General features: G+C 42.8%; 5 protein-coding genes across 9 annotated transcripts; 2 read left to right on the top strand and 3 right to left on the bottom strand.

Moving 5' to 3' along the window:
- The first annotated feature begins 18,131 nt into the window (after window positions 1–18,131).
- Window positions 18,132–24,686, top strand: LOC134626811 (prostasin-like). Its single transcript, XM_063472732.1, has 6 exons — window positions 18,132–18,180; window positions 21,646–21,666; window positions 22,348–22,510; window positions 22,600–22,865; window positions 23,585–23,727; window positions 24,417–24,686. The coding sequence occupies exons 1-6, from the start codon at window positions 18,132–18,134 to the stop codon at window positions 24,684–24,686; spliced, it is 912 nt and encodes a 303-aa protein (XP_063328802.1).
- Window positions 24,687–31,916: 7,230 nt separating this feature from the next.
- On the top strand, window positions 31,917–36,482 carry jmjd8 (jumonji domain containing 8). Its single transcript, XM_063472524.1, has 9 exons — window positions 31,917–32,111; window positions 33,123–33,218; window positions 33,311–33,359; window positions 33,470–33,566; window positions 33,644–33,712; window positions 34,300–34,419; window positions 34,637–34,704; window positions 35,000–35,134; window positions 35,586–36,482. Exons 1-9 carry the CDS (start codon window positions 32,014–32,016, stop codon window positions 35,664–35,666), a joined length of 813 nt encoding a protein of 270 aa, XP_063328594.1. The 5' UTR covers window positions 31,917–32,013; the 3' UTR covers window positions 35,667–36,482.
- A 124-nt stretch (window positions 36,483–36,606) lies between these two features.
- LOC134626578 (E3 ubiquitin-protein ligase CHIP-like) lies at window positions 36,607–40,177 on the bottom strand. Of its 4 annotated transcripts, none has more exons than XM_063472521.1 (8): window positions 40,003–40,177; window positions 39,217–39,427; window positions 38,860–39,058; window positions 38,518–38,683; window positions 38,338–38,425; window positions 38,161–38,217; window positions 37,951–38,067; window positions 36,607–37,775 (listed from the first exon to the last, which is right to left on the bottom strand). In XM_063472521.1, exons 2-8 carry the CDS (start codon window positions 39,334–39,336, stop codon window positions 37,650–37,652), a joined length of 873 nt encoding a protein of 290 aa, XP_063328591.1. In that variant the 5' UTR covers window positions 39,337–39,427; window positions 40,003–40,177; the 3' UTR covers window positions 36,607–37,649. The 4 variants fall into 4 exon arrangements, with proteins under 4 accessions (XP_063328591.1, XP_063328590.1, XP_063328592.1 ...); XM_063472520.1 differs by having other exon boundaries at window positions 40,024–40,177; XM_063472522.1 differs by lacking the exon at window positions 40,003–40,177 and adding an exon at window positions 39,851–39,961.
- Window positions 40,178–41,159: 982 nt separating this feature from the next.
- On the bottom strand, window positions 41,160–60,153 carry LOC134626577 (calpain-15-like). 2 transcript variants are annotated; one of them, XM_063472518.1, is made up of 13 exons: window positions 60,010–60,153; window positions 57,930–58,117; window positions 50,446–51,499; window positions 49,967–50,175; window positions 49,676–49,859; window positions 48,758–48,981; window positions 48,539–48,664; window positions 46,281–46,433; window positions 45,781–45,942; window positions 45,150–45,370; window positions 44,441–44,586; window positions 44,036–44,214; window positions 41,160–43,786 (listed from the first exon to the last, which is right to left on the bottom strand). In XM_063472518.1, exons 2-13 carry the CDS (start codon window positions 58,088–58,090, stop codon window positions 43,609–43,611), a joined length of 2,997 nt encoding a protein of 998 aa, XP_063328588.1. In that variant the 5' UTR covers window positions 58,091–58,117; window positions 60,010–60,153; the 3' UTR covers window positions 41,160–43,608. The 2 variants fall into 2 exon arrangements, with proteins under 2 accessions (XP_063328588.1, XP_063328589.1); XM_063472519.1 differs by having other exon boundaries at window positions 49,766–49,859.
- A 2,426-nt stretch (window positions 60,154–62,579) lies between these two features.
- amdhd2 (amidohydrolase domain containing 2) lies at window positions 62,580–69,206 on the bottom strand. The gene is made up of 12 exons (XM_063470891.1): window positions 68,933–69,206; window positions 68,276–68,430; window positions 67,781–67,917; window positions 67,346–67,485; window positions 66,844–66,898; window positions 66,456–66,668; window positions 65,733–65,821; window positions 65,485–65,629; window positions 65,179–65,286; window positions 64,942–65,010; window positions 64,685–64,786; window positions 62,580–63,959 (listed from the first exon to the last, which is right to left on the bottom strand). The coding sequence occupies exons 2-12, from the start codon at window positions 68,356–68,358 to the stop codon at window positions 63,880–63,882; spliced, it is 1,221 nt and encodes a 406-aa protein (XP_063326961.1). The 5' UTR covers window positions 68,359–68,430; window positions 68,933–69,206; the 3' UTR covers window positions 62,580–63,879.
- Between the last annotated feature and the right edge of the window lie 518 nt (window positions 69,207–69,724).

The raw sequence follows: 69,724 nt of genomic DNA, 5'->3' as shown, positions 1-69,724 counted from the left end.
CAGCAGATTAACAGTTTCTGAAAGTCATGTGTTAAGAAATAGGACGATTAGATGAGCTGAGGGATCCATCTACTGCTCAATGAAGCCTCATCAGAAACAGTCTCAATGGAAGGATGGCTCTATTCTTAAGGAAGGGACACAGGGAGAAAGACTGGCGTATGTCACATTACACAGGAACTGGACTGAAAATCAGTTGCAAATATTAATCAGTAAGGCAAGGCAAGTTTATGTATATAGCACAATTCAACAACAAGGTGATTCAAAGTGCTTTACAGAGACATTAAAAAGCAAAAACAAATAAAAAGCATGATTTCAAATTGATTAAAAAAACAGTAGATAAAATCAGAACAGTAGATAAAATCAGTAGTTAAAATGTAAGTTTTGAAATTTAAGCTTAAAAGTGTGGATTTGGTGTTTTATTCAAATACAGCTGAGAACAGGTGAGTCTTCAACCTGGATTTAAATAAACTGAGTGTTTCAGCTGATCTGAGGCTTTCTGGGAGTTTGTTCCAGATATATGGAGCATAAAAGCTGAATGCAGCTTCTCCGTGTTTGGTTCTGACTCTGGGAACTGATAAAAAACCGGATCCAGATGACCTGAGGGATCTGGAAGGTTCATACTGGGTCAGGAGGTCACTGATGTATTTTGGTCCTAAACCATTCAGAGCTTTAAAGTTCTGATGCTGGTCTATAAAGTCTATCCTCTGACGGACAGGCAGCCAGTGTAAAGACCTCAGAGCTGGACTGATGTGGTCCACTTTTTTGGTCTTAGTGAGGACTCGAGCAGCAGAGTTCTGAATGAGCTGTAGTTGTCTGACTGAGTATGTGTGTGCAAACATATTATAGGTATGGAATTCAGGAAAGTACCATCAGAAGTTGATCCACTATGCAAATGTCTGATTGGCAGTGGCTTCATTTTTCACTATGACAATGACCCCAAACAAACTGCTAATGCAGTAAAAGCATCACAGGACTTCAGCCATGGATTGGCCTCCCCAGACCTCAACATTACTGAAACATCTTAACAGAGAATGGAAAAAAAGGGAACCAACATCCAAGAAAAGAACTGCTCCTGAATACTTCCTTACAGAAAATACAAAAAAGCTTGACTAAGAGACTTAAGGCTGTGCTGAATAATAAACGTGGACTGACTTCCAGGGTCCTTAGTATCATATAAGCTCAGTTTTTGTCTTATATACTGTATTTCCATGTATATAACAAAATATATAGAAACGAGGGGTGGTTTAAGATGTCTGTAGAGTTTTATTCATTATCTTTAAACAAACAAAGAAAGCACCATCCATTCGTCTTCAGTCTGTATGAAAAACAGGGGAAAGGTCAAATTAAAACTTTGAAATTCCTTTCACAATAAATCCAATCATAAACAAAATAAAAAATAGAAAAGTGTTTAAACACACTTTTCCATAAAGTGGAAAAATGTCTTGTGTTTCTGTTTAACTTCTGCTGTTTTCCTTTCATGTGTCCACAGTTGACAGGTAACCCTATTGGAGTCGCCATAGTAACCGGTGGCTTCTCAGCTTCAGTGTGTTGATGGGCACAGCCATTGTTACCACAGCTGGAGTTGGTATACGCCGAGCTGTGAGAGGACAGAGATGGAGAACGGACATTTAATAAGACAGCCATGACTTGTGCATGGCTGTCTTATTAAATGAATCATTTCAATGTAAGCAGCTATCTCCTGGAAGTTTTCTTTTTGTCTGTCCCATTTGGTTCTTTAGCCGTCAGAATTGTTGTCTGAAGACCAACAAGGATACCCAATGGATTTATTTTGCCAAATGGATCATCATGGCATTGCCGTATTGGTCCATTTGATCTACCTTTGTTGTTATTATTTATTTTATTTTATTTTCAGTTGTTACAGACGGGACAGACATGACTGGGGGATAGGAAAGGGAGAAAGAAAGAGAGGAAGGAAAAGAAAAAGGAAGTTTTCAGTCTTTTGAATATGTGGCTTTACAGCTGAAGGCCCCATCCAAAGTTGTGTTTCTTAATGTTTACAGGCCTCCCAAATACTGCACAGACTTTTTTAATGACCTCAGTGAACTGCTGTCTGTGATCTGTGTTGATTTCGACTGTGTAATTATTGTTGGGGATTTTAACATCCATGTGGACAACCCTCAGGACAAAGGGACTAAAGACCTGAGTAACACTCTGGGCAACTTTGGGCTGACTCAGCATGTAACAGAGGCCACACATAATAGAGGACACACTCTTGACAAGACAAATGAATAACTACAGGCCGATCTCAAATCTCCCATTTTTAAGTAAGATCATTGAAAAAGCAGTTTCTCAACAGCTCAATTACTTCTTAACACAGAATAACTGCTATGATGCCTTCCAGTCAGGTTTTAGACAGAACCACAGCACTGAAACCGCTCTGACCAAAGTGTTTAATGACATATGTCTGAATACAGACAGTGGAAAAATGTCAGTCTTAGTTTTACTGGATCTCAGTGCAGCATTTGATACAGTTGACCACAACATATTACTCAAACGACTGGAGAACTGGGCAGGTCTTTCAGGAACTGTACTAAACTGGCCCTGTACAGGCTCTTGGTAAATGCATTGAGGAAATTAATGACTGGTTGTGCCACAATTTTCTCCAGCTAAACAAAAACAAAACTGAAGTAATAGTCTTTGGAGCCAAAGAAAAACGATTACAGGTCACCAGAGAACTTCAATCTATACACCTAAAAACCACAAACCAGGCGAGAAATTTGGGTGTAGTGATGGATGCAGACCTAAACTTAGAAAAACACATTAAGACAATAACAAAGTCAGCTATCATATAGGTTATATGATGAAGCACACAGCAGATACTGCACTACAACAGTAGCAGCAGTTCAGGTTCAGTTTGGTTCAACGCCCTTTTTGACCTATGAAACAGCAGAAAATGAAACATTTCAACACCCATTTGTTAGCGTTAGCTATTCTGGTGTTTTTCATCATTTCACAGGTGAAATAAAATCATGGTACATTTACTTTGCTTCCTGTAGGAGCGATCATGTCCAGTCTGACTGAGACCATGTATTACTTATGAGGAAAGCCAACTTTGAGATTCCTAATCAGTCAGCTTTGGAAAAAACTGTGTGAACAAAGTTCTCCTTTTCACTCTGAGGATGCTACATCCTGCACAGATAATAAACCTCTTACATGAAGGGCTTTCAAGTAGTTTTTAGACAAATGGGGGTAAAAGAGATATTAAAACCTTAAAAGAGAAACTACATTTTCTAAGAACTGTCTGACATTCACCTCTCACACAGTGGATACAATTCTGCCGCTGCAGGAATAATCTTTGTGGTTATGAAACTGTTCATGTGTTTGCATAAAATGTCACATGTTCAAAGCCATCCCAGCACCTGGGGTTTGTATAAGTGCAGCTGTTGGTGGGGAGATAATCTCACTCTTCTATATAAAGAGTCACCAGGCAGCAGATCTTCATTTGTGATCTCCCCCATCATCATTTCTTCACTCTTCAGCAGCTATGGCTTCACTTGGCGCCCTTCTGGGAGTGGCACTGTGCTCCCTCATGGTTTCTTCTTCTGAAATCCTACCTCAGGCGGACTTTGATTTACAGGCGGTAAGAGTCATCCATAATATTTTTTATTTTACCGCCCAACTATTTTCATACAAATGTCTCCGTCTTATGGAAAAGGGGTACTGGAGCTTATCCAACAAGGATAGGCAGGGCCCCCCCCAGACAGTTTAGCAGTCTATACAGGAGGCTGACCTTTGCAAAATTTACTTCTATAATGACTTCACCATTTAAGTTATTTGGTTATGTTTCACCCTGGATTTTGCGTGATAATATTTATTTTGTCCATTGCTTAAAAAACAACAACAAAAAAAAACCTATATAAATATAAAACAGAGTGTGAACAACAAAACATAAGCGTTGGAAACTTTGATGTAAAATTCTGCAATTGTTTTCTCAAGATATAGCATGAAGCAAACTAATATAGTGTATTATTAATGTGCATACACACACACACACACACACACACACGCACAAAGTGTTACAATAAACAGCTCTTATGCTTCTGTATAATTCTCAATGCTTTCCATTTGTGTGTCCACAGATTGCAGGTAAGTGGTACTTGGCTGGAGTTTGCTCTAATTTCAAGTGGTTTGTCTGTCGCAAAGCCAACATGAAGTCCGGCACGGCCATGGTTGAGCCAACTGAAGATGGGGGTTTTAAGGTGGCGTTCTCATTTCCTATGTGAGTGCGAGAGGACAGACAAAGCAAATACCATTTGGATAGCATTAAAATATTTACACTGATGATTAATGTTATGTCTTTGCACCCGTAGCGATACATGCTGGAAAATTGAGACTTTAGCCACCAAGACTGACGTGCCTGGAAAATTCACATACAGCACTCCCTGTGAGTACGCCCACAAAGACAGGAAACAGTTTAACCACCACGGTTGCAGGGGCGGATCTAGAAGGGTGGCATGGAGTGGCAAGTGCCACCCTAAAATGATCCCTTGCCACCCCAAGTGCCACCCCAGTTTGCATATGACAGTGCTGTTTATTAAAATAAGATAGCATTAACAGTTTGAGCGTAGTTACAGTCAACAGTGAATATAAATGCTAAAACTGAATATATTGCATAGTGTTACCCCCCCTCCACCATTAACAAATGGTTCAGCCCATAGCAGGACCGTAGGACGTTTGTCAGAACACCGGCTTTTTTCTTGTTTTCAGTAGCAAGCGATGCTTATGATTGTGCCAGAGCACATTTTGAACAACACCATGGGAATTTCGCTTTTTACACAGGTGGTTGGATGTTACAGTCTGGAAATGGAAGGAAGGTGAGTGTTATTAACCCTCTGTGGTCCACGGACACGCTGCACCTCCAAATCACATGACTGATGTAAGCTGACACAGCAACAAGCTGCAGCCACGCTGACTCTCTATTTCAGCCCACTTTGAAAAATTGGACTTCAAATTTTTTAAATTTTAATTACAGGCCAGTAAATCCAGAGTTATGATAATATATATAAGCCACGCTTTTTACTAAATACTGTCGTCACGTTTTTGTGTGTGTGTTTTAAGCGTTTTCTAAGGACAGCGCGAAAACAGTAAAGAAAGGAAAAAAAGCCACCTCTTTCCTATCGGTGGAAAAATGCACCATGTCGACCAATTAAAAAAAAAGTCAACATGTGGGATTTGGTTGTTTAGGAAGAGGGAAAAGTTCGGGGAGTGACAGAGCGAGCGTGTGTGAGAGAGAGAGAGTTTTTAGATGTGGGAGATTTGTGACGTTTAGTGTGGAGTGTATACTTAGTGTATTGTGTTGTCTTGTGTAGCTGTTCTGTTGTGTAGTCGATTTGTTTTGTGTGTCAGTGAGGGCACTAATGAATGTCACAAAGGCAGATTTGTAAACACTGTCACTAAGTAGAAAACCAGCGGAGTGATACACCTCCTGTTGTCAGGCCTGCAGGCCTTCCTGCTGGTCTCCTCTGTCTTTTGGTGGACAAACTTTTTTTTTACTGGCACACATCACTTGTGGGGCATCTTATTGCGAAACCTGATTGTTCTCTAATTTTAGTTTTAGTAATATTTTTAAATGGTTGCATAAAATGAAAAAAACGGCAGGTGTAGTGGCTGCATTTTTAGATAAATAGTTGTATATGTTTACAAAATTTACAATTTATATTTGCATTTCAAGTTATAAAAATTTACTCAACATGTCTGTAAAAAATACTACTAGGATTTTAGGTTCTTTGTGTGATTTCAGATCAGTAATAGTACTATTAATAGTAATAGTAGTACTAATGCAGTATGCCAGTGAAAAAAACAACTAAATTCAGTTGAGATGAAAAGAATGATACCAAACAAGGCAAGGGGGAAAAAATTAAATGAAACAATCTGAGGGTGAAATACAAACGTAAACTCAAAAGGAGTCAAAAATGGTCGGTTGTATTTCAGACCTCAGAGGGTTAATCCAACAAATCATGAAAAATTAGGTTTAAATTTTTGTTCATGACATTGCAGATTTCTGACATTTTGTGTAATTTAAGCTGTAACAATGTGATTGTTTTCTAACAAAAAACAGTGAAACTTAAGTTAGACTTGTGTTTGTAAATGAGTCGCCCCATGTTGTGTAGCTTTCTGGATTTTATACTTATTGGGCTACATATTTATTTATTATACAGGCTATACAGTACATAACATCAAAACTCACATGTTTTATGTAACTAAAGTGTGTAATTATGTGGGCTACAGACAATAATTAAGTTATAGACTATATTTATATGAAAAACGTGTATACTTACTGCATTTGAATCATTTTAACCATATGTAACCACCTGCATATGTGTTTGGGGGGGGGGAAGGCTTTGATTTTGCCACCCCATTTGATTTCTTTGCCACCCTCATGCCACCCTAAGAAAATTTCTCTAGATCCGCCCCTGCACGGTTAATCCTCCATCATCATCATCGAGTATTACTTTTTTTTCACATCTTTTCTTCTGCTGTTTCCTTTTTGTCAGTCACGGGGTACGTGACTGAAATGCGTGCGGTCGATGGGAAGCCTGACGAGTACGGCCTGAATCATTACATCACCACCGGACGGAATGAAACCTTTGTTGAAAACAAATTATATGGTAAAGTTGCATTTCAGTAAACTGTTAAGTAAAGTTACAGCCACTGCAGCAGATTTACATCACGTGGTTTCACAGGACGTAGTCTGGACCTGAGCGCTGAGGTGAAGGAGAAGTTCAACCAGCTCTGCTTGCAGACCGGCATCCTTCCTGAAAATATTGTTCATTTTGCTAAAACCGGTACTTTTACATTGGTTCTATATAAAAATAGCCTGAAATACAAATTGATGTTGTGCACTGATTACCTTACACTTTCCATTTTTCCTTCTACAGATGAGTGTCCGCTTGAGTGTTTTGTCTGACTGATCTGTTGTTGATGGTCTCACCGACACTGCATAAAGATCTGACACCATCTGTTATGGAAATGTGACTGAGCAACATCTTGAGCAGTTTTTAACAATAAAAATGCAAAAATCTAGAATGTTTTTCTTCGTTATTCATCCTTTATATGAAATAAACTGAAGAACATCCATAACAACACAATTCACACGAGTATTTCACGATTCTCCACAACTGTGATCACCATTTTCTTTGTGTATTTGTAATAGTTTTAATAATTTCTAGTGTTGGAGTGCTAAAAGATGAATAAATAATCATCAGATAGACCCATTATAAAAATAGTATTTGCTTCCATCTGATAGAGTTACCCTCAGCTCAAATAACTGTGACATTAAAATGCTGTTTACAGTCTAAGTGCCTCGTTCGTGAACAGTGAGTTTCACACACAAAACATTCATACTTTCATACCTGAATTTGTCCATACGAGTGTAGGACTGTCTCAGAAATGATCAAACATTTGACTGTTAGATGGTTTTCCCTCCATAAGCCTGGTTACGCTGGAGGTTTCTTCCTGTTCAAAGGGAGTTTTTCTTTCCGACTGTCACCAAAGTGCTCATAGGGGGTCATATGATAGTTGGAGTTTTCTCTGTTTCCTCGGTATTGTTGTGCAGTCTTTACCTTACAATATAAAGCACCTTGAGGCGACTGCTATTTTGATTCGGTGCTATATAAATAACATTGAATTGAAATGATTTTTCTTCTTTTTTATTTATTTGCTAGTTTACATGAGCCAGCGTATCTCAGGGAAAACAATATTTAGACCTTTGTTATTTGAAGCCAAGCCTGGCTTATTATTTAGTTATTTATTTTCCCTCTCTTAACCACGCTCTCTTACAGTTTTATCTCTGGGATGCTGGGATGATAGCTCCCTCAGGACTTAAACTCCGGTCAGAGAGTTGGGCACAGAGAGTGATGTCCGGATATACTTTAATGGAAGTTAACAGCAGCTCAACAGTACAGCAGTAGGCATACTTAACAAGTGTGGGAGGGGCGGACAGACGTGTGGTTCTGAATAACAAGAAACAAGGAGAAACAATTATCACATGTAAATATAACAATCATCACTTCCCAACATCACGCCAATATAATGAACTGTTACATAAATAATCAGCTGAATGCTCTGACATAAGAAAGTCCCACAATCCCATTTGAACAGGCAGGAAACAAGAATATCTGCATATCACAGGCAACAGAAAAAACCTAATGCCCCCAAATTAGGAAAGGTCAGCAATTACATGGTCTTCAGTGCCCTCTAGTGGCTAAATAACCCAACTGCGGTGCACAGATCCAACCCGCAACAAAGGCTACGGTGGTAAGTCACATGCCTCTACCAATCTCGATAAATCTCCTAGCATAAACCCCCTGTAATTAACGTCAAAGTACAACCCGTGCTATAAGTGGAAATGGACTCGTAGAACTGGAGGGATTTTGACTCACATTTGCGCAGGAACGCACACGGCTGGAGATCGCTATTCCCCCGCACTCATGGAGAAAAACATGCCTAGCGCTCCTCGGACTCGTGATACGGCAGGACCGTCGTAAAAGCATGTGACGTCATCACCGCAGCAAACAGTAAGAACAAAGTGGAACTTATCGGCAGAAATTAACATTGCACTTATAGCGATGCGATTGAAATATAACGAGACTTTCGGACAGTATCCTCACCATTTACCCATCTTACCATGAGGTAAGCATGACTCTTTATTTGGAGAAATAAGAGTGTGTGACAGTGTGCAGGTACAGATGGTGAACACTGATTTTCACTCATTTGGATTCATCAACATTTGCATCAAGGAAAGAACAAAACAGGTTGGTACACATTTTATAAATCTGACAATAATTTTCATGTTGCAGTTATTTGCTACAGCCCGATGTCCCCAGCAGGTCCCTGAGGTCATGTGATCAGGGTTTACTTGCTATAAAACAGACATCTGAGGGTGACAGAGCTTTTGCCACTGTGGCCCCGAGACTGTGGACTCTCTCCCTCATACATTAAGAACTGTGGACTCGGTCGTTGTTTTTAAAAAACAACTCAAAACTCACCTTTTTAAAATGTTTTTGGTTACATTTCTGCCTGTTTTATATTGTCTGTTTTACCCTTTTATTATTTGTTATCTTATGTGCAGCACTTTGTGATTCTGTCTAGAAAAGTGCTATATAAATAACATTTATTTATTATTTATTTGTTTGTTGTTTTTTGTTGCACACATTAAAACATGTCTTTGCACATAGTAGTAAATGATGCCCAAGGAGTCTTCTCATATCTGCCACAAGTTTTTATGACTCCACTTACATTAGAAAAATTTGCTCTTGATTGAACACCATACCCAAAGATCTTAAATATAACCAAGATCGTAGGACATGTGGAACTGAAATTAAAATATTGTTTCGTCTGAACTCTATTCAGTGTTATAAGTAAGCTTTTCCAAAGTCATGCATTTTACTAGTTCAGTTTTACAACTGTCCAAAATGGTTTTCAGGAACTCACAAAGCTCCACTCAGATTCTTTTCATGACCTTGTTAAGCCTCCTCCGGATTAAATAGACGTAGAGCTCAGGTAACAGACCAGACTGACAGCCTACACTCCATATGGATCAACCAGTCAGAGCTGTTTGTCCTCCTGCAGCCACCATAGCTAGGATGTGTTTAGATTGACACAAGCTAACACTTTCTTTTGACAAATGATGTCAGAGCTGGCTTACATCAGGGGGAACAGACATCTCATTTCATTTGAATGCCTTTAATGTTAATTTTCTAAGTGTGTAAGGAAAGTCACCCACCTACTGTCATGGTGCTGGGTCGTTGACCCAGCGTTTTGTGTTTAATATGATTATTGTCTTCTGTTCTAGTTTATTCTGATGTTGGTATTCTGTGTCCTCCCCTTGTGCCCTGTTCGTGTTGTGGATTTCCTGTTTTATTTTGAAGGTCTGTGTTTGTTGTCACTGCTTGTATCCTCAGGTCGTCTTGTGTATTAGAATCAGCTGTGCTCCCACCTGTATGTCATTACCTGGTCTCCTTGTTTGTGTGTATATATAGTGGGTGTCGGTCTGTGCTTGTTGTCGGCTCGTCTGTGTTCCACGGTGTTCTGTTCCTCTGTCTGCGTCTCTCTGCCCTGCACCCCGTTTCGTATGATCTCCGGTTTGCTATTTAGTTGTCCCAGTTTAGGTTTGTTCTGTAATTTCTCATCCCTTTTTGCCTGTTTTGCCACTCCGCCACTTGTAAATAAACGTCACTCGTATCATCAGTCACTGCCTGCATTTTGGGTCCTTTTTCCTTCAACACCACACGGCTCGCCCCGGCAGCCGTGACACCTACAATGTAATCATCAGCAAATAGAGCCATTTTTTATTCCCTTTGTTTTTCCTTTGTACATTATAGATTTTGAAGCTTTGTGAATTCATTAGAATTAGAAGTTTGTATTCCTTGTATTAAAATTATTTTATTATAATATTTATATAGCAGGTGGGGGAACTTTGTGCTGCTTCAGTGCTCAGCTGCTCAATCTTCTGCCCCAGTGTTCATGTCACAGAGGACTACTTTCACTCACATCCATAACCTGCAACAGTTTTCCTTTTAATTTATTATCTCTGGTCTTTCAAACATTAACAATTAATTAATTAAATGTTAATTAATTAAAAACAATATTCACCACTTTGCTTTTATCTGCCTGCTATTATAACCACGTAGAATGTACTGTATGTTTATTACAGCTGGCTAATAAAAAGTCTTAAAGATAAAGCACCTGTCTGCTGAATTTGCATCTAAAAACAATGTTTCTCAGGAAAAAGTGCATCTATGTAGGAGAAAACAAAGAGTTGAGCCCTTGGTTTTAAAAGAGCAGCAGCAGATATAGTGTTCAACTCTCATTTAGGCCAGACAAAGCAACAGGGTCTGCAGTTTGGAGAAGAAAGACACAATTAGGCAACAGCTCATCCAAACAAGCTCAAACTGATCACAGCACACAGGACTAGTCCCAAACAAAACACCAAGTCTAAAGTGCATCAGATGAACTGCTGGTCAGAAAGTATATAGACTTTCTTTGATTCACTAGTGAGATAAAATGCATTTCTTGGACAACATTACTTTTCTATATTTGTTTTCCAGGAGCAAAGGTCTGTTTATACTGGCGAGCGATGCAGGCAGGAGGACTCTTTACACTGTGACTCACTAATCAATCTCTTCATCATGACTTCTGGTGTCGTGGTTTTAAACCTGCGCAGTGGAGAAAAGAACCTGAAAGAAGCTTCCTGCAAGTATCTGATGTGTCTTTAAACAACTAAATCCTCCTCATCCTCACAGATACTCCCTCCTTAACCAGTTTCTTAAACTAGCTAACAGGTGGAACGACACCACTGCGTACCAAAGGTTATAAAGTTAACCACACAGCAGACACTCTTGGTGCGTTAGCTGTGTGGAATCTAGTTTTTCTTGCATTAATACACATACTGAAGTAATTGCCATGAGAAAGGTAAACTGAAGCTTTTATGCTAAAGTTAGGAACCTTTTGTTCACACTGGCAAGTTTTCAATGTTACCATACTATGCCAGTTTATTAATAAAGTACTTTTAAAAACAGCAGCAGGGCTGACAAAAGTGCAGCACAATAAAACCAACAATAATGATCTATGAATCAGCAAATAATGAAATATTTTCATTTCAAGACCTTTTTATTAACTCTTCTCCTGCCTTTATAGTACATTTACTTGTCTTACACTCTTTCAGTTGATATGAGTGACCAATATCTAATTAATTAGCTAACTAGTGCTTTACTATTATATTCAATCTGCTGATTGAGATCAGGTGACATTAAAAAAATCGCTAGTGAATGAAATTTGAAAAAAAAAAAATCATTGTGATCAAAGCTCTCTTGTTTACTCTGAGGCACTAAAGCCTGCACAGATAATAAGCTTCTTGGCTTTAAGTGAGGATTTCCATTAGTTTGTGTTATTTAAGTTGTTTCTTTGAATGTTTCTCTTGCTAACTGTCTGACGTTCACCTCTCACACAGTGAACATAATTCTGCGCTTGTAGGATTAAACTTTGTGGTTGCAAAACCGTCCATTTGTTTACCAGAACTGACATGTTTTTGAATCCATCCCAGAGCCGAGGGTTTGTGTAAGTGAGTTTTTAGTGTGGGTGTCCGTGCTGGCAGGGAGGCAAAAGGTAATTTCAGTGTCTACTATATAAAGAGGCAGCAGCTTCCAGATCTTCATCTGTGTTCTCCTCCATCATCCTTTCACTCATCAGCATTTATGGCTTCACATCTCACCCTTCTGGGAGTGCCACTGTGCTCCCTCATGGTTTCTGCTTCTGAAATCCCACCTCAGGCAGACTTTGATTTACAGGCGGCAAGAGTCATCCATAATCGTTTTTATCCACAGTGCCAGTGGGTGACACCACAGTGGGTGACTGTTCATGTGTGATTGGACAGATTTTTAGGCCTGATGCCATTTCTGACACAACCCCAAAGAGATTTTTTGTCTCCTCCTGAGATTCAGCCGGTGAGCTTCCACTTGGTAGGCAAATGTGTAAATAACTATATTCAGGGGTGATTTTAGCCCATTTTGGGGGGTGCTTCCCAAAATGAATCAAAACAGGACATGTTAGCTGCATTTAACCTTCTGTTACTCTTTATATAGTTAGTTAGGAGTCAGACCCTGTTTCTTTTTAGCTGTTATTTGCCTTTTGGTTGAAAGTACACTGAGAGAGGACTTTTTGTTAGTGATCTTAATAGTATTTTTTTCATATTAATTAAATTTTTTCATCTAATACAATCTATTTGCGTATGATTGTCAGTCCAAAGAGGGAGAGAGGAAAGAGGGGAAAGTACAAGGTCAGGAAGAATCAGGTCAGAAAACAGACAGGGAACAGTGACAGGCACAACAGAAACTGTTAAACTGCTTCAGAGAGTCGATCACCAAACAGTGATAGATTTGCCAACCTCAGGTTAAAATAAAAGAAAAAATCTGCAGCGCCATATTAGTATCTGCAGTAAAGATCTTTTCATACATTGTACCATAGGCACAGTTGCCTCCATTTTTATTATTTTTTAATTAATATTTTGTACATTTGTACATTTCAAGGACTCTTCTATTTTTGGAGTGTATTTTTTATGTATCTGTATTATATTATACAAACACTTTAAAAGTGAATCTCTGTCCAAAAAATGCACTCAGTTTACTTTTTACTCACTGTGAGCATCATTCATTATTCTCCCCAGTAATTAAGGTTAGGATATGTATTTCTTTATTCCAATCCATTCTTCTTTTGCAGCATTTAAATAACCTTTATCAGATTTGATGGTTTTGTTACAAACTTTTCAAAAAAGTCTTTTGCTTTTCTTTCACAAATGTGGGGATTAGAATTTTTTTTTTAGAATTGAATATTGATTTATTGATTAGCATTCAAATATCTCAGTGAAAACAGAATAAAGATCTACCACAAAGCAAGAAACTACGAGACAAGGCTAATCAAAAGGTATTGGCTGAAGCATATGCTTATTAAATTGTGTTAAACTGTACAAAGCAGTGATGTCATGTTTTGAGACGAGGACCCAGGCACAGAGAGACTTGATGAATTTAAGAATCTTATGATTTAATAAAGAAATTTGCAGACTTGCACAGAGATGGTAAAATTATGACGACTGATAACGGAGATGAAGACAACAGACGACGAGGACAGGGAGGAACAAGGGTTTAAATGCACCAAGGAGACAGTCAGAGGGAACTCGGGACAACTGGAGACATTTAGGGATGCAGGGACTGACAGAGACGGGGAAGAAGTCTCACTGTGACAAGTAAAGTTTATCTTGCCTGGCTGGGCAGCTCTCCTGGTGCTCAGCACCCCCAAAGCTCTGATCCTAGAATCGCCCCTGGAATGATCTGCTGCTGGGAGGTGCTGATCAAATCAGAAGGAATCACATCCATGTCTGTCCTGGGACGGGGTGATGGTGCCGGAGCATGAGAGCATCTTCAACGACTACAGACTGAACCTGAAGACGAACACAGAGGCTGTATAGGACAAGAGTAACATGTGGTGAGCTCAGTGTCCTCTGCTGTTGTCCGCTGAGGCACACGAATCGACTACAAGACACAGAGGAGGCAGGAAAACTGAACCCAGGGAAATAATCAAACCAACACCATGAACAGAAACTAGAACACAAAAACAATTACACTCCAAATGCAAGGTTACCTGGCAAGGGGGATGGACCATAGTGCAATTCATCCTGATTGGTGATTGGTCAAAAGTTTAGAGGGAAAGAAGGGGACTTCTGATTGGTCAGAAATGTGCAACGAAGGACACTTCTGTTCTTCATTTGGTCCGTTGTCTTTTTTTCTTTATCAGGTGATGTTTCCACCTCCTTTATCCCACCTGATGCCTGGACTGCTGTCTGTGGTCTTCAGCATGTTATTTATTGACACGACAGTAAGCATTATCAGTGTATATACAATAAAAGCATCTAGTTTTTACTCCAACATTGATGAGGATTTTTCTTAGGCTCTTATGAACCAAAAGAGGTTGGAAAATCCCCTGAAATTGCTCTTGACATTTGCACGAAGAGTCATTGTTGCACTTCGCTGCCGCGTCGGGTCCCCTTGTCAAAGGGGAAAGAGTTTTAAAATCAGTGCAAAGTTGCTATGAGAGATTATCTTTGTATTGTGACGAAGTATTTGAAGAGGGGTCACTGAATAGTTGATTATGAAAATGGTGTGATCATATACCATGGCTTTCACAGTCACTAGATCTCAACCAGGACTATCTGCAGGAAATTTGACTGACATAAGAGATAGATAATATCTCTGTTGGTGTTTCCGAATCAATTCCAGGAAACACTCAAGCTGTTGGGAAAGCATTTGTTGTACAAATACTTCAAAAACTTGTGTTTGCCACCTGCTTGTACACATTGCTTCTTTGTTTCTGGTCTGTTATGTGTTGTGTGAACACTGTTTGTGTGTAACTTAATAAAAAACATATCAAACATGTTTCTTTCTATAGATTTTTATTTATTTATACTTGTATGTTTTGTCAGTGCCCTTAGGATTATTGTGATGCTGATTCAAAGAAGGTCAGTAAGTCTAAGGCAGCGGTCCCCAACCCCCGGGCCTCGGACCGGTACCGGTCCGTGAGTCGTTTGGTACTGGGCCGCGAGAGTTGAGGCTCAGGTGTGAAATGTATGGTTTTCAGGGTTTTTATCGGTTTTTAGCGTTATTTTGTTATCGTTAACTCAGTTTTCCTGGGTCTTTTCACGTGTGTTATGAATAAATCTTCTTTTTTTCGGTACCGGTACTAATTTTATTTTGTTGTATTTATCCGCGACACCTTAAAGACCAGTCCGTGAAAATATTGTCGGGCATAAACCGGTCCGTGGCGCAAAAAAGGTTGGGGACCGCTGGTCTAAGGCAGATTAAAACCCAACTTAGGCATTCATTAAGTGAATCCATGACTCACTGTTACTGTAACACAGGACACTTTATTAAAGTAGTCAGCCAGTGAACTTGATTATGAATGTAATGTGAGGAGCTTTACAAAATCAACTGTGTACAAAAGGTCAAAAGTGCCTGTCAGGTACGCTGGACTCATACACGTTACCATCAACAATATCATCGTGAATGTTACACGCTTAAAGAAAGTTTCCAACGAGCAACATGTACTGAAAATAGCCACACACGGGTAAATGTGTAGTTAATGGCAGTGCAGTAAATCTGCCTTGTATGATATTAAATATATGATACACTTACTACTTCATATATCTCACATCGTTTGTAATGAGCCAACAAAGCACCACTGGGCACTGCTGATGTATTACACACAGTCATTTGGGCCGGGCCTTGTAATTACTGTAATTGCTGTGGATTGTGATGACTAGTATAGATTATTCAGTCAGTCAAAGGACTCCAATAAATATTATATTGATATATAAATAACGTAAATATCTCATTGGAATGATTAACGGCATATAGATGAGAGAAAGAGAGACTGGTGGGTGAGCTCCATTCACTCCTATCAGCAGAGAGAGCGAGAGCGCCACACTCAGCTGCAAATTCATTAAAATTTGTCAATAAAAAGCTTTGCTCTGCTCAACAGAAGTTTTCAGCTCTGACTCCGTCTGTTCTCTACTTTTTTCTACTTTCAACAGAAAACTGTATTTGCTGCATTAGATGACATCATCCTCACAACAACATACGCCACCATGAAGAGTATATTTATACTGTAAAAAGAAAAACACACTCATTAATTACAGGCAACCTTTTTCTTAACATATTTTCATGGCAGATGAGTTTTGTCTTTCCTTTTTTCGTTCCCCCGACGTGTCTATTGTGAATATTTCATAAACAACAGGAGTTGTGCTGGGTCAGCATGACCAAAACTCCAGTCTCAGTAAAACATCATGTAGGTGTTACAGGACGAAGCAGCCAGAAGAGTTCAGGAAAGTTTGTTCATGGTTAGAGGTCGCTCAGCAGAGGATTTAAAGATGTGTGTGAAATGGACTGTTGCGATTGGTCAGAATCAGCCCATGAAAATGTGATAAATTTGACCTTTTTATTTAAAAAAAAAGAAAAGAAAACATGTTTTGTCAGTTTTTTAAATTTAAAAATACATCGTTAGGTAAACTAAAAATAAAAACTGTGCTGAAGCACACTGATCATCCTGATGGATCATCACAGCCTGCTGTCTCTAACAGTCTCGCTCATTTCTCTGGCCTTGTTTGTAGGAGGATTTCTCCAAAACACGTGATGATCATAATTACTGACAGTCTGGCATAATAAGGGCTCATCTGCATCACTGTTTCACAGAAAAGCATCCTCGAGATGTAGAGATAACAAATTGGCCAGCAGGAGTCACAGCGGAGATGGTTTCAGATTTTTCTGGCACAAATGCTTCGTATGTTTCAGTGTTTCACTACCTTTATCTCCTGGGAAATGAAAGTCCAGGAACGTAATTCAATACACAAGCGAACGAACACAGGCATGACAAACAGAAACAGACGCTCTGACAAAGAACAAAGGAAACCACAGGCTGTACGTACACGGACACAACGAGGACTAATCAGGGAGCCTGGAACAAAAACAGCTGAAACTAATCAAGACAAGGAAAATAAGATGAAATACAAGACACAAGAAACAAATGACGACCAAAATCAGACACAAAGTAACTAAATCAGGAAACCTCCAACTTCACACAGGACTTCACCTATCTGTAATATACACTGGAACTGCAACCAAGAACTCACGACAGAGGATCAATAAACGATCAATCGGGAAGCTCAGAATCAAAAAAGAAAATACTTCATAATAAAAAGAACCTTAAAGCCAGAAAGCACTGACTCAGAGGCCGAGCATGGCCATCGTGGAGCTTTGGCTGCTCCGTGTGTCTCACATCACTTCCATGAATGAGGTCTCACTGAAACGATTTGCATCTCCATCGCCCTGCACTGATCTCTCCATCAGCGTCACATCTGACTTTATAATCGGTCTGCGATCTCAGGTGCAGCGTTAAGGCCAACAGCACAGTCATTAGTAACCTGGGCAGGAAATGTCCTTCTTTATCATCCACATGTTTGCTCTGCTGAGGATTTTACACCCGATGCCCCTCCTAACACAACAGGGCCATGTTTCTGGGCCTGGCACCAACACTAGGAGTAAAATAATGAAGTAAAAATGATAGGAAAGAAAATTTGTGGTAAAAATATATATAAAAAAATATAAAAATAAATAAATATAATACTTTTTAAAAAGGGACTAACCAGGTCAGTTGGTCAGAAACTGTGTAAAAGCCTGAAAATAAAATATAAAAACAAGCAAACAATAGAAAGAAAAGTGTTTGTGACTTTATTTGTCAGAAGAAGAGTGAGTGAACATAAAAATCGTTGGCAAATTAATAAAAAATAAACAATTTTCACAGGAAAACTGGTGGAAAATCTGTATGAATGTAAACATATCAATAAAAACAAATGAGGACAACAACAGTAAACATTAGCACAGTGAGCAGTGTGGTTTGCTTGCATCTATGTTTGCTCTTGGTTTCAGAAGAAGAAGGTGTGTCAGGTGTGTTTGTGGTGTGTGCTCAGCTGGCTGACGGCCAGGTATGATGCAGGCGGTCACGCCCTCGTCCTTTACAGACTCCTGCCGTTGGAGTTTGGAGACACTTTGAGAAAAGACTCTGTGGGGATGGAGCTGTTTTCATGTGGAGTCCTGCTGTTGGCCTTAACACTTACAGGTGAGTCTCACCTGCGATTTAAGACTCACAATCTCATTAATTCTGCAATTTAAATGATGATACAAAGAAATTTAGCTCATCTCTTTTTACAAAATTGTAATAATTTACAATATTGTAAGTTATAACTGGCTGTGGACACTGTGAGAGCAGAGGCACACATTTGTTCTGGTTGTGACATCAAACAAAATTAAAAGTCTGCTTTTAAATCTGTAAATTTCCTGTTTTCACTGCTACACGAACACGAAAATCCAGACGAGTCAGTTTGACTCCGTGTTTTTCAGAGACCTGAGCCGGACTCTTGTGCTGCTTTTACTGCTCATTACAGAACAATACAACAAGCTGACTCATGATTACCATAAACAAATGAACAAATGAAAAGAGCCACATTAACACCTGTGAACAGCTTCGAAAATCTTAGATCTTAAAGTTAGAAGGAGATCGTTTTAATACTTTATACTTTATTTTACTAAATCCAGAGATAAATGCTAAATATATAAAGTATATATAAGCTGTTTAGAAGGATGTGAAATATCACAAATTTACTCAACTAATAAAATTAACAATTCGTGTACATCTGAATGTCTCAGCATCAATAAAAAGCATATAATTTATATTGCTGTAGTTTATCCTTCTGCTCACACTTTTACAGTTTTTTTTTATGTAAGTTCTCAGTAAAAGTATCTTTTAAATATCTGAATCCTTCCTCCACTTCACTGCTGACAGTTCCTGCTCTCAGGCGACTGTCCTGTAAGAGATTTGTGGTAGTTTCATTTAACAGTCATGCGAGTGAATTCACGTAAACTGTACCAGTTTGGAGATAAGATAAGATTTTACAGATCCCACAGAGGGGAAATTTGTGCGTTACCACAGCTCAGGTACAGAAAACAGAAGAATGCAAAGAGTGTACCAGAATATAAACTCAAGAAATACAAAATAAATAAGATAATACAATATATACAACGGTAGGTTCTATGTTCATGCACAGCCAGAATGTGTTATGGATAGAGGATTTTGGAAATATGGAAATAATAGAGCCAAATATTTTGGTGTTTACATTTCGGTTGGCAGGTGGCTGCCTGTCCCTGAGCCTGCTCGTGATGGAGACAAACATCAATATTTGGGGCTATTTTGGTGTAAATACCAAAAACTGCAGTTCTCTAGTTGCTCGAGGCATCGAGTCAGTCCCACAGACAACTGTGGCTTTTAGATGTGTTTTATTAAAGTGAGGGGTGTGGTTGCTGTGAGAGATGGATACAGACAGCTACAGCTGCTACCGTTTGCCTTCACTTTATTTATTTAGTTATTGTATTCTTTGAAGATCGTTGTGTGAAGCTAGCTAAACAAAGCAGAATAAGAGGAAGTGAAATAAAGTTCACCCGCAGGAAACAATCATGTGAACTTTGTCCTCTTTCAGTCTGAACAGAAACCATCAGGAACTAATTAATATGTCATGGTGACTGACGCCAAAGCACATTATATACATGCCTGTGAGATGCCAGCGTGCACTGGCAGCATCGGGCACACTGTGAGGGAGAGTTTCCAAAGCGTGATGATACCGCCCCCGTGCTTTACTGATGGTGACAGTCAGCTGCTCAACCCTGAGGGCCTGATGATGGGGGCTTCCTTATCTCTGTCGAGGACTGAAAGTTGAGTCCAATAAAAGTTTTTAAGAGTATTATAAATATTTTGAACATTAATTACAAAACAAGGAGAAATCAGCTGAGAAAAATAAACAAACAAACATCATCATGCCATCATGACTTCATCATAAAATAATAAAACAACGGTGCAAACAGATGGCTCCCTGCAATCATTTAAAACATAAAAAGCAACAAAAGCGTGTTTTTCTGCTTCCTCTTACATCATAGGTCAGAGTTCAGACAGACTTTCTCAGAGTCAAGCTGTGAGTAAAGGACAGCTCTGCATTAAAGGTTTAATGCAGTTCAGTGATAATAAAAATAATACATTTTATTTTGGACATGATTTCAAAAAGTCTCCTTAATAAAACATTAATGAGAAACTAGAAAACATGGATGAGGTGACGGAGGTCGTTATTCGGTTGAAAATGAAACTGATCAGAGAAATAAAAAAACTGTTCTTCTCTGATGGAAGTTTGACTTCATTTTCTCATCAGTGAAACGTTTAATCTATAATTTGGTGTTTCATCTTCTGGTGAATCACCAAGAGTGTTTTTCTGTCTGTGGCGTCCTTGTGGATACAAACCCGCAGTCACATCTGTTCAAAGTCTTTAGGAATAATTTGCTCTCGTGTCACTACGAGCTCTTCCCAACTGCTTTCACCATAACAGGCTGTTCTTTGGTTTTCTGACATCATGCTTTTAGACTTTAGAAGCCCCGATGTGCCCGACGTGTTCCACAGAACAAACACAAAAGAAAACATGACGTCCATCAGCTGATCATTTAAGAGCTGTAGCCTAAAGTAAACGAGTCAAAGAGCTTTGAAGTCATACAGTTTAAAGGAGCTTCAGGTCATGTCAAAGTTTCTTTCAGTTTAAAAAAACCAGGCTGGCCGGTTTGATTCTCGGCGTCCTGCTGATGATTCATACTGCGGTATCGACACGTGGGTAGGTTTTACCTTTCACTGAATGTTCTTGTCTCAGAGGCCGTCGAATCACAGACAATATTCATGTCACTGCAAGCTGAAATTACCATGGTTACAATAGCATGGAGCCCATATCGGTATAGACTGAGCATCATTGGTTAAAACAATATGAGCATTAAAACAGGAAGTACTGTAGAGAAAAACCTCTGACCTGTAGTAATAAAAAAGTTCATTGAAAGCATCATTTAAACGCTTGTATTTCAGTGACGTGTTAAATGTGACATTTCCAGGGTTGTTCGCCTCTTAACACCAAGCTGGTGAACAAAGTGTTTATTCAGCGACTTCCTGTTGGGTCTGCAGACGAGTAAAAACAGGCAGCGGTGAAAGAGTCGCCCATGTTGGCCTGCAATGAGTTTGAGTTTTTCATTCTTTAAATTTAATGTTTTTGTTGCAAGTTTGTCTTTTAAAATCTCCACAATGACAGAGGAAGTACCTGATTTCCCTCTGAAATTTAATGAAGCATAAAGCAGAATCAATGTTAGTCTCTCCCACTGCAGGGAGTTTGTAACTGTTCAGAAGTAGGCTAGTAATATGGGTATTTGTTGTCAGTCAAACCATCAACTATGGAAAGATAAAATCTTTAATGCCGTGCTTCTTCATACCACAATCTCTCCGTACATTTGTGTTCTTACTGTGGCCTCCTGATATGTCCTGTCTTTCAAGATCATTGTTTCCTTGTCTCAGAAAAAGATAAAGATAACGTTTTTGTCTTTTGTTTGGCTTCATGCCGCACATTCCAGCCCCACCTAGAAACTCTAACAGCACGTTAAGAACAACCAGCCTGTTCAGTTCACTGAGATCTAACAAATACATTATTTCTCTGTTTCTATTGTCTCTAAACAGGAAGCAACGCACAGCTCGATGGTGAGTGCTGATAACCCATTTATTAACATAACTCAGCTATGCGCACATGCACACATACACACACACACACACACACACACACACACACACACACACACACTAAAACCAGAGGCTATAAACTGTGTTTTCTGAACATTGTAAACCAAGTTTAGAGCAGCAGAGGAGTTTCTAATAAATAAAATGCAGATTGAATTTCTTTTACTGAGATGCAGTTTGGGACAAAAGGCAAGGACTCAAACCTTGTTAAACGCAAACAAAAGTAACAGATAAAAACATGGATGTATAAAATGTTTCTCAGCTGTATTATTATTTTCAATCAGTCCCATTTTAAAATGTAGGAACTGACATTTCAGGGGTTTTTTCCTCGTATGGCAGTTCTTCATAGTTAAACAATAAGAACAAGTAGTCTGATGTCCCGTATTCCTCTATTCATTATGAAGAGGAATTTGAAATACAATAATTTTTGATTTTGATTTTCCAAACACATTAAGTCTCTTAAGATGTTCCTGAAATTTGGGCTCATTGGAATGGGACAGACTGATGAGCTTTCATTTGTTGACCTCTAGATTCACTCGTGCTTTGTTTATGGGCCGACGGTGGCGTTATCTGGTCTGAAGCTGCTCTCCAGCTTTGAACGTTTGAGAGTAATTTTGCTTTGTGCATAAATGTCTTTGCCTACAGTTTGTGGAATTGCTCCACTTAACACCAGGATCGTAGGAGGCCAGGATGCTTCTGCAGGAGCGTGGCCCTGGCAGGTCAGTCTGCAAACATCCGGTCAGCACTTCTGTGGAGGCTCCCTGATCAACAATGAGTGGATCCTGACTGCTGCCCACTGTTTCACCAAGTAAGCTCTCATCCTGTCACATGACCCACCCTCTTCACCTGTCAACTATCGATTAAGCACTAACAGTCACTACTTCTTGCTATTTTCAGCACCCCATCACAAACGACCGTTTACCTCGGATACGAGTCACTGCAAAGCACTAACACTAATGGGGTCTCCCGGTCAGTGTCACAGATAATCACACATCCCAACTATAACTCCAAAACTAATGACAATGACATCGCACTGCTGCGGCTGTCCTCAACTGTTGAGTTTAACAACTACATCAGACCTGTGTGTCTGGCGGACGCGGGCAGCGACTTCCCTGCTGGGACGACCACCTGGGTCACCGGCTGGGGCAACATCCGAGACAGCGGTGAGAACTGGAGCAGCGACAGTTATTAACCTTTACTGTTATAATCGGATTATGATTATACTCAGCTTCTGTTAATTTCAACACATCAACACTTTCTGCTTTTCTTCATTTCCTGGCGTATCCACATGATTTTAATAATGAGGTCAGTGTGTGCGGTAACTCCTGTGAGCCAAAATCTCTTTAGAGCAGTTTTTTCCTACTCTTGGATCTTTATGATGCAGCTGAGAGCTGATATTCCTAATCTGGTCATCTCAGGCTGCACTGCTATACCCGACCTTAGCTTTACACCACCTGCTAAATCCCACTTTAACAGTTTTTATTAACCAGTAGGAAAAATATAGCATCAGCTTAATATTCCCATTTTCAGTAATTCAGGCCATTAGTAAATTATTTTTTTTTTAAATCTTCATGTGAGTTCAAGTTAATGATTAATGATCAGTTTAAGATAGATTCAAGGCGTCAGGAAAAAAAAAGTATTTCTATGTAGGTCTCTGGGTTTGCAGGACAGGTAAGTCAATACATTTTGAAGAGCAACTTTGAGGCAACTAAAGCAGGAAATTGAACAGAAGTGAGTGAATGAGTGTACACAGGCTACAAGTCTTAACTTTAATCTACCAACACCAATAATAGGAAAGATTAATATATAACAGTATCCAAGCACTTTCTTTACATGTGGTGGATTCATGCCTCAAACTGCTCATATCTGGGGTTTTTTCCAGTTTCCCTTCCTTCCCCTGGGACTCTACAGGAGGTGAGCATCCCTATCGTGTCCAACACCGACTGTAACAGTGACCTCGGTGGTGGAATCACAAGCAACATGATCTGTGCCGGCGTGACTCAAGGAGGAAAGGACTCCTGCCAGGTGAGTCTGGGTCCACATGAACACCTACAAATGAGCCTGAAGCCACAATGTAAAGCACCAATCACAACGCAGACAGTGGAACCTCTGAAGGACCCAAAATATGAAACATGTATTTGCTCACATTTCTTTCTTTTTTTTTTGCCTGTCCCGTTTGGTTCTTTTGCCATCAGAATTATTGTCTAAAGGCAAAGAAAGATGCCCAACGGATTTACTTTACCAAATGGACCATCCCAGCCTTGCCGTGATGGTCCATTTGATTCACCTTTGCTTTTATTGTTTATTTTATTTTCATTTGCTGAACACGGGACAGACTTGACTGGGGAATTTGTTCACACTTTTCTTTTACTGTAAAGATCAGTTTGACTTGACAGTTTGTGTCCAGATGTTTTCATCACACTGAAAAACCTGACTAAGACGAGTTCAACTTAAACTGTCTGAGGAAACTTTAAATGTGTTAACATAAATGATTTAAGTTGAGAACTTGTAACTGTGCTAAATTAGGTAAGGTAGGTATTAAGTAAAATTGAGAGTATAAACGCTAAAAACAGCGCAAACAATTATGTGATATAAAAATTAACAAGAACTATAACAATGTTTATATCGTTTTAATACATTCATGCTTTTTGTGGTGTAAACTGTGCGTTACAAATGTTAGCAAATTCATTTGACAGACTGATATTTGTGTGCAGGGTGACTCTGGAGGCCCACTGGTGGCTAAAAACAGCTCCATTTGGGTCCAGGCTGGAATAGTGAGCTTTGGGAATGGCTGCGCTCAGCCCAATTCCCCAGGAGTCTACACTCGGGTATCACAGTACCAGTCCTGGATCAACAACCAGATCTCCTCCAATCAGCCGGGCTTCATCACCTTTGTACCCTCCTCGGCTCACTTCATCTACCTCTCAGTTCTTCTGCTGCTCTCCATCCTCCCCATCCTCTTCTCTCTCGTTGTCCTCTCATAGGAGTGCATCAGTTCTGCTGAATATCACTGGAAAAACTGTATTTTCATCATCACTTTCTCTGGAAAAAAAAAACAAAAGTCCCCTGAAGCCTCGACTGTTCACAGTTGTTTCCAGTTCACTTTGCTGTTTTATTAACTGGAATCTTGGGAATGTTTGGCTTTATTTTTGTTTGTCAAATCATAAAAACAAATTAAATAAAAAAAACCCTGAATGATTACCTCCATTATAAACAATGCTTAACTGCAGAATAATGACCCTTAAACTTTTTAGTATCACTGAATTAACAGGGCATATTTATAAAAACTAAAATATTTTACTTTAATAGAGCCTGGGCAGTCTTATAAAACTTTTTTTTAATGTATTCTGTTTTTAAATTATTTCAAAGAACAATTTGAAAATGCTTTAGCAGAATTATTATTTGATTAATGTTTTCATTGAATTAAAACTGTTTCATCCATCAGTTTATATTTTTATATCAAATGGCAATTAATAATTTAATTAAAAAAACACAATATGATGGAATACATCAAAAGGAATAAATGAGCAATACTGTATAATAACTACAACAACTGTTATCTTGAATATGTTTGGCTAAAACACTGGTATAAAAAAAATTCTATTAAGATTAAGATTTTTACAATTTAAAAACAGAATACATAAAATATAAATTCATAAAATCATTTTAACATTTTAAAAGGCACAATTTAAAAAAAAAACTGATTGTGTTTTCTTTGATTTTTAGAATTTAATATATAAAATCAACCAATGATTATATTTATTTGAACACTCTGAAATGATTGAATTCACTTTCATGTTATTTACATGGTGCTCAATCAAACGGACTATCTCAGAGCAGTCGAAGCACAGAGAAACACTCGGAGACAGCGGGAGGAAAAACTCCTTTTTAAATATGAAGGAATCTCAGGCAGAACCAAGCTGATCTCAGACCTGCACAAACACAGATCAGTCTTTGTACGACTGTGATGAAGAAACTAAAACCATTTTATTGACTTTATTATCTCTTTTTATCTCTTTTTTCACAAATGAACTTTTAATGTTTTAAAATGTTTGAACCAAGTGCCAGTAACTGATCTGCTGTTTAAGTCTAATTGTTATGTGACGGCTGTGTGCAGGCAGGAGTGGTAGTAGGAGGACCCAATGTGCAGACACTCGGAGGCGGAACGTGAACTCAAAAGGGTAACAAAACTAGGAATACAAAATACACTTACGCAGACAGAACACACAGCTAGATAAGGGTAGATCGCAACACCAACAAACTGAAACACAGGGCTTAAATACACAGAGGGAGCAATCAGGGAATGGGCAACAGGAGGGAAACACAGCTGGGGCAAATCAGGCCTAACGAGACAAAGGAAGCAAAACCAGACGCATTTACATGAGACACGGACTTTCAAAGTAAAACAGGAAACATAACACAGACTGAACTTACAGACACAGACTCGCAGGCAGGCACCACAACAGAGGGAACAGAGACGTGGGACCAGGGCAGACACAGACACTGACTGGACACGGGGATATAGCAGACAGGGGAGACAGCAACTAAGGATTACACAGAGACATAAACCATAAGTCTAGAAATGATAAATAATATAATAAACTCAAAACCCTGGGTCAACGACCCAGGCATCCTAACACTAATAAACAGGAGGAATATTTACAATACTACCTTATATACTATTATAATATTACGGGCCGACTGTGGCATTATCTGGTCTAAAGCTGCTTTCCAGCTTTGAAAGTTTGAGAGTAATTTTGCTTTATGCATGAATGTCTTTGTCTACGGTTTGTGGAATTGCTCCACTTAACACCAGGATTGTAGGAGCCCAGAATATTTACAATTGTTAGCTTTCGCATAGCTTATTAAAATAATCGGGGACATTTGTGTGGCCTGTGTTTAAACCTGCTGCTGTTTGTTTGGTATGTTAGTGAAAAACTGTCTGGTTTTATATCTGTGCTCTTTTATTCTATTAAATAAAACATATTTTCCTAACATGTGCAGGATTCTGTGTGCAACTGTAAAAAAAAATGTATTGGAATTCTTTTATTCTGCATGGAAATCGAGAGGATGCGGGACTTTGGCCTGACTCCATCAGGGTCCTGATGAGGTGAAAGGTCACGTGTGACTGTGCTGATTTATGATTGGCTGGTTTAGGAGTGGCGGCTGTGCCCGTCATTTTGCTCTGATTTGGTTTTGTCTATAGGAAAACTGTTGTCAGCAGGAAGAGGCGCTGCCGGGTGTTTTTGTAGATGTAATCACAGTTTGGGACGGCGTTCGTACTCCACATGTCTGTCCGTGGCGGGTTATGAAGGTACGAAGATGTTTAGATGACGCATGGCCCTCTCTGCTGGCTGTTAGCAGAGGTTGTCGAGTTGTTGCATCAATAAGCAGAGTGAGAAACAGAAAAGCCTCTGTGTTGATTGCAGCCTGGAGGCAAGATGCACGTCTTCCTGTGAGCGCGCAGGTGAACACTCCTCTGCATTTCCTTCTTTCTCTGCAGTTTTACTTTCACTCTTCTTTTCTTTTATATTCTTTTATATTTCCCACTGCCTCTCTTCATTTGACAGACTTTGTTCTTCTGCAGCTCGCATCATTTTGAGGAAGATGTTTCTGTTTCTGACCTCATTGTTCATGTTTCTGTTGGTCCTCAAAGATTTAACTTTCATGGATGTTTCAGCTGTGTGATGACGACAGGCCTCACCTGCCCATCAAGTGCTCATTGCTCAGTTTTTCATTCATGTCTGAGTCTCTGAAACGGTGCTGCGTATAAAAATGTCTGTAACTGCTGAACATTTGTGTTAAAGCTCTGAAGCTGAAGGTCTGAACTTTAATCACATCCTGAGTGCTCGAGTGTAAAACTCAAAAGCTGTCCCTGTCCACACAGTCATGGCTCTGACTGCACACTGCACGCACAGTCCTGAGTTTAATTTGCAAGCTAAGACTCTAGAAATCCTTTTATTTATTTGACTATAATAAATATACATTCCTCTGTCATCAGTACAGCTACATTTTTTAACTCATTTAAATAAATAGTGATATGATGGCTGATATAGAATTATGGTTCTTCCTTTGGTTTTGTGTCCTAATAAGTTTGACTCTGAATCATGAGACATTTCAACTGATGTGTAATGTGTTTAATTTCATTCTGAACAGGCGGCTGATGTTTAAATACTGTAGTCTGTATTTATCAGAGGTAAGGCAGGTGTATTTGAACAACACAATACAAGAAATACAAAATGCAAATGAGCAGCTAACAGGAAACAGATTATAGAGGAAGAAAATGGAGGCGTGCAGTCGATGGTTAGGTCTTAGATTAGAAAGCAAATTTTTTGTTCAGTCAAATAAGAATGCAAAGACTCAGATGTGCTGCAGTTTGTGCTGTTTTGCATGAGAGCAGCAACAAACAGCAGGACTTTGTCAAGGTCACCGGCTCCGGGCTCAGCTGATGTTCAGCTGATTGTCATCAAAAAGTAGAAAAACTGGAACCAGAGTGCCATGACTTCAGTTTTACACGTCTCCAGTTACAGCCTGCTGCAGCCACAGCAGGTTAGCCAGTGAAGCTGCCGCTCCTTCCTCCCACATCTATGCTGGAATGGACTCAAACGCAGGACAGTTAGTGCACTTTGTTTACAGTGAAACACAGCAGTGCTGAAGGGAAACGGGCCTCTCGCACAGGCAGGGGCACCAGCAAAAGCTGCAATAGCAGGATATCGAATCTTATTCTTTGTTTCATGTCCTCAGAAGATTTAGCTCTCGAAAACGTTTTTTTTTAATAACATTTGAAACTTTCAGACAAATTTAGTGTAGCTTCACAAAATGACATCACTGCACCTCTACAGATTGAACTGTGAAGTTATCTCAGGATGTGAACGTGATTAAAATTGCAGAAAGAGTGAAATTACGAGTCCTACCTCATGTGACAAATATGGCCAATGTGATTGGCTGTGCCTTTCAGGGAGCTCTGTTTAGTCTTAGCAGCGGCAAACCTGCGCTGCGAGGAGGAGGATGGCAGCAACAAGGAAGAACTGGATATAAGAAAGTGTTTCAAAGAAACCTGTAAGTCACTTAAAGTCAAGTTCACTCATAAAATGTGTCCGTCATAATAACGTTACAGGCTATGTTAGGCTTTGGCCCACATCAGTCTAAAATTGTATGTAACCAGTGGCGGTCCTAGCCTGTTTGGCGCCCCGGGCGAACACTCCCTCTGGCACCCCCCCACCCAAACACACACAAAAACACACACACACACACACACACACACACACACACACACACACACACACACATAAAACATATTAAGGATTGTACATTAACATTACTGAATTTCACCAGAGAAACACACACACACACACACACACACACACATAAAACATATTAAGGATTGTACATTAACATTACTGAATTTCACCAGAGAAACACACACACACACACACACACACACACACATAAAACATATTAAGGATTGTACATTAACATTACTGAATTTCACCAGAGAAACACACACACATGAAGAGAGAGAGAGTATGCATAGTATGCAAACAGCAACCAGACAGCCATCATAATTCATCACACAATGAGAACAGGACAAATCAACTATTGACTAATTAATATTAAAATCTGTAACATAATGTATTGTTTGGAGTTTAGTCTGTTACTGTTACTATTTTTACCATTTCTTCTCGGAGCAACTGTAACCCACATTAAACCTTAGGGATTAATAAAGTATTCTGATTCTGATTGTTTCAGGATGACCTGCTATTATCCAATCACACATCTGCTTACCTGTATCTTTGCTCGTTTCTCCTCCTCTTCTTTTCTCTTTTTTCTAAACTGAGCACCTGATGGCTTTGAACTTTTCTTGTCCATCTTCCATTGGTTTAAATTTTGCACTCCAGTATGAACGCCCACCCTCCAACCCGAGGATCACCACAACATAACCTAACAGACCTACACCTTAGTTCACAGATTCACTTTGTCTAAGGTGTTACTCTTCATATATTTATTGTTTGTTTACTTGCACTGCTGTAACTGGAGCCTCGTCGTCTCGTCTCTCTATATACTGGACTGTATGTAGCGGAGATGACAATAAAGTTTACTTTGACTTCAGCAGCGAGCAGGCGCACCGAGGGCTCTCGCGCTCACTTTTCGCGTATAGAATTTTGACAAATTATAAGTCTGTATCATGATGTCTGGTGTTTTCCTGTTTGTTGGTTTGTTTTTATTTTGTTTTATTTTGTGAGTTGGTTATTAGATGCTGCTCCAGCCAGCCAGAGAATCCCCCGCCACCCCGCCCTCTCCTCCCTCTGTAGCAAGCAGCAGGCGCACCTGGCAAACAGAGGGCGCCCTTACTCCCAGCAAATGGGCGATAGAAAACCGATCGGTGCCTGTGACATTCCCAATATGCGCTGGCATGACGGCAGCATGAGTACGAGCAACATTGTTTTCTTTTGCCGATGCCCGTGATGCCGCCCCCCACCACAATGCCGATGATTGGTTGAATCATCCGTCCCCACCAACGCCAAAACCAAATCTACGCCCTTGCTACATTTACTCGAGTACTTTACTGAAGTACTGTTTGAATGAACGTGTCCTGGCTTTATTAGTATGTAGACCGTTCCCCTCACAGACGGTAAGGTGGAACCTGTAGCTGTTGTAGCCAATCGGTGCGCAGCATTTTAACCCTCAGATCTGTGTGATGAGTCTTATTCTAAAAATCAGGAAAAACATCCTTTCTGGTTTCTAGGAGAAACCGGAGCTCCAAGAGAGAACCCGAACAAACGCTGGGAGAACATCCTCCATGTTCTGCAGGATGCTCCGGATTCAAACCCAGGACCTTGTCGTTGTGAGGCAGCAGTGCAAACCACTGATCGGGTCAGAAGTGTGGACACGCTCTTCATTATCCACAGATGTGAAGAAGCTCCCACACTCCGATAATCACCATGTCAGACGCTGGAACACATTTATAGAGTCTGTAGAAATGACTGTGTTTAAATGGGATTATTTCTAACCAGGATTCACAGCTGAACTTTAAATAATAAGTAATAACAGTTTTTCTTTTCTGTCAAAATGTCAAAATACAACATGTCGTAATAAATGTACTAGTGGTCTTTCTAATAGTTTATTCATGTTATTATTATTATTATTTTTTAATTTAAACATAAAGAAGTAACATACCAGGAAAATCACGAGTTAATTAACCAAATGAACTAATTATCAACTTCCTGACAGTTTTTATGAAAGAAAATCCTTTATAAACACTTTATAAAATGAAAATATAATAAAACAGCATTAAAAGTCTGCCTTTGTAAATACAGACGCTGCTCTATGCACAATCCCACTCTCAGGAAAGCTGCTCATGTTGATCATTTTATTTTACATTGTAAACTGTAAAGCTGCTATGTTGGTCATTCTAAATCACTTCACAGTCACTTTAAATCTCAATTGTAAATTGTAAATTTTAGACTCCTATTAACCCTTTTACCTCAAAGTGTATATTTACTCCCCTTACCTCAGTCTCGATATATATTTATTCTTCTTATTTGTCCTATATTTATTGTTGTTCTTTTGCACTGTATGGACCTCATAACTCGTCGTTCTGTCTCTCTATATACTGTACTGTGTATAGCAGAGATGACAATAAAGTTTACTTTGACTTTGATTTCTTCATGTGTTCAACTCTTTTTATTTCCAACGTTTAAACAGCCATCATAGAACAAATGAACACATTTAGAGTTTTTTTGAAAAATTATTATGTATTTAAATCTATTATTCCAGGTTGAAAGTGAGCAGGCTGATGTTGATTTAGAATTTCAAATTTATTTATAACTCTATTTACAAACTTCATTGTCTTTTATAATAATAATAAGTTTGTATAATATTCTAATGGTTTTCCTCCTCCTAAATCTGCGTGCTTCAAAATCAGGTGCAGCAGGTGAAACCAATGACTGTGTTTCTATTGGGTGAAACTGCCCTTCTTTACTTAAACACATTGACTTATTTTCGTTTCACGTCTTTTGTTTTTACCTGACTTCTTTAAATGTTGTGTTTCTTCATTCTTGTTCTCTAAAAATGTTTCTTTTGTTGAAATAAATAAAAAGTTGAGGACTACAAACCAGTCTACAGAGGCGCTCAAACGTTCCACCCACCTCGAACGCATCAACCGGTCTGATTAATGTGGTCCTTTCTGATTGGCTGTCCTCCAGGAAGTAGGAGTCGGTGCTTACTTGGCGTTCATGTGGGACACTGAGGAGAAACAGGCTGATTTGTGGTGCTGAGCTCGGTCGAAGCTCGCGGAGGGTTTTGGGGAGAATGGAGATCAAAGCGGTGCGGCTCGCTTTTATCTTCCTCACCGCCGCAGTGACTGCGCAGCTGCAGCAGCAGGAGGAAGATGAGGATGGAGGAGGATGGTGAGCTACACTCTGCTTCAGCCTGATACGTTTGCACAAAACTCATTAAAACCAAGCCTCGCTGTAGTTTCAACCAGACTCCGTTCAAAAATCTGTGAATTTAACAGCTGCGTCCACGAGGAGCGATTTCAGTGGCACTGATGACGTCATGAGTTTCATGCAGAATGAGCCTGGTCAGAGACGATTATGACTACAATAATATAACTGTATTAAAATGTCCGCGTGCTCCTAAATACGTCATATGCCAGCTGATTTTGTCCTCGCACAGATAAATAAAAACATTTCATGTTATTTTTTATTATTTTTAATAAAATATAAAAACACAATTTCAGATTTTCCCATCTTAGCTTCCTGCAGCACTTCAGCAGAGGCCGAGGGTGGAAATTAAAACGAGAACATCATTTTATCATTTAAAGATAAAGGAGAGGCAGCAGTGAGTCAGTCCCCACAGACTCCCAGGTTAAAACTTTCCAGCAGAAATAAACATGTTTACAGCCTGTAGATAAATTCCTTCTTCATAACACCTGTGTTTATAACTCACCTATTTAAAGTTTGCATTATTAGGGGTGTGGCCTCTGTGACTGACAGGTCGATGGAGATACAGGTGAAGCTGTCGGCTAGCTTCACCTGACCTGGACCTCTGGACCGTGTTTGTGCTGTTGGAGCATTTTGAATGACATCATGTGACCAATAACATGGCTGCTATGAGGTCACTGTAGTAACAGAATGTCTGAATTCCGGTTTAGGTGAAATCTGAGGAATTTTATAAAAGGACGATCTCTCTGGGTTTGAGTCTACGTCTCAGTTTTATTTAATAGGTCCTCCTCCTCACATCCTGGAGGTCATCAGCTCGAATGTGACATGAATGTTGGGTTTTTAAGGTGGAATGAGGGAGACCGATTTAAATGACTGAGGAGCTGCTGAATGAAATGTGTGAGTGTCCCTGTTAAAGCGTGTGAAGCAGCTCCACAGGTGAGCTTTGCTCTTACCTGTGCGCCCCGCTCTGCTCAGGTTCTCGGCCTCAGACGTCAGGTCTCAGGATGAAGGTCGGTGTAACATCGACGTGCTGGACGGCTCCTCGCTCTCGTACCAGCAGTTCATGGAGAGGTGCGTGAGTAAGCTGCTGTTTCTCAGCAGACATTCACTGATGACATCACCGTGTAAACAGCAGCTCTAACCTTCAACTGTGTTTCCTGCAGGTACGCGTACAGCAGGCCGGTCATCCTCAGAGGCCTCACTGACAACACCGTATGTATTGAAAACAATATCTTATCTACATGTAAGCATCACATGACTGAGCTGCAGGCAGGTGAGCACAGGTGAACAGCCTGAAAGGTCACGCTGGATCTCCGTTTCAGAAATTCAGGCTTCTGTGCTCCAAGTCGAGCTTACTGAGAGAGTACGGCGCCCACAGAGTGAGGCTCAGCACGGCCAACACCTACTCCTACAGGAAAGGTACGCCCGTCTCACCTGTGCGGCCTCACAGACACACCTGTTCACTTCCTGCTCCTGACTGTGCTGATCTGTTTCAGTGGACGTTCCCTTCCAGGAGTACGTGGACGAGTTTCTGAGGCCTCAGTCTGCGGACGCCCTCGGCAGCGGTGAGTCTTAAACCCGCCGCCGCCGCTGGGACAGGTGTTCAGGAAACGCTCTCGTTTAGTTTCTTGTTTCTGGCTTTGCTTTGTTAAATCTGTTTTTTTGTTTTCTCTCATTTCATTTTTTCCAGTTTTTTAGGTTTCGTCATTTTTTTGTTTAATTCTAAACATTTTTGGTCACTTTGCTTTTTTTTTAAAAATGACTTTCTTATTAGTTTATTCATATTTTTTGGTTTTAATTGTTTGTATTTCCTCTCATTTAGTGATGTAATCGTTATATTTATTTATTTAGTTTTAAAACTTATTTGACTTAATTTTTTTAGAGTTTTGGTTTATTTTACTCTTGTTTAATTATTTATTTTTGTTTTTTTTAAATTTAGTCTGAATTTTCTGTCAGAGACTTTGTTTATTTTAAATGTTTTCTATTTTTAATATTTTGCTTTTATTAACATAGTTTGGTTTCATTCATAATTAAAAAGTATTTTGTTGTTTTCCTTATTAATTTGTTTCCGTCTGTTTTCTTCGACTGGATGCTGCTGTGACTTTTATGCTGCGAGATTTCTTTTATTGAATAATGTTTGACTTTCCTGCAGACACTCTGTATTTTTTCGGGGACAATAACTTCACCGAGTGGCAGAGTCTCTTCGAGCACTACGAGTCTCCGCCGTACGTCCTGCCGCTCACCAGCGGAGCGTACAGCTTTGGCATCGCAGGTCAGAGAGCGGCAGACAAACGAGGAATGACATAAAATCAAGAGAAGGAAAAAGATCTGATAAACCTGACAGGAGTCGTGTGATCCATAATTCTAGCTGTTCCACATGAATCTGCTTTTTTAGGACTATTACTGTGAAAATTCTTTTAAAATGAAAGAAATCTCAGAAATATCCGAGAGTGGAATCCAAACTGCAGCTCCGCTTTCTTCTTCTTCAGGTCCTGGAACAGGAGTCCCCTTCCACTGGCACGGCCCGGGATTCTCCGAGGTCATCTATGGAAGGAAGGTGGGAGGAAACCAGCTGCCTAATTAAACTAATTAAAGAGGCTCTGTGTGGGGAGGGGAGGGGCTTTGTGGACATGTGGCGCCCTCTGGTGGATCTCAGCTATTCAGAGCTGGATTTCCAGTCCTGGGCACTAACAGAGTGGATGAGGTGTGGTTGTGTAAATGCTTGCTTAAATCTGCGGGTCATGTGGCAGCGTCTCAGTGTCAGATTTTCAAAATAAAACTGAAGTAAACTAAAACTGCTTCCTCACAGAGTGATGCGTTTCCTGTTAACCTCTGAATTACTCCTCATGCAGCGGTGGTTCCTCTACCCTCCCGATCAGGAGCCTCACTTCCACCCGAACCGCACCACCCTGTCCTGGGTCACAGAAACGTACCCCTACCTGCCGGAGGACGAGGCCCCGCTGGAGTGCACCATCCGACCCGGAGAGGTAACGCCGCCCAACCTGCTCACGACTCGCCCCAAGCACACACAGCAGGGTCGCTTTGTTTCAGCGGCCGTTTCGGTAAAAACATGAAAGTTAGTTCATGTGTGTAAAGTAAAAAGCTTCCTGTGCTCGGGGCTTCGTCTGGACTCTGACTCCAGACACCGGCGAACTAAGCAGTGACCCGTTCAGAACGCCGCAGATAAACAGCTGGATTTAAGAGAGACAGGATTCAGCAAAGCTTCAGATGTGAGATCAGTGCTACTCGCGCTGTTTCCTTATTTGGACATTTAATTACACCTCATGCTTCTGAAGTTTTCAGCCATCCTGGAGGTTTATCAGCCCCTGACGGGAGACCGGCTCTAAAACTAAGACCTCGGAGCGCTGCCTGTTACATTTGAATGACTGGATCGTGAGCACAGTGCTAACGGTGTGTTTCTGCATGTTTGTCCTCCAGGTGCTGTATTTCCCCGACCGCTGGTGGCACGCCACTCTAAACCTGGACACAAGCGTCTTCATCTCCACCTTCCTGGGCTGAGCTGTCAGGACGTCTTTATTTCCTGGCACATTTTAAGAAAATTGACTCACGGAGGGATTCAACCACAAATAACAGATTTGTGTAATTTTAGGATATCTGGAGTGATGCAGGTTTAATTCTACAGACAGCTCGGGATCACAATCACAGATTACTCATTTGTTTTAGCAGGTTGTTGTAATGTTGATCACCACGCTGTGTTTCTGCACCCTGGAAGCTGAACTCAGCTCTGATCAGGGTCCGTGTGCTGCAACAGATTTTACTTGAAATCGAATGCAAACATCTTTTCATTTTTTGATGAGATTTGATTTTCTGTCATGTTAACTTTTTTACAACGACCCTGAGGGGTCATGGAGAAGCAATAAAGTATTTAAAATCCTGGGAATCAAACCGAGGAACTAAACTGGATTTTTTAAAAAATGTTTTTATTATGAACATCTGAACAAACTTGTAACATGACTCAAACACTGAGCCCTCCGACTCTCCGGCTGCCTCTAACAGTCAGGGAAGGACTCGGGGGGGAAAAATTTCTTCCAAAATGCAAAAAGCATGTGACAGCTGTGAAATCTCCACACATCTGGAGCCAAAAAGCCAACATGGATGCAGCCAAAACGCTAATACCGAGGCCCCAATGTGGGCGGAGTCAGTAGTCATTTCCATCTTTTATATACAGTTTAACAATCTGAGGCAATCGTTTTCAATGTGTCCATTTATTTTATTCATGCAAAACCTTTAATATGTTTGGCCCCTGCAGGCCTCCGTAGGTGTCTGCTACTCATTGGAAAGAAAAGAGCTGGGGTTGAATATGTGAGTGTTTCTGGAGCTTTTTTCAATGAAGACTTTAATGAAATTCTCATTTTGTCTTTTATTTTAGCTGGTTTTGGATTGTTTGTGGTCACTGAGTGACACGAGCACGAATAACTGAGGCTGAAATACAAAAACATGAAAGATTTATTCACATTTATTTCTACTGAACATCGGCAGGTTGATCATTCAGAGTTTTCCTGTACAGACGCCACATCACCTGGATCTGAAAACCGTTGCCTGTGAAATCTGCTCCCACTAAACAACCACGCAGGTTTAACTTGATTGATCTGAAGCAGAAACAATAAAATAGCAAAAACATCGAGGATGAAACGAGTGAAAACAGGCCGGCGTACAGAATACCAAGCATGGTGCGATGTCTCATGTTTGCTCCGGGTGTCAGTGAATGCAGCGTTGGCCTGACAAACACCACCTTTCAGGACTTTTCCAGTTTTGTCTCCTCAAACATTTAAGATCTACAGCCGAAGCGTTCGGAGCCCGGAGCTGCGACGTGGGTGGGAACCAGTAAAACCAGAGTTTAACCTGCGATGTTTATATTTTCAGCAGCGTACAGTCATAAGAAACTGTGTCGGCTCAGCGCTCTCTCCGAGGTCCTTTTTCCAGAGATCTGATTGGCTGGCGAGTGATGATTTCACACCTGCTGATCTCTATTCTCACCTCGCGGCGCAGCCCGGGCCTCGGCTCCCGTTACATCTGATCTGATTGTTGTGCAGCAGCATGATTGTGGTCATGTGGTTCTCAGACTGCTACGCCATCAGTGCAGGGCTTCGTTTTCAGTCCGTATTTAATCAGATTAAAGCAGAAGTGGTTGGTTTTGTTTCTGTTGACACTAAAGTGGACCCACTCTGCTCATTAACTGGACTCAAGAGCAGCTTCCTTTTTATTTCTCCTGGACTTTAGCCCACTTAGCTCAGCGGTGCAGGAAAAAAACATCTGCAGTTTAAACTTTTCGGTTCACGGGGATTAGCGCACACACCGAACGTCATGTTTAATACAAACATCCACCACTGGAACAGGACATACATGACAGGAAATAAGGAGAAGCTGATTGGCCCGCAGACCTCACGCAGCAGCTGTCTTTACCTTTCATAATAAAACCTCCCAGAGTGACGGATGCTGTGACTGGGATGTTTAAAATAAAGCTGAAGTGAACAAACTGGGTCAGTAGTCCTCCACCCATCCGTTCTCCAAAATAAAAGCATCGATGACTTCCTTCATGGCCAGGTTTGGGATGAGCTGATCTTGGGTCAGCGGCGTGCGCGTCACTGGATCAAAATGTCCGACTCTCTATGGGAACAGAACAGAGGAGAGAGCCGTGGAAGAGCTGTGCGTCCTGTCGTCATCACCAATACTACAGACTTCAGTTAAAGTTCATTTGCTGGTAAAATCAGGATTTGATGAGTTTTTCGTGCTGACAATGAGTCAATGAAAGCATGTGTGAGCGAGTTAGGGCATTTTTTACCTGCAGGTGCTCCTCGATGTCTTTGCGGTCGTAGGTGATGCCGCTGGGAGTGATGCACGGCTCCCTCATCAACTCAAAGCTGATCTTTCCACACAGGAAGTCTGGGATCTCACGCTTCTGTCAAACACCAAAACAAACTCATTTGTCCTAAACCGGCTCTTTGTATGAGGACTCGTGCGACTGAGGAAAACACGGCGGACCATCACTGACCTTCCTCTTTTCATCGACCTGACAGAACAGCTCCTCCAGGTCTGACAGGTATTTGTCCTGCAGATAAATAAATGATATAAATCAGAATTTGTTTGCTGGCAGCATTTCGGCTTTAATGTTTTGCACTATCAGGACGCTCCTGATGTCACTGTGGAGAATTTCACAATAAAAGCCTACGTGTTTGGTGTGGATCTCGTTGAGACGCTGTCGGACTCTGCTGTCGTCGGATTTTTCCTCTTGCTTCTGTCTGCAGCGTTCCAGTTCTCTGAGGATCAGACCACACAGATAGACACTTTACTCCAGGAGCCCGCGTTACAGCGACCAAACGGTCGACGGCTCGTTTCTCTCGGGCCCTGCCTCTTTTTCTCGGCGTGAATGAGTTTGGTGAGGTAGGCCTGCAGCTCGCTCTCCTGGTTGATCCTCCTCTCCTCCATGCTGTTCCAGCGCTTCTTCTTAGCGATGCGCAGCGCGCTGGGGATGTCGTCGCCAAAGTTCAGCCGCTGCTCTTTTGCCAGATTATAAGCTGGAGAAGGAAACAAAGAGGTTTTTTTATGCAGTGCTGCCTGACAGCCTCAGATTCTCAGAATGATTTGCTGAGACTGCAGTAATGAGAGGAGCATTACTGTAAAACTGTTCCACTGTTTGCAGACTCGCTTTCTTCATTTCTGAAAAAGAAGCAGGCGTGTTCTAAATCCGTACCTTTCTGCAGGTTGCCGATGGCCTCGTCGTAGTTTTCCATCTCCAGGTGACACTGTCCCATGAAGAAATGTGCTTTGACGGACTGGCTGTCGAGCTCCAGAGCCTGCCTGCAGTCTGCCAGAGCTTTGTCGTACTGCTGCAGCTTCACGTAGCACAGCGCTCTGTTGGTGTAGTACGCCGGGACGGAGGGACTGTGGCTCTGACGGAGAACAGCACAAAGACACACGGAGGAGGCGGCACTGATCAGACTGATTCCTCGGTTTCTCAGAGAAAATCATGGAAGTTGGGAAAAGTGTGTTTATATGAAAATGAGCAGAGGGAGGAAGGCGAGCACGCTCCCCATCACCTGACCCTTACTATGGCTTTGCTGTAGCAGGCTGCGGCCTCCAGGTACTTGCGGCTCAGGAACAACCGGTTTCCCTGCTCCTTCAACTCCTGAGCCGACACCGAAGCATCCTTCTCCGGACTTTCGGACATTTTGTCACCCGAGCTGGCTGCACCACCAGCAGCTGCCGCTTCGCTTTGCTTCCCTATCCTGACACTGGGATCCAACAGGAGGAAGAGGAAACTGGAGGGGAAAGATCCAGAGAGTGAGTCAGTGTGAGAGGATGTTTGGTACCTTTACCTGGCAGGAGCTAGATCCTAATGAACAGCATCCTGTCCTGACTGGACGATGAGATCAGACTTTGATTACACAATCAGGATATTATTGACAAGATGCAACAATGCTGTAACTTTGATTACTGAGTTTGTGCAGGTAAACAACTGTGCACAGGCAAACAAACTACACGTACCTGCAATCCTACCATGTCAGTTTGAGTGCATTTATTAGTTCTTACTGCGCATCACCACAGACACTGAAAACATGACTAACCCGTTTTTCACGGAGCTCTGAGCTCTCACCGCCCACACACCATACAGGAGGAAATGCTAATGTGAAGCTAGCCCTAGCATGCTAATGTTAATATGTTTCTTTCCCTCTTTTTCTGACCTGGTTCTTCAGATCTTTGGTCTCCACCCACGCTGTTTAATTAAAACGGGGCTATAAAGCTAATCAAAGCTAATCAACGGAGTCTGCTATCAGCCAGCACAGCTAGCTGTAGCAGATGCGACACACACACCTAACGCTAGCTAAAAGCGTACCTGGGCGTCACGGTTACACACCTGAGGAGGCTGAAAACCACCTGGACCTCGAAGGGCTCACACTTCCTCTGTGACGTGTAAATATGCCGTTTTTATATAAAATACAACGCCAAGATAAAGCCCACAGCTACGAGCTGCCAACAGATGTTTTGGTTTGGAGCGTGATGAAAAACGCGTCATCACGTCCGGAAGTGGATTTTGGGACAGAAAATACCTTAAAATATTTCGCATTTTAATATTTTTTCTCTCTGAAAGTAATTTATAGATATATTTAGGGACAGTAATGAGTACGTGACCAACAAAACTAACTCGGCGCCGTTTATTCTGCAAATATGTCAATAAAAATATGTTTAAAATTATTAATAAAAGTCACATTACAGCCGTGGTGTACTGGGGGCGGGAATCGGAACACTGCCAAACTCGCCTTAGAATCACTCGATTTTTAAGATTTGTTCATCAGCAAAGTAATTCAGTGACACATGTCAGTACGTCAAATGGTGCATATAAAGAAGAACATCCTCATAACTAATTCGGTCTTGTTAATTCTACAAATATGTAAAAATAAAGGTTACAATACGTGTTAAAGCCATAACGTACTGGTTATGGGTTCTCAGTCCTGTTTTAAGATTACTTAGGGACAGAAATAATCGATTAAGCTCTACATTAATGCATATATAATAATAACAAATGGCTCATAACGTATTCGGCACATTTAGTTTTAAATATATATTGATAAATAAGGGTTAAAATCAAATCAAAGTGATTGTACAGCAAAGATGTACTAGGAAGAGTTGATCCAGAGTTTTAATAATAATAATAATGGATTGCATTTATATAGCGCTTTTCGGGACCCCTCAAAGCGCTTTACAATACCACTATTCATTCACTCTCACATTCACACACACAGCTTTCCTGGGAATCAGTGGATTTTAAAATATTGTGGTGTCAAAAGTGATACAGTGATGGGTGTTAGTACACTCACGAATTATAAAAAAGAATTCTAGATAATTCGGTGTATTTAATTCTCCACACTATAAAGGGCCACGCAGCCTGTGAAATACTGCATTAAAAGACTTTTCTGCTGATTGCGTCTCAAAAAATGAAAAAACGAAGATGTGAAAATTTTCAAATGTTTATTTCCTTCAGTTCACCCGCATATTTTTTCTATTGTTATTTACATTCATACTGCTATGCATACAGTATATATAAACTTTATATTAAAGTAGCTACTGAGCGAACAGAATACGGAGTAAAAGTCAACCTGAACGTTTAAAAAGCGTCAGTGTAACACTAACCACATCAGAATGCATACACGTCTATTTTTACCCTGCTATCAGAGAAGATAAGCTGCAGATAAAGAGCTCGACTTGTTTTTCTGAAGCATAAAGACAGCTTTCAAACATTTGCATAGTTTTCATTCTGTCAACACGATGGTAGTTTTAAATCCACGAGAATAAAACTGTTTCCTACACGTCCTTCAAAATAAAAGAGACTCCAGCATACAGTTGATAAAGTGCTAATGCTTCACACAGCAGGTCTGCGCTGTGACTCTAAAACACAACATTCAAGCATCACACTGACACCACGTCATCTCCACGGCTACCCTCCAATCAGGTGTCAGTGGTTGCAGCAAAGACAGCGTGGACCTGAACACGCTCTGATGTGACGGATAAAGTGCATCGTGTGATTTCTGCTCTAAATGTGGTGTTTCTGGGGGGGGGGGGGAGGGCTCCGGGTTCACTTCTCTGAGGCTCCCAAGGCAGAAGTCAAAGTGTCGTTAACAGACACCTGGGCTGGGAGTCACCTGCAGGTCGAGCTCATCCAATCAGTGTTGGGCAAAAAAAACAAACCCCAAAACAATGTGTTACTTTAGACTAAATTCAAACTGAAATTTAAACTCTGTGCAACTATGAGGTCAGAGCAGATGGCCCCGCCCCTCCCTGAGCCTGGTTCTGCTGGATGTTTCTTCCTGTTAAAAGGGAGTTTTTCCTTCCCACTGTCGCCAAAGTACTTGCTCATCTGATTGTTGGGATTTTCTCTGTATTATTGTAGAGTCTCTACCTTACAATATAAAGTACCTGGGGGTGGCTGTTGTTGTTTGGTGTTATGTAGATAAAATTGAATCCAAATTTCTGACCTTCACTTTCAGATGTTAGGCAGGATTCACACGGAGGTGTTTCGAGCTTCACCTGGTGTCAGCCAATCAAGTCATGCTTATACAAATACTCCAGTGCTGCCACTAGCCAATGAAATCACAATATGGAAATCCTGAGAGAGCAGCATCAAAATGTTGGAGTCAAAGCAGAGAGCAATCAGGAGCTCCACCTTCAAGTGTTGGAGCAGCACGCAGGTGTGAATCCCACCTTACAGGTGAACATTCACAGGTTGATCGTGACCGCTTTACTTGTCGCAAGTGCTTTAAAACTCATAAACGTGGTGTCAGTTTGTAGTGATAAAAAGGGAAGGTATTAAATAGCATTTCACACTGAGACGATTTCCTGCAATAATCCAGAAGAAGAAAAGGTTAGAGCGTGCTTTTATGTTGAAGGAGCTGCGACGGCACTAACTTCCAGACTGGCTTAAAAGAAGAAGCTTCATCCCTGCAGACGGGAAACTGGCACTCATGCAGCTTCTCCCTTTGCTACAGGAACAGCACAGCTCACAGACACTAAGTGCTGCCCCTCTGCAGGCTTACAGAAGCTGGCCAATGAGAAACAAAATGGCTGTAAAGGCAGTAGGGCCTTGAAGGGACAGAAACTAAAACGGCTGCATGAAGAGTCAGCAGCAGATAAAGAAGGTCCAAGATTAAAACTATGGAGGCAGAAATGAGCAGGAGACATTTAAAGATCTGTGAAAAGACAATGCTTCAACCTCTGAAATAATAAATAACACAGATCGATCGGACAGGCTACAGAAACTCCCACTGAAGTCAGGAGGTACACCTCCTCCTCCTCAGGTCTGTGGTTCCATCCCTGGCTCCTCCAGATGTGAAGCTACGTAAATGTTTAAACGTAAAGAATAAAAAAACAAGTCTGTGGATGAATGATTGCAATTAGTCTGTAAAGAATAAATACTCATCCTTTTACCAAATGTGAACACACCGGACAGCCAATGGGAGGGCTGCTTCCATTTCAAACCAACAGATGGAATTAACAGCAACATGATGTCTGAACCTTTGGAACATCTGTTCCACATCTGTAAGAAAGCGAAACTGAATTATTGAGCTCGTCCGCGCTCTGACGAGCCGTCACGTCGCTGTGTGATGCGTCGCCATCTCGGTTTGTGTCGTCCAATCAGACGTGGCGTGTTATTCTGGTGATGACAGATGATGTGTGAACTCTGGTCCTTTAACAGTTCTTAGAAAATGAATTTCATCTTAATTAAATTCAGTTTAAAGTAATCTCAGACTGGTTTAAACTTAGATTTAAGGAGAATTAAAGTGTTTTCTGATGTTGACCCTGTTTTCGTTCAGCCTCACTTTGATAACTTCTGCCGATGAGGAGCTCTGACTCTAACAGACTCAGTCCGTGGGAAATAACCCTGTTCTCTATCAAGGCAGCGGTCCGATGGGTTCCTGTGTCCATCGACACGCTTCCTCCCGGTTCGTCATAGCGGCCGAGGCCGGTGCAGACCTGCGGTCTCGGGGCTCAGAGCCGGACTGTGCGTCGCCTTCGAGGGGCTCCAGTTCCCCAGAGAGGCCTGGACGGCCTTCCGGTGAGCCAGTCTGTGCGTGATGGAGAACCCAGCGTTCCCCTCCAGCTGAGACAAAACCACAAGCACCTGTCTGAGAGACAAACACAGCCCGAGTCACAGGTGTACAAACATGCTCCGCCCCTTTATTTTCTCAGAGCGAGGAAATCAAATATTAACACATAATTGAGTTCAGGTTTGTGGACGTGTCTCGGTGTGTCCCACTACAAACAGGTCTCAGCTGTTATTTCAGTGTGTATGAAGTACAGTGCGCGTTTTGAAAGTTGTGCTGAAATGTCGCGGCGTTCCCGGGCGGGAGTGTGAGGCTCGGCATGCGGCGCACCTGTGCAGAGGAGGGATGCTGTCGATGGTCTTCAGGCTGCTGCGCGTCGACACCACGTTAAAGCTGTCGCTGCAGTCGCAGGACACGTGCAGGTGATGCCTCGGGTGCCTGTTCTCCACCATGACGATAAGCCCCGCCCAGCCGTGGGTCAGGTAGTAACAGGTCATCCCCTCCCGACCCTGACACACAACAGTGATTCTCCATTACAGGTCAAAGTTTAAAGCAATGAAAGAGACTTCCTGTTAATGTCAGGGTGGATGTTTAATGATGAATGAAGTAGATTTGAAATTGTTAGCAATGAAAATGAAGACGAGAGATTTAAGAGCTCATAAATACTGAATGAGTTTCAGTCTTTGAGGACGTCAGAGGTGATAAACGTGTTTCAAAGCTCTCAGACTCTCTCACCTCGTGCCGCTCGCCTTTGGTTTCTGCCAGCTGGATGATGGCGTCGGCGATGGTGGTGCTGGAGGCCGTCACTTGCTCCACCATCACCAGTCTGGAGCTGTAGACCGCCAGCACGTAGCCAGGTGCCTCCGACCTGCCGCAGCTCACTGAAACAGCACAACAGCGGCTCACTGATGATGGTGTAACGCCTGCTGCGAAGCTTCAGGTACACCTGAGTCAGTTTCCCCCTGACCTCTTTTGAACTCTTTAATGCAGTATTCATATGGAGCTGGATGCTCTGCACTGTGGGGGATAAAACTGAGCTTTTTCTTGCATTTTTGAGTCTTAATGACCTGATGAGTGCAGGAGACATCGCCACAAAACTTTCAGGGCTGGAAAACAGATTTAAGCTCTGCAACGAAACCAACTTCACGTCCACTCCACGGTGCAGTCTGCTTTTTGTTCAGCAGCCGTACCCCAGAACTTTAAAAAGTGCATTCTGGGTAAACTTTCAGGGCTCTAACCAGCATGTGGGATAGGTGTCTGCTCCATTTAAACTACATTTTATACCAGGATCATCTTCTAGCTCTGACTCCTTTGGAGTAAAAACACTTTTTAAAGCAGACATATTTTGACACTCGGTGCAGGTTGTGGCTGCAAAATATAGAATAATCAGCACAATCGAACAACGTCAGGTCCTGACGTGGAGACTGAGTACTCGTGTCCTTACCTCCGCCCTCGGTGATGCAGCTGTGCCAGTGGTTAAAGGCGCAGCAGAGGACGGCATACTCGCCCGGCTCCAGCATGACATCGCAGCCCACGAACCTCCTCACCGAGCGGCGGCTGTGAGCCAGCAGGCGGCCCAGCGTCAGCGTGCCGGCGCTGTCGTAGGCGACCCGAAACACCAGCACGCACAGATCCAGCAGGTGGCTCTCTGCCGTGTCCCAGCGCCTGAAACACGAGCCACCGTCTTCAAAACGTCTCTTTTATTTTACCATCTTTACTTCATCGCTGACGTTTATTTATCTTTACTTACTTTTTCTGTCTCGTCTGCTTTTAATTATTTTTGTGAAACATGTTTTATTCATTTCTGATACTTAACCTGTTTTTTCCCTATTTATTTACTTTCTGCTTTTGTTTGTACATTTTTATATTTATTTGTTTTTTTCTCTGTGCATTTCAAAAGTACAAATGAACACAGATCACCATCGACTCATCGAGGATTCTGCTACCAAAGCTGTATGTAGGTACAGACTGGAGGCGTTTCAGCCAGCGTCGTCTCTCCTACAGGCGAGCTGGCCTCTGTGGTGCTCAGGTGACAGCGGTGACGTTACGAAAAGCCGCACAGGTGCGCGTCCTACCTGCTGCCCTGCTGGAATAAAGCCAGCTCCATGGCCGTCCTCTCCAGCACCGTGATCGACACCACCGACACGGGGACGTCGGCAGCTCGGGGGAAAACGCCGGGGACTCGAACCTCCTGCCAGTCTGAGTGAATCTTACAGATGTCCACGGAGTCAAAGTACCTGCCGGGGACAGGAGGGAACAGCGAGTCTGTTTTTGTTCAGCGTTTTGATGCTTTTCTTTACTCTGCAGGTCACCAGAGAGCCTTTAGCAGGAGAGTTAGGACGACTTTACAGTCACAGATTACACAAAGCAACGCACAAGAGGGAAGAGAGAGCAGGCAGGGTGGAGGGGACCTGGTGGATGTTAATGAACACTTTATATTCTGTCATTTGTCATAAATGAACTCTTTGTTTTTCCCACTTTACATCTGAGTAAAGTTTTCTTCTGTTTTTAGGTCTTCCTGCTCAGACCGGGAATAAAACTAATGCAGACATCAAAAACACGCTGCTGCCATCACCTGGTGAAATCCCAGAAGTCCATCCAGAACAGGCCGTCCTCGGCTCGCTGGGCACACAGCTCCCTCTTCAGCTGCGGAGGCCAGTCTGGCCAGTCGTCCGCCCAGGCTCCGGTCCAGGAGAAGCGACCCCACGGGTTCCTCAGCTGCAGTAACCTGACACACACAATGGGATTAACAGGCTCGCTAGCTTAAAGTCAGCTTTGGCGAGCCTTTATAACCTGGCTATATCACCATGGTAACTGGTGCTGAACATGTGACCTGGTCTGGAGCAGGTTATTCTCAGAGTTACAGTTTAAAACCAGCTGGAAGTGCCAGATTTCACTGATTCCTCCACCTGGTTTCTTCCAGTTAAAAGGGAGTTTTTCCTTCCCACTGTCACCGAGTGCTTGCTCATAGGGGGTCATATGACTGTTGGGTCTACCTTACAATATAAAGCGCTTTGAAGGGGACTGTTGTTGTAATTTGGCGCTGTATAAATAAAATTGAATTGAACTGCATTATGTTGCAGATTTAGTGTGTATGCGGTTCCTCGCTTAATAAAAGCTTAAAGATGCGTGAACATTTTCAGGAACAGCCTGGCCTTCATCACTGGTTCGTGCACACGGTCAGAGGCGGTTCTAAATTTTTCGAGCAGTACGATGAAGAAGATGCTGATGACTCAGATTTCTGAGTGACGTGCGGTATGTGTTTCACGTCTTCTAAATGTTCACGCTGCTGGTAATCTTCATCTGCGTGCTGACACTGATGGAGACAGCGATCACCCGACACATCTGCAGTGCAGAGGCCGCTGCAGTGAAATGCGTCAGCACGTCGGCGGCGCCGGGTTAATGAGATGGGTCTGACGTCCACGGAGACATCTCAGAGCTGTTCTTTCAAACTTTTTCAAGCGTCTGCAGACTCCACCTCCAACCCCACTGACAGAAAAACACCGCTCCTGCATCCGTTTGTGAGTAATCAGCCTCCCGTTCCCTCGAGGGTTTCTCTTGCAGTTCGACCTCCTCCTGCGGATCCTCCTCCCTGTAGCTCGCAGCAGTCGCCGCTGTAGGTTTGAGGAAACATCCTGTATGCGTGTGAATGATGAAGCGGTTAATGGAGTGATGCTGAGAGGAACATTTGTTCTCTGAATGTGTCCTTAAGGCAGCGCTCCTCTGCAGACCTGCTGCATTTATACTGTGGGAGTTTTGATGGATGATAAAAGCAGAGCCTCCGGGCTCAGACTTGGAAAAAACACCCCCGCCTGTCCCACGCAGGAGCAAGTCACTCTGACTGATGGAGGCACACATGACTGCAGACATCGAGTCTCTGCTGTTTGTGCAGTTTGTCTCTGCTGCTCTTATTTGTGTCTGTTCAGGATGGATGTGTGCTCGTGTGTGTGTGGTCAGGTTTCATGTCGTGTGGCCGGGTGTTCGACTCCCTGCTGCACTTTGTTCTGCTCTCAGTTTGCTTTGCGTCTCCTTTTTGGTCTTGTGGCGTCTCTTTGTCTCCGCCCTGTGTCTCTTTGGTCGACTTTGTAACTGTTAACTTCAAACAGAGACTCAGAGAGTGATGTCATCAGCGTGTCTGTCTGACCGTCAGTGTTTTGGACACAGAATGACTGTATGTGGATGAGAGGGTGGAGCTGAGTAGGTGGGGCTTCTTTGATTTGTGGTGAATTTTTCTGCATTAATTTATGTTTGAAACGTTGTTTATGGAAAAACTCCAAAACCAGGCACCAGGTTTCCAACACCACATACAGGCAGTGGAAGGAAGTCTTTCCTGTTTTTACTGAGGGGGACAAATGCACATCCACCTGTCAGTCAAAGAAGCCACGCCCCTATTAACGCTAAACTTAGCTTTAATCCAATTCAAACAGGTGTGTTATAGATATTTTATCATTCTTTATCCACAGAGACAATCAGTTTGAGCATCAGGCTGTAAACTATGACTCACTGCTGGAGGATCTGCAGGTTTCTCAGCTTCTGTGTTCATTTTTTTTAAACCTCTGCATGCTCTTAACTTTTATCTGTTACTCTTATTATTGTGTATATTCCCAGTTTCTCTGTTTGTTTGTTTTTAAATATATCTCTTTTATTTATTGTACAGTGTCCTTGGGTGCTCTGAAAGGCACTATTTTAAATAAAATGTATTATTATTATTATTATTATTATTATTATATATGTTTTATTTTTTTTACTAAACTATAATGAGAATCCAGCTAACGCTAACCAGGAGCAGCGATAACGAGAACGGTAACCAACGAAGCAACCTCGAAGCCTCACCTGTGGCCGTCAACGTCCCGCACATCGAGCACAGAGTACGCGTGTCGCGGACGTAAACCTAGAGACTCGTACTCCGCGTCGTCCACCTTCATGTTACCTCCACCGCAGGACGCCCCCATCAGGAACCTAACAGCAGCACGAACAGAGGCGGGGTTAACCGAGCTTAAAGAAACAGCTCCGTCCTCTCAGAGCACTTCAGCCTTCCCACAAACTTCTCACCCAGCCTCTTTGGAGCTCAGCATCTTGGCCCAGATCAGGTCCGTGTCGATGGGCTCCTCTTTGGGGTTGGTGGCACTGACCTGAAGGGCCAGCGACTCGCAGGGGGCCCCGGTCAGGGTGGAGAGGCCCTCGATGGCACGGCCGGCTTGCAAAGCAAAGTAGGAACCGTGGAGCTTGGCCAGAGCCTTTTCAATCAAAGCCACCCACAGCTGCTTCCTCTGGGCCTGGAGACACAGAGAAGGGGAGGATGGAGAGGATCAAAGCTTTAACATCATGACGAGAAGAGGAAGTGCACATATGTGCTCACACCTAATCAGAGAACCTGAAGCCTGTTCCTGATCCTGATCTCATCATTACTGACAAAAGCAGGCTAACAGGACATGAGAGTGGACACGTCAGGACTTCCATTAGAAACCTCCAAGTTCTAAGATGCATTAAAGTATTAAAGTAATCCAGGGATAGTTTTCTTCACCTACTCCAAGAGATAAAACACCTGTTAGCTAACTGCTGCTCATTTCATGCCTGAACTCAAAATGCTGTGAAGTACGGTGTGGTGAACAGAAATTATTTTACTGCAGTCGAAACCTGTAAAAAATCTAAAGGATATTCTTCCACAGATAAAACATCCGAACTCAGGCAGTAATAAAACGCTGCCCTCTGGTGGTGAAGCTGAATTCTGCAGCGGGCAATCACACAAAGTGCCTTTAAACAGAAATGCCTCAGATATGGAGGAATACCCATGATGCTACAGGAATCGCCTCTTCTTTTAATGTGTAATTCAATGTGTAAGGTGTAATTCAGGCCACTGGGTGGCGCTGCAGAGCACAAAGGAAGAAGAGGATAACTCTGGACTTTTCCCCGTGTTTTGAGCCGAGACCTTTTTCCAACACCAACCACACATCACGTGAACAATTTCACCTGAGAGAAGAGGAGGTGGCCGCTCTCGTCACACGGGAGCATGTCGTCCACCAGCACCGTCGTCCACGAGCCGTCTTTGCACAGACGCACCTGATAGGCTCCCTCTGCGCACAGCGAGCGGGTCACCATCACCTTCTCCACCAGCTCCGGCCGCTCCGCCAGAACAGCCAAGGCGCTCAGGAACCTGCTCTCCGAACACAGTCTTCTTTTAATGTGCTTAAACAATCATCCAGAAATAAATCCTGGGAATAATAATCAATAATAAACTATGTGACAGCATAATCAGCTCACCAGCAGTTACCCAGAAGCCCCTGCAGGATGTCGGACGGACGCAGCGTGCGGAAAACGGTCCACTTCACGCCGCGGTCTCTGAAGGCGGCGCAGCTGATTTCCTGTGGACGAAGCCACTTCTTGACCCGATGCTGGACGCTGTCGTCCAATGGGAAGCCGACGGACTTTGGACCAGGAGGGAAACTGTCGTCCACAAACGTCACCGCGTTCTGGCAGAAGAAGAAGACGATGACACACACGATTTGCAACGAGATGATAATCTGTTGTGTAACCTGTTTAATTTTTCTCGTTAATGTCGGAGGTTCTGGTGCAGATCCAGAGCTGAACACAGTGAAGTTCAGGCTGCTCTGCGCTCTGGGTGGAGGTCGTTATGGCTCTGAGGAAGACTGTCAGTCCACCTCCACCGAAAGTGAAGTAACATCAGCATAAACTCTTGTTTCTGACTTAAATTTAAAGGTGAGTGTGTGCTTTAAACGCACCTCTCTGCAGAAGCTGACGATGTTCTCCCACAGCTCTTTGGCCGCACCCTCGTCGCTCTGCCGCAGCGCCTCCACCAGCCGGCTCTCCTTCCTCCTTGGGAACAATTCCGCTTTTAGCTGCTGAGGGGTGTGGCAGGCCTGGCAGTGTTTGGACTCCAGCCGGTTTATGAGTGTGCACGCCGGACACGCCCACTCCTCCATCCTGTGGACAGCAAGCGAAAACGACATGGAGGCGTCTGATGCAGGTGACAACGGGGACATCTCTTCTTTAAGGATGCTGAGTCTCCTGCCGGCCAGCAGCTCCGGCTGGGTGGAGGGATGGGACACAGCGAGGATGGAGGGAGAAGACGTGCTCTGAGCCTGGCTGAGGCCAACATCTGGAGGGGGCACCTCTCTGCGGCTGCAGGGCACTGGATTGTTGTGGCCAGCAGGGGGCGCAGTCAGCACGGAGGAGGAGGTGTTCGGATGCAAAGCTTCTGCAGGTAAGCTCTCCCCTCGGGCAGAAATCGATAGCGAGAGCGCTGCCGCTGCAGGTTCGGCCCGCCGTGCTCCGGGATCCTCGCAGACGTCGGGCACGAGGAGCGCCTCGGCCGGGATCTGAGGGAGGGACAGTTTGCGGGGTCCACCGCAGGCCGAGCAGGACATGGAGGTGGGCGTGTTCTGCAGCGTGCACCTCGAGCACTCCCACGCCAGGCCGCTTTTGTCGGCGTCTTGGGGCTGCTTCCTGCTCTGCGGTCGGCACGTCTCCGTCCAGGACATCCTGAGGGGGCCGGAGCAGCTGCTGGAGCGCTGAGGCCGGGGCTGGGCTTCCGCGGACGCCCTGGCATAGCCGCAGAGGTTGCAGGCCAGGCTGTCGGGGGGGTTCGCCAGTGTGCAGCGTGGGCACGCCCAACCGTCATCCTCTCTGCTCGCTCCGGGCCACATCCACCGGGCATCGGGTCCCTGCCGAGGAGCTTCACAGATGGAGCAGCGGGGGGCGCCGGCAGCATTGAGGAAAGTGCAGCAGCCGCACGCCCACTGACTCCTCTGGATGGGCATCGATCCAGAGGAGAAACTACAGAGAGAAACAGCGTCATGTGATCAAACGGGAGGACATTAACGTCAGAACCTGACCGATGTAAGATTATTGAGACCGATATCAATATCAAAATCCATAAATGATTTACCTTCCACTCGTTATGTGTCTAATTTATGATGATTTACCAAGAAAGTATAAAAATTTAGCTCAAAAATAATCTTGTTTCATTGCTACAACAAGTCATGAATTATTTGTTGACTCCTTTTTTGAGGCATTCTAAACAAAAAAGTTGCAGAGTGCCCTCTGGTGGACAAACTATGCAACATCAAGACTAATAAGACGTTTGAAGGGTGTTTCTATTGTCTCTTCTTTACTCTTATTTATCAGCCGTTACAAATGCAGATTTAATATATTGGCAAAAAGCTAATATCGATCAACATATGAGTCGGACTCCTACAAATAAAATCCATCAGCAAACACCAGCACCGGTGATCGTTGTTAAAAATAGATATTGGTCGTGTTTCTGGGTCAAAGCGTCTCCTGCGTGGATGATGCTTCGTCATCTTTGAGTCCTTATCCTCTCCACCTTTTTTCAGCAGTATTCATATGCAGCGCGTCTTTAACTCAGAATACAATGCGCTGTAAGAAAAAACAAAAAAAACATGCAAAATTGCACCCCAAAAAATCAGCGAAACAGCGAGGCCGCGAAAGGTGAACCGCATTATAGCGAGGGAACACTGTATAACAATTTACTTATTTATTTCCTCTTATTTAGTTAAGTTTAGTTTAATTTTAATTATTAATCTTGGCACTCCCGGCCCTCCATATTGGATTATTTTGAACTTTGAGTCATGCAAAGCCACTCTAGAGATCAAGAATTAAATGAACAAAGAAAAGCTCGAAATGAGCAGAGTAGCTGATCACTCTCAGACATTTTCTTCTTTGAAATAAGAATGATGTCTGGAAATGTTAGATAAAGTTTGCCGTGTTTTTCGTGACACTGGTGAAAATTTCCACCGTGATTATCTGCTAAAAGCAAACCACGGCCACATCGAGCTTCAGTGTGTTTATCTGTGAAAGCCCGAGAGACGAAAATGGAAGAAAAAGCCTGAAAATATGAGAAGAAATCCAAATATAAACGTGTGAGTGAATAACAGTTTCCTTTGCTGTGCTGGAGGGAAAATATTAAAATGCACGAATATGCAAATGAAACAACAAAATCTGCTCTTCCACTTTTGCCTCCCTGACGCCGGCTTCATCGCGAGCAGGCTGCTCAGCGTCTTTGTGAATATAGAATAAAAACACGGTTCTAATCTCAGATTCATGCTCGGCTGTAAAGCAGACCCAGATAATCTGTACCCTGGTGTCCAGGGAGGAACGAGACCTCGGGAGCCAGCGTCACAGCCGTGTTCAGGCTGGCCCACATTTTCTGGCTGCACTTTTCTAAGTAGTTTGGCATGAAGCCTGAAACTTCCAGCACAGCTGACCTGAAGGATTTACTGCAGAACAAGCTGTCTGTAAGAGCCAGGTGACGGCTGCTGCACGCCGCACTCGGGACAAAACACACTTTTAATCAACAACCGGTCTTCGTGAGAACCTCTGCTGTTTGTGTGCATGAGAAACAAGCTGCTCGTTAACCACGCAGAAGGCTGTGCAATACAGAAAACCCTGAGTTATTTTTACTGACAAGATATAAACATGAGAACTTTCTAAGGTCATAAAAGTTGGAGGTGCTCATTTTCTGCAGATCTCCTGTGCGTTCATCGGCCCATATTTCCATGCAGATAAATGCTGTACGCTCATTCATTCAACTCAATTTTAACCAAATCAGATGGAAGTAGTCCCAAAACAGCTGCTGCACAAAGTGATGGATGGATCCAATTTCCTGGAAATGTTTCTCATAATCCGGACACAATGAGAGCCTTTTAGCTGCAAATTACAGCGGCTGAAAAAGGAACCCGACGCAGGGAAACGGCCTGCAACCTGTGAAGGCTGCAGTTCCACTGACGTCCACTGGGGACTCCAGAAGTGAGTCATACCCCACTCAGGTTTTGAGAACACCATGCTGGATGTGATCAAATGAACAGCCCAGAGAGCTGTCAGCAACCACCCTCGATGCCAGCATACTGCTGCGGCTGTAGTTTGAATCGAAGTGACGGACTCGTCTGCAAACAGCCTCCTGCTGCTCTGTGAGCTGCACTCAACAGCTAACTGCTAGTCACTTGGCTAGCAGTTAGCAAATATTTGCAGACAAATGCGGTAACCGCGGTAATCCGGTAAACTACCGGTAACCATGGCGACCAAAGCAATCAACATGAAGTTTTTGTTGCAGCATCTTCTCATGACATTATTTGAGAAACGCTAAAACTTTGCAGCAGGAATAAAAATGTTTACAGCCTGAAACACAAACTGATTGGTCTCTGTCGATCATTTCCTCCTTCATAACACCTGTTTTTATAACTCACCTGTTTCAACTGTATTAAGGCTTAAAGTTTATACTGTTAGGGGCGTGGCCTCCGTGACTGACAGGTGGATGGTGACCAGTGTTGGGAAGGTTACTTTTCAAATGTATTCCACTACAGATTACAGATTACATGCCCCAAAATGTATTTTGTAACGTATTCCGTTACATTACTCAATGAGAGTAACGTATTCTGAATACTTTGGATTACTTAATATATTATCATGCTGTTTACAACTACATGAATGTCCTATTGCTGTGTGATTTATTACTATTACTGAAGGTTACTCGCCATACCAATACCAACTAGATGTTTAAATCTTAATATAAATGAGTAACAGTAGGTGGACATTAGGTAAGGCTGCACTTTTTGCAGCGATCTCGTATAGAAAACTATTCCGCGCGTATATAAAACAGGTCCGCGGCTCCGAACCGTAGTAAAGGGACCTCTGGCTAATATGTCGGGTTCGTGTCGGGCTCGTAGCTGAAAACTAGCTTTACTTTGTTGTCTGGGTCAAGTTTGAGACAGAGAGAGGCGTTGAAAGGCTGCTCCAACGGAACTTATTGTTTGGGAGGAAAACACGAACACAGTGTACAGTTGAGTCTTAATAGCTTACTCACAACTGGGCTCGTCAGGCACTCTTCTTGGCTGCAGTGGTTATTATTATATTTACATGCTTCCAGCTCCCGTTTCTGCTCCGTGACAGCTCGGACTTTTCCTTTTTCTCCCTCCCTCGCTCACAGACACATCACGGGTATAGCAGTCCATTCTCCCTGCAGCACGGACTACACTGCCCATCAGGCTACATGCTTTAGGGCGATGCCTGTAACACTCTGCCTTCATATTAAATCATTTTTTGAATAATAATTTTAAAAAATATTTAAATAAATATTTCTTCACGTCATTATGCTGCTGCAAGTAGAGGTGACATGGGCCGTGAGATTGAGACACAGACATTAGAGCCTCTTAATGCGTGTTTTGTTTGGGTTTCCACCGGTGTGGAATTACCAAAAATAGAGAGGGCGTAGCCGAACATATGAAACAGGAGAAGACCGCCGTGTAATCCATTTATTTCAACAAAGTAACTGTATTCTGAATACCACCTTTTTCAACTGTAACTGTAACGGAATACAGTTACTCATATTTTGTATTTTAAATACGTAACGCTGGTACATGTACTCCGTAACTCCCCAACACTGATGGTGACACAGGCGGCTGTAGCTGCTAGCTGTCTGCTAGCTTCACCTGAACTGGACCGTGTTTGTGCTGTTGGAGCCTTTTTAATGACATCATATGTCTGCTGTGGGGTTACTGTAGTAACAGAAGGCGGAGCTGCAGATATGATGAAATTCTGTAGCAGTCTAACTTCTGCTCTTCAGTTCTATTTAATTTAATTTTTACTTCTCTTATTGACTTTATTTTGGCGCCTTATCAGCTCCTGTACTCTGCTATTGATCTTAAATAATTTCATTTTCTTAAATGATTTAAGAAAACTGATTTCATTTCATTCAATAAGGAGGAGAAGACACTGAAGGTGCAGGCAGCTATAAACCTGAATCAGATTGTTTTATGGATCATGGAACAAAGTGCTGAAATTTGGACTTTCCTGCAGCTCTAAGGAGGCGATTCCTCGGAGAACCCTGGAACTTCTTCTGTTCTGCTGTGTGTGTTTCCAGATGCCACGGCCGGCCTCTTTTCCTTCTCCTCCACATCTATGAAAGGTATTTTGATCTCTGTGCATCAGACGGGGAGTGCAGTGGCCTGCTGAGCTGAATTCCCAGCGGAAAGCTTGAGTGGGCTTCTTCAGACCAGCTCTTCCACCGGGGATTTCCCCATCAGCGCTCCATTTCCTGTCAGCGAGTAACTCGACTCCCGGCCGAGGCTCCCGAAGGCTGAGATGACTCACAGTGAGCCGAGCGCCGGCGGTTTATTCGACATAAATGCAGTAATAATTAATAAGGAAGGCTGCGGTTTGATTCATATCGAACGATTCATAAAATATTCACGGTGACGTCTAAACGACGGACATAAATTCAGCCTTACTATAGTCGGTCATTAACAAAACCAGCTGGGAGACCTGTGGTGGTGCTGGATCCAGCTGTTCTGGGTCACGCCGGGTTTGAAGATGTTTTTCTCCTTTGTTCTCGTCTCTTGTGCTTCTGTTTGTTGTGTTTCCTGAAGCCGTGTGTCGGTGATTGTGTACGTACTCTCAGTATCTGGATGGTATAAGTGTGTTTATTGCATGTGCTGCAGGAGAAGCTGGATCATTTAGTGGAGAGAAAATAGACCTCAGTGAGCGGGAATCAATCTTAGAGGATAAAACAATTTAGGATTCACATTTTAGCCCCCACACATGCAGCATCAATGATCCAGCTGAACTCAAATAGCATGACTTCATTTTTTCTCGGTTCCTAATTAAACAGTAATCAGCCTTTAACGTTCTGCTAATCTGTGCTGATTGGTCGGTTAACGATTCAGGATGGTGCCCGCTGCAGCTAAAGCCCAGCAGAAGCTTCCAGAAGCAGCTGACTGAGGTGGTTGGAGGTGATGCTACGAACTCTCTGCAGCCTCTTCGCTTCATGCCCCAAATCAAAATGGAAGATGCCGTAAAGCAGCGTGTGGTATCTTACTACAGCAGAAACCTCTGAGAAATCTAAAAACTCAACTATTTCCAACTTCTTGAACTCTTCTATCAACAGCATGATGAAAATTTGCAAGTACAGAGATTGGTTTATTCTGGAGGAGCGTAAGAGCGCCCCCTGTGGAACAGGAAGTACAAAGTCTGGACGCTCTCGAGTACTTTGAAGTTCTTCAGTCTGGACTGCTGCACACCTTTGATCTTAATGTTCATCTTCCAGGTAAAAGATGGACTCTGTGACATCAAAGCCTTGAGCTGAGCGTTTTATGGGTTTGACTCCCAACACAGACGATGCTTTGCCCATCTGTCCTATTCCCCTCGCGCCTCCTCGCGTCTCTGCTTTGCTTCCTGTGTTTTTCCTCCCTTGTTTTTGCTTCTTTTGGATTCTGGGTGAACTTCCAGATTGCATCCCAGACATTTCAACATTGTTGAAAGGTTTGGGGACTTTGAGGTCGAGATCAGAAATATACATCGGATAGCTCCAGCTGGTTAGTAATGATTGTGATCAGACGGCCACACAGCGTCAACTCTGTGGCCTGTTTCCTTTTTAAACCACTTAAACCTAAATTCTGTTTAACGTGTTCTGTGGCGAGCATCTGAACACAGCATGTTAAACCCTGTGCTGTGGGAACTGACAGTTATCTCAGAAGGACAATTTTCACTTTTCTCAAGATGGATTTATTTTATTTTTCCCCAGAAACAATAAAATGATTCTTCTTCAGTCCGGCAGACTGTAAAACTCACATATCCAACTTTAAATTTGGTCCTATTTCCAACCTCGGGTCTGGACATCGAGTAAAAACGTCAGCTGATGGTTACTGAACACCTGGAGGGTTACAGACATCGTTAGCAGGTCTGATAACCTTTAGCTCACCATCGGCCCGTTTAAAGGGCGGCACCTGCGCTCAGACTCTGGGCTTACAGCTCATATTCAGTGCTCTTCATGTCGGCTTTGCACTTTAACCCCCTAACCCTGCACCCCCTGCTGTAGGAACTAAATGCTTGTAAGAGACTAAATCTGAAGGGTGACCTCTTCTGCTCTGCTCGTTAGCATGTGGTTAAAATGCAGCCTAGCAAAGATCCGTGTTTGCCGACAGCCTGGAGGATGAGGAGAGGTTAAATCTGCCTCTTCTGGTTTCTGCAGGTCTCTGTGGAGCTGCACAGCGCTGATTATCTGCAGCTCTGATTCCCAACAAACCGGCAGGCACAAACAAACCTGCTCGCTGATAAAAAAATCAGAGCAGAAGTGGGACCGCTGCAGGACTTAGAGAGGATATTACACTGCAGATATTACAAACTGAAAAAGAGCCACGGTCTCGTTCTCATCTCATCGTTACGTCTTCGCCACGCCTCCTTCGTGTCTCACCTGCGCTCCCTGTGCCGGCCCGGTCTGGGAAGCTGCCGTGGGAGGAATGTGCTTTGGCTGCTCCTCAGGCATCCCATGATGGGGGAGGGAGGCAGAGCTGCACCCCGGGGCGCCGCGTCGTCCTCCGCCTCGTCAGCGAGGGAGGAGGAGGAGCTTCCCATGATGCCGCTGGCTCAGGTGGAAGTGCCCTGATGAAAGAGAGGGGGAGGCAGAGGGGGCATGAGCATGCACAGAGGACAATAACACAAACACAGTGCTGCTGCTGCTTTCACTGACTGTCTCGTCTCTGCTAACGTGCACGAGCTCCTCCACGTCTTCAGGCTTCTTCTTCCTTTGGTTTGCTGGGACTGAACCGTTAACCCGGCCGAACGCACTGCTGATGGGATTCTGTGCATCACTTCTGACCAGTGTCACAAAACTTTAAGTGTCTCCATTCAGCTCATTCATCTTTTTATTGTTGGGCTTTACAGCAGCTTTGCATGAATCACAGAGCAAAATAATCCTTCTTTATCTCGTACCGCAGCCCTCGGTTCATCCTGTCTGAAAGGAGCCGCTTAAGCCCCTCCCCCTTTAAGACATCTTTATTCTGATTGGCTGTTCATCATTAATAAAAAAAGGTTTAAACAGCAGGTGGGTCAGAATATGTGCTCTCTATGACATCATACAGATCCAAGCGTAGAGAAAACTGCGATAGACTGAGTGTTCAGAGCAGGCTGGAGTTACTGTACATACATTTTGGTTCTAAACTCTTTTCTGAGTGACTTCAGAAAGAAATTATATTTGCAAAGTCTGAATGACTCTGCAGCGGACTTAAAAGCCACGCTTTGATTGATTCATCCTTATAAACCTAATCATTCACCACTTCCACCATTAAGAGAAAGATTATCCCAGAGAGAAAATCACATTTAGCTTCATTCACAAATAGCAACGAGTCATTAGCCTCCCTCCCTTACTTACTGAGCATAAGTGGACAGACGCCGGCTGAGCATGTAAAGGAGGGATGAAGTAATTACCGTTTCTTTGTTTTACTGTGAGGTTTTGGTCGTGCTGAAAATAAAAGATGGAGAAAGTGCTGAAGCTTTCTAATCGTGCATTATTCGTAACGGCCAGCAGGTGGCAGCTCCTCTTGTTGTAACGATGAGTTTGAATAAAGTTGTTGATTTATGACCTCAGTAAACACGTCAGGCTGAGTTTGTGCTGGAAAGTTTAAGTACCTTTGCATGATTCACAGTTCTTCTGTTTGAAACAAGATTTAGCCCCACCCCTTTTAGGGCAACTGTCTTCTGATTGGCTGCAACATTTAAACAGGTGGTGGGTGGAGCTTTTGTCTGCTCTCTGACATCATGCAGATCCAAAAGTTCAAAAAACTCTGTGAAACTGGTTGTTTGGAGCCATCTGGAGACGGCTTCTGGTTCACACTGATCTTATATATCCACATATGATATTTATGATAAGATAAATGTGTAATACATGAAAAATTAAATACTGGGTGATGTTATGATTATTATTAACTATTAACAGATTTTTAAACTAAATCACTTTTATCCTCATACTTCAGTTTTAAACCAGAGGAGGATTATATGAAATGTTAATCAGCAGCTTCATCTTCATCAGACTCATCAGTGTGTCTCTGGCTCCAGCTGCTCCTGCTCGCTCCACAGTTGTGTCCTTGAACAAGGACTTCAGATACGATCAGGAGCTCCAGATCCAGATGTTCCTGATCGGGAACGCTGACTGAGAGTCTGCTGCACGCACTTCTACCAAAATCCTCTGATTTTATTCCCAGAAGAGAAAGCTTTGCTCTCAAACTGTCTCTCTCCTCCTTGGTGTTTATGACTAAATGATAAAGATACGCTCAGAGCGTTTAAGCCGCAGATGTCTGCTGTTAAATGAAGTGATCAGAGACAGTTTGCTGTGCTCTGCCTCCCTCTGTCCCTCACTGCAGAGGCTTCCCTGCTGATACCTGAAGTTCACATGCAGACTTTAGGTAACCTGGTGCACCTGCAGTACAGCTGGTGGCTGGCTGAGAGACTGCAGGCATGAAAACAAAGAGCAGCCCGGAGGAGAGCTGCAGACTCACCGCGGAGAGGACGCCCGCTGCCGCCGCTGCTGCACCGAGGAGGACACGGATCTGTGGCTGCCAGCTGTCGGAGACCTCCATGCATCCTCTGTCATTCACACAGCGATGTGCACAGTCACCATCGAGCTCCTCGCGGTCCCCACCGTCAAGCTGCGGGGAGGAAGAACCACTTCCTCTCAGCACCTTCAAAATAAAATCCCAATAAAGCAAGAAGAAGATTACTAAACCCCGAGAGGAGGCTGAACGTTTGCGTAGGAATCTGCGAAGGAAGCCACGTTAACGCCTCATTCCACATTTCATCTGATTTATCACTGAACAGAAATGAACTGTACCTCAGTGCAATGACAAGAAAGATTCATCCTGGTTTCTGGGACCACCCAGAACATTTCAGTGCCTGTGTCACCATCCACCTGTCAGTCGCAGCGGCCACGCCCCTAATAATGCAATCAGTTTGTATATCAGACTGTAAACGTGTAGTTCTGCTGTAAAGTTTTAACACTGGAGTCTATGGGGACTGACTCACTGCTGGAGCCTCTAGTGGACGTCAGAGAAACTGCAGGTTTGGTGCTTCACGTTACTGCTTGGTTATAACTCTCAGTAATCAGGAATTTATATATGTTTTGTATATTTACAAGAAAAACATGCTGTTAACAAATAATGGGATTAATGAATATTTTCCTTTTTCTGAGGTACAGCGTGTTAATATTATTCTTTTTGCCCCTGTTACAACTCTTTTTCATTCAGTTGAATATTACATTTGTGTCCTATAAAGTAAAAACAATATATAAATGATCATTACTTGGAAAGACAGATTTTACTTCAAGAAAAATTAAAACTTGCAGTACTTTAGTGGACCATCTCCCTTCAAACTCTTTCTAATAAGTAAAAGTGACGTCACTGCATGCTTTAAGCGTGATCTGTCTGAGCTTTAAATGGGTTGATAGAAAAATTTTACTTGTGAGTCAATTACTGAATGATAATGGTCAGTTATTCTCTTATAAGGAATTTTTGTCTGTTTATGATTTTCCTGTCACTCCAAGAGAATATGCTGTAGTTTTTGATGCAATACCAGATGGGGTGAGAAGGTTATTGGTGTCTGCTCCTAAAGGTCGAAATTGTATTATTCCAGAACTAAATCCCTCTAGCATATACATCGGTAACATCTGTCCTTTATTGAGTGATAAAGCCACAAATCAATGTATTAGACAAATTATTCAAAGAGATATTGTTTCCAAACCTGCAGCTGTATTTTACTGGAACAATATTTACAATGATATAGACCTGAAAACACTTGGATTCTATCAAGGAAATTTATTATTACTAACAAGGTAAGAGAAGTTACTCTTAAGTTGATCCATAGATGTTATCCGGTAAAGACATATCTGGTTAAATTTAAGAAAAATATTGATACTCTTTGTACTTTTTGCAGCAGTGCAGAGGAAACAATATGTCATCTATTTTGGGAATGCACGTATACACATATATTTTGGATTGATCTAAATAATTTTATAAACACCAAAATTGATCCCTTATGTAAACTGAAGTTTCAACATATTCTATTTGGCCTCTCACATACCGATAAAATAAATCCAGGAAAAAAATATATTATCAGTCTTCTGATTATTTTTGCCAAATTTCACATACATTGTACAAAATTTTCTCAACAGCGTCCAAACATATTTGTTTTAAAAGCTTTGTTTTCCAATTATCTAGAGAATCTAAAGGACAGCACTAACTCCAAAGCATGTAAAACACAAGAGCTGTGTCGAATGTACAGTTTCACTTGATTTATATGTTGTTTATTTATACCTTGAGCACCTCTTTCTTTTTTAATAGCTTATTTTGTTTGTTTGTTTTCTCTTAAAGTATACTTTTTTGTTTACGTACTTGTATTTGTATACATGACTTGTAAAAGATACTGCAAGCTGTGAAATTTTTCATACCCTTTCTATTACTACATTACTATGTATATTTGTTGTTCAAAAAAAAAAAGATCTGTCTGAGCTTTTATTTTGAAAGTGGCTTCCTGTTTATTTCGCTCAGGCTCGTGGACGTTTGTATTCTGCAGGGACGTTTTCAGGACAGGACACCGACCGAGCCAGCCAGCCGGGGCATGGCGCCTCTTCTCCGGGAAGATGACCGTCTCCTCCCGCAGTGCGGTCCTGGAGGATGAACCGGTCCAGCTCTCGCGCACCAGACTCCGCCGTAAATCTCGCTGAAATGTGATCAGCCTCGTCAGCTCCCACCGGCACGGAAACACTGACAATCAAAGTTTAGTTTTTATGAATCACTGATGCTTTCTGTGTAACTCGGCGCTAAATTTGAATCATAGCGTGGAAACGTAACTTCAGGACACAGAGGTTTTTACACGCGTTGAGAAGTTTCACCACTCATGCGCAAAATCAGTAAAATGTGAGTTATGTTTCTGTCCCTGATCACCTGATCCTGCTTGATCATTGGTGCTTCAGGTAAGTCACGTCACACTGTGATCATCCAAACTAAAAACTGGGCATGAAAACATTTAAATAAAAATAAAACTGGAATCAAATGAAAAAATACGTTTATTGAGACTTTGCCCTGAAAATTTTCACCAATATTAGAATTTTAAAAAAACTACAAGATGGAAGATTACGTCTGTCATCATCTGTTTCCTTGTGTGCCTGTTTGTAATTATCTGTGCTGTTTAGTGTCTTTCAGTATTTTTACAATTTTTTTACTTTCACTAAATGAAAGCAGGACTTTTACTTTATAAAGAGTGTCTGAGAGTGTACACACACACACACACACACACACACACACAGAGGTACTTTTACTGCAAAGGACATCGTGTCTGTTTGAGACTACATACTGTGTCATTATTAAACTGGACTGTACTCCTTTCCCCCGTCGTATCCCTCCTGTTCCTGTGCTGGATTTTCAGATTAAATATGTCCGGTGTTTCTAATTGTGAGCTCTGAGTGTGTACGAATAATCTGAGTGAGCTCAGGCTCACACTGCTGTAAACACTGAGCTTGTTACAGTTTTTGTACTCTCAGATCTGTCTGATGTCGCAAAGGTTATGGTTAAAGCGAGCACAGCCTGAACTCTGCTAACATCTGTCGATCTGTCTCAGATTTGACGACCATCAGATTCATTTCCATGTTTTTCTCTTTCTGTTCAGATCAGGAAAGAGAAACGAGGGTTACCCTCGTCGACACCTGAGGGGCAAAGAGGTTCTCGCTATCCTTTAACTATAACCTTCACCGCCAGGGGGCAGCATTTTACCAGTGAGAGCGATTCATGAAAAAGTTTCCTGGGCAGGAGTTTACCATCCTTACTTTTGAGTTCCTGAACAGCCTGTCACCAGGTCGGTCTCACGCAGACAGTTATGAGTCCACGATGTGACTATTTCTTCTTTTAAAGGCTGAAAACGTTCAAACCAGAGACCACCAGACCTTCTCACTATGAGACAATAATGCTAACGTCTGCTGCCACACCAGCAGCAGTCTGTCCACACTCTGTTGATGGTGTCAGTAAAATTTGCAACAAAGAAAAAGAGACGTTTACAGAAACTGAGGGTGTGCAGTGACCTCCACTGTGACCCCTGACCCTACACAGGTCATACAGCTGCTTTAACACAACATCAGACTTTCAGCAACACACGATCAATGAGCACGCTGACTTTCAGGGTAATAAACAGAAATCTTTGGTAGTTTGAAAAGCAGGAAAACATTTTCCACATCATCTGACATTTAATAAACTAATAATGCAGTAATATTTCACTCTGGTCCAGTTTTCCGGCAGTGCCTGGTGCACTCAGGCAGTCCATTAAAACCCCGACATGTCGATCATGCACAAAGGCACAGGCGGTCCAGTTTCCTTCTTCATCTCCTACTGTCCTTTTCTCCAAACCTCCTCTCCAGAAATATAAGTGGCTTTGACGTTGAGGCCCTCATCGAGCAGAACGAGGTCTATAAAAAAAAAAATAGTGCAGAGTGTAAGAAAGACAGGAGGTAGCGCTGCTGAGAGAAAAGAATCAGAAGGATGATGTTGTTACAGAGGGATCATTGCAAAGACGGTGGAAAGTTGGAGTTCTGTCAGTCGGAGACGGTTTCCTCCTGAACATCTGGACGAACGTCGATGCTTTGAAGGATCAGTTAAACTGTAAGTCTCACAAATTCAGCCTGAATCGAGCCGCTGGCCTCACTTAAAGGAAAGCACATGAACTCCAGGAAAGGTCAGAGCGCGGCGGCGCGATCCCAGAGAACCTCACGGCTACAGCCGTTAAACTTTAATCCAACGCTGTTGACCTTTGAAGCGCTGCACAACTGACAATGTGCAAGATGGAGGCTAAATATTCACTCAACATTCATGTGGGTTATTTTATTTACTCTTATTAAAACTTTTATTGTAAATCTGAAACAGAGCGAGTTCGAAGTTCTCGAAGCAGTTTGGCTGTAAACGTGTTTATTTCTGCTGTAAAGTTTAACATGGGAGTCTATGGAGACTGGCTCCCTGCTGGAGCCTCTGCTGGACACTAGAGGAACTGCAGGCTTTGGTCAATTGTTATACAGCCCCCCTCCCACCATGAAAAAAAGTCCAAATTAATGGCCAAGAAAACGCTGAGGACACAAAGGAGGAACTACAGCAGCTCTAACAGCAGGGATGCAGAAATAAAGATGCAGTCGGCTCTGACCTGCGTCGGAGCCGTAGTCCAGCTTTCCCTTTTTGGGGCTGATTCCCAGAAGCTGAGCCGGATGCAGGGAGGCAGCTTCCAGAGCCTCCTGTACACTGCAGCCTGGAGGACAGAGCAGGAAGTGAAGAGCAATGATGATCTGACCTGCATCGCCACAGCAACCAGGTCTCACCTGCTGGAGTTTACACGAGGCAGCGCGTCACTGCTCATTATGATTCTACTTCCTGTTTTTAGTCATTAAAGTAACACAAACTGACCTGAGGCCTGCTTGAAGTGGCGCACACACATGTCCATCGTGGCGATGCTGCCACTCAAAGTCTTGGTGCCTGAGGACATAAAGAGTGAAGTTACAGAGTTTTACACATGAAACCGTCGCGAGAACGATTAATTTTACTTTTCCGATCTCTGGTTCTAGTTATGCGTTTGCTCCTTTCTGCAGCATCGCTCAGGAAACCACAGGCCTGTTAGATAATAACATCTGAAGAACATCAGACCTGCCACGTAGGCGTGGAGACCCTGGATCTCGATGACCTGCTGGCCAAGAGTGTGACGGCCAGGAGGAAGACCCATCGCGGTGATGGCGTCCGTCACCAGCACCAGACCTGAAAGTATGAAGCACACAAGACACGGGAAAGTCCAAAATCATCTACTCCCAGATGATGCCACACGTTTAAACACGTTTGCAGAGTTTTACCAACCTCCTGAAACCAAAATAAGAACATTCTGATACATTTAGGAATATATTTGGGGAGATTTTCGTGCTTTTGGCTGCTGATCTGAAATAGAAACCTCAGTCAGACCTGACGGGTGAGCTCTGTGAGCGATGCGCAGGGCTGCAGGGTTGGTGTGGATGCCATCAGCTATCATGCCGTAATAAACCGTCCTGCCTGCGGGGATCCTGTCGCTGGTCAGCAGACCCACTATACCCGGGTCACGATGGTGGAACTGGACCACAGCAGACACAGAAGGATTACTGAGAGCGTAAAACCGACCGGGCTGAACAGAAACTGACTCAGAGTCTCAGAGACGAGCAGCAGCTGGGACTCACAGGCAGCATGGCGTTGAACAGGTGAGTGATGAAGGACGCGCCGTGCTGCACCGCCTCCTCGGCCTGTGACAGGTCGGCCGCTGAGTGACCTGCAAGAACCAGTCGAGCAAACTTTGTTCACATCAGCGCTCTCAGACGATTACAGCAGCTCCAGGTCCTCTACAGAGGCGTGACAGGCCCACGCCAACACCGCGCACAACACACAACACACTGAACCGGAACATGATTTCAACAGAAACAGGAAATAAAAATGAAATCAGTAAATCAATCATTAAAATAAAAAATACAAGCACACGAGAAAAGTGTATAAGTAAATAAGGATTGAATAATAATATGTAAATGAAAAAAGGGATAATAACATTTTTTTTAGAAAGTTATCTTTAAAAAGAATCTATGAAATAAAAGCAAATTTAAAATAATGCAAACAATAAAAAAACCCTAAAAATGAAAATAAATAAAATAATAAATTAAAAATGTGATTATTTTTTATTTTAAAAAAAATGTTTAATGAAAATAAAAATAATCTAAAATAAATAAAATCATATTTTAAAAAATACAAGGATGCAAAAAAAGACAAATTAAGAAATCAAATATTACAAAAACAGAGAAAAAATGATGTAAATGGTGTAAATAAAACTGAAACCAGTGAAGCGAGGATCGGTCATCATTACATCATCATTAAACTTTGCTGTATAATCGTTGCCGTGACTACACGATGCTCACCTAAGGACACAGTGATGTCCCTCTGGCTCAGCTCCCTCACCACCGATTGGCTGCCGGGCAGCTCAGGAGCCAGCGTCACTATGGCAACGTCGTCCAGGCTGCCGTAGACCTCCATCAGGTGCTCGAGGCCTCCGGACTTGAAGGTGCGGAGGTATTTCTCCGGGTGGGCTCCTTTCTTCTCGGCACTGATGAACGGACCCTCCAGGTGAAAACCTGCACAGGGAAGTTTACAGGAAGTGAAACAGACGCCATTTTCGGCCGCGGTCGGCGCTCGTGTACCGCAGCAGCGTGATCGTTTACGTACCAGCAAACATGTCTGCAGCTTCTGATCAATGAGGATAAACAAAGAATACAACAAGAATTCACCAACAGCATCTGAAAACCTCACCGAGGACTCCAGCTCCATGTGGTCCTCCATCATGAACTTTGACCTGAGGCAGAACCTGGAACACACATTTTGATGATGCTGTGATTTTACACTTAGAAGCTTCACGTCACCGATGGTTAGCGCCCTGACGTGTACATGCACAGCGTGTTCAGGGAGATGCACAACTCACACCTGCCTTCACTTCATCGCCTTCAGGTGCACCTCTGGACCTTCCAGTGCTGCTGCCTCCAACCCCGATCTCCATCCCTGACCTCCAGTTTTAGTTTAACTCTCAGTGCTCTCCCTGCTCCGTCCTGAGTCCGTCCTGGTTGTTTCCAGGGTTGGTTTTAGATGGCGGGTGGAGGCGGTGCAGCAGAACCTTCCAGTGAAGGAACTGAAAGCAGCAGCTGGCCTGGAAGAAGCTGTCCAGAGATGCTCCAGAAGATGACTTTGAAGGAGAGAGTAGGAACCCCTGAACACGCGAGCGCGTCTAAACTTGAACTGATAAAAATGAAACAGTGACCTTGTGGTAAACTTCGGGAGGGGAGGTGACCAGAGTCGGGCAGAAGGACGTCACGCCGTGCTCGAGGATCTTTTTGGCCACAAACGAAACTCCATCGCTGACATCCTCAGACGCCTGCGAGAAGTCGATGCCGTAACCTCCTGCAGCAGGAAGACGAGCCGTTACTCTCCTCGGGATAAACTAGCCCCGCCCCCTCAGCAGCAACAACGCTCTCTGTGACTCTGACACTTAAAACTGCAGCGTCAGCTCAGATGCCACTGACACCACCTTCAACTCCAGAGACTATGATGAACATTAAGAAGAGTTTGAAGCTGTACAGTTCTATCATCTTTGTTCCAGCACGCCGTCTGAATGTCTGACCAGGTATCAAAGTTACTGCAGCACCGCAGCTTCTGAAACACATGCAAAGGTGTGTGTCTGTGGGTGTGTGTGTACCGTTGATCTGGACGTCTATAAAGCCCGGCGCGATGATGCTGCCCTCACAGTCCACACGTTTGTCAGCGTATCCCTGCTCATCGAAGAACAGCTTCTCTGGGTCTAAAATCCTCCCCTCACGCACCCACAGGTCCTCTCTGCGCGCGCACACACACACACACACACACACACACACACACACACACACACACACACACACCAGAGTCATGACATCCTGGTCCATGGTACAGCATACATCATTAATGACTTTAAAAATCAAAACTGGACGCACAAGTTTGAATTTATCTGAGCTGCAAAGGTTCAAAACCCAAAACACTCCCACTGCTTTTTGGCTGCAGGTCTGTTAGGACGCTGCGCCTCGACCCGACGCTCCGAGTATACTCCTGTCAGGAGCTCTGAGCGCTCGTCTCAGCAGAATAGTTGGATTAAAGCTGGCGGGTTTCCTGGCTCAGACCGCCTCTTTTTGCAGTGTTGTTTTGTGTGTGTGTGTCGTACCTCTGCAGCTCGGTGTCCCTCAGGATCCTGCAGTTGATGAACTGAGTGATGGGAGCGTCTGACACCGATTTGTTGGACGGCATGCTTTTGGTTTTTGTGTCCTCTCAGCAGGCGAACGCGGACACCGCAAACACCGCCCGCTCAGCTACAGACGACTGGGAAACACAGCAGAACAAATCAAACCGTGTTAAACACGACCACAGCTTCTTACAGCGCGAGCACACTTATTCCTGTTTATCAGTTTTCCCCTAATACAGGCATCTCAGGAGGAGAATCAAACTTTACAGTTTACAAAAAGTAACCAGCTAAAGGAGGATTATTATGAACTGTGAATCATGCAAAGCTGCTCTAGTCGAGTCCAGCATGACAGGAATTAGGAGCAGGACGTGCTTCAAGCTTGCGATGGAAAACCAAAGTGTGCGACAAGCAGAAGTTTGTTTTTAGCTGCAGGGTTTAATGAGGGTCTGATCTTATTGCTGTGGGTGCAGCCGCTGACTTTGACCTCTGATCTTTTTTATGGTCTCCGTGAAACATCCTGAGATAAGCCAAACTATCCTTATCTGCCTGTCTGTAGTCAGCTCCCCTGACTCTACCCCGACTCTGCTTTTAAATTTATTTAAAATTTAACTCGTTCTCACTTTTCTCCTCTTTACCTACCGTGACACACAAAGTGGTGAAAACCCAGAAACACGTCTCCGTCTCGGCCTCCGTCAAACCCTCAGTGGGACTGTTGTTTGAACACAGGCTGATCTCTTCCAGCCGCCACCGCCACAGAGCCGAAACCTAAAACTGCGTTTTTCACACGGAGTTCTGCGGCTCCTCCACCCGCGGTGCCTCCACCTGCCCTGCAGCTGTGATCCAGCGGCGCTTTAAGGTGTGTGATCGCGCTGGTGCTCAGAGGAGCCGAGCAGAGGAAGAGGATCGAGTCATGTGACCGAGGCAGGTCAGCTGATCAAAACAACAGGATGAGAGCAGCTGCGGTTTGCTGACACATGCCAAAGTTTTCCACGATCAGCACAGAAGAACAAGTTTCACGTCACGAAAAGCTTCAGTTCGTTTAAAATATCTGTAAATGTTAGAGGTGACAAATTATTCTGAGACGCTTTAACAGGAACAATGGAGCCATGTTTCCTTTAATGACTGCAGGTAAAAACGGCTGCAAAATATTTACTATTCACAGTCTTCGGACACTTTATTAAGTACACATGGCTAGCGCCAGGGTCGTGCCGGATCGGCTGGCTCGGTTAAAGTGTCGTAAACGAGCTGGTCTCCGCTGTAAATGAATTCACGTCATTTTGATGCAGGAACAACTTTCGGGGTGGATTCCGTACGCAGTTTTTGCAACGTGGCTTCTTCATAAAATAAAAATACAAAATAAATAAAAAATCGAATAAAATCTAATTTATTGAGAAAATAATTCAGTGACGTTAAAAATCTGTTTTCCAGCAG

Source organism: Pelmatolapia mariae, linkage group LG4, assembly GCF_036321145.2.
Source record: "Pelmatolapia mariae isolate MD_Pm_ZW linkage group LG4, Pm_UMD_F_2, whole genome shotgun sequence".
NCBI classification, from domain to species: domain Eukaryota; kingdom Metazoa; phylum Chordata; class Actinopteri; order Cichliformes; family Cichlidae; genus Pelmatolapia; species Pelmatolapia mariae.
This window is presented reverse-complemented; position numbering and strand designations above follow the sequence as displayed.

What these genes read in the sequence shown, in the direction of transcription:
- amdhd2 (XM_063470891.1), bottom strand. Translation starts at nt 68,358, where the DNA reads ATGCCGTCCAACAAATCGGTGTCAGACGCTCCCATCACTCAGTTCATC. An exon ending in TATAGACGTCCAGATCAACG is followed by an intron (nt 67,486 to 67,780) that starts GTACACACACAC and finishes TTCCTGCTGCAG; the next exon opens with GAGGTTACGGCATCGACTTC. An exon ending in TCTCCACGCCTACGTGGCAG is followed by an intron (nt 65,011 to 65,178) that starts GTCTGATGTTCT and finishes TTATGTCCTCAG; the next exon opens with GCACCAAGACTTTGAGTGGC.
- jmjd8 (XM_063472524.1), top strand. Translation starts at nt 32,014, where the DNA reads ATGGAGATCAAAGCGGTGCGGCTCGCTTTTATCTTCCTCACCGCCGCA. An exon ending in GATGAGGATGGAGGAGGATG is followed by an intron (nt 32,112 to 33,122) that starts GTGAGCTACACT and finishes CGCTCTGCTCAG; the next exon opens with GTTCTCGGCCTCAGACGTCA. An exon ending in GTACAGCTTTGGCATCGCAG is followed by an intron (nt 34,420 to 34,636) that starts GTCAGAGAGCGG and finishes CTTCTTCTTCAG; the next exon opens with GTCCTGGAACAGGAGTCCCC.
- LOC134626811 (XM_063472732.1), top strand. Translation starts at nt 18,132, where the DNA reads ATGGAGCTGTTTTCATGTGGAGTCCTGCTGTTGGCCTTAACACTTACA. An exon ending in GTTGGCCTTAACACTTACAG is followed by an intron (nt 18,181 to 21,645) that starts GTGAGTCTCACC and finishes GTCTCTAAACAG; the next exon opens with GAAGCAACGCACAGCTCGAT. An exon ending in GAGGAAAGGACTCCTGCCAG is followed by an intron (nt 23,728 to 24,416) that starts GTGAGTCTGGGT and finishes ATTTGTGTGCAG; the next exon opens with GGTGACTCTGGAGGCCCACT.
- LOC134626577 (XM_063472518.1), bottom strand. Translation starts at nt 58,090, where the DNA reads ATGGGAAGCTCCTCCTCCTCCCTCGCTGACGAGGCGGAGGACGACGCG. An exon ending in GCCACCTCCTCTTCTCTCAG is followed by an intron (nt 48,982 to 49,675) that starts GTGAAATTGTTC and finishes CTGTGTCTCCAG; the next exon opens with GCCCAGAGGAAGCAGCTGTG. An exon ending in CTGCATCACCGAGGGCGGAG is followed by an intron (nt 44,587 to 45,149) that starts GTAAGGACACGA and finishes GTGCTGTTTCAG; the next exon opens with TGAGCTGCGGCAGGTCGGAG.
- LOC134626578 (XM_063472521.1), bottom strand. Translation starts at nt 39,336, where the DNA reads ATGTCCGAAAGTCCGGAGAAGGATGCTTCGGTGTCGGCTCAGGAGTTG. An exon ending in CATCGGCAACCTGCAGAAAG is followed by an intron (nt 38,684 to 38,859) that starts GTACGGATTTAG and finishes TTCCTTCTCCAG; the next exon opens with CTTATAATCTGGCAAAAGAG. An exon ending in AGGTCGATGAAAAGAGGAAG is followed by an intron (nt 38,068 to 38,160) that starts GTCAGTGATGGT and finishes GGTGTTTGACAG; the next exon opens with AAGCGTGAGATCCCAGACTT.